This window comes from Cupressus sempervirens, chromosome 4, assembly GCF_028749045.1.
Source record: "Cupressus sempervirens isolate cs-2001-9-10 chromosome 4, ASM2874904v1, whole genome shotgun sequence".
In the NCBI taxonomy this organism is placed as follows: domain Eukaryota; kingdom Viridiplantae; phylum Streptophyta; class Pinopsida; order Cupressales; family Cupressaceae; genus Cupressus; species Cupressus sempervirens.
In genome coordinates, this window is record NC_143121.1 from 680,490,576 (window position 1) to 680,562,664 (window position 72,089).

The following is a 72,089-nucleotide window of genomic DNA, read 5'->3' on the forward strand; positions in this document are numbered from 1 at the left end:
GAATCAATATGTTGGACCTATCCATAATAGAAGGATATCAAGTATCACAACTAATAAAGTGAAAATTCTAATTTATCCTTCTTTCCCTACAAATATATGTTGAATTATTTATATAAATAATAAGGTATGTATGAGAAATCACACAAGATGATACCATGCGAATAAGATCTAAATGTAATTTTACTTGGTAGTGTACACCATGCAGTTATATGAGTATGCAAGGATAAGAAATATCTTCAACATCATTCTATTAGAATATTTAGAATAACTGGGGGGGCGGGGGTGTAAATTAGTTATCCAAGGTCCTAATATACTAATTGAACTTTTAATCATGTCAAATACTTCAAAATTAAACATTAAACAACTCAATTTCTATAACAAACAATCAATAACATAAACGTGCAGTCCACTATCCTAATAGTAATAGAGTTACATAATGTGAAACATTAACAATAAAAAATCTCAAATGACATCTGCAAAAGTATGACACTAGGATTTAACATGGAAATCAATTTGGGAAAAATCACTAGTAACATGTCACCAATTTTTTAGTCTTCTAAAATGAGCTCTATTAGGATCCAACCATGTTAAATGTTACAAAACACACTATTAAATGTGACCTTGATTAAAATATTTAATCACCCTATTAGGAGTGGATTTGTTAGAGGACTTTAGAACATTCTATTAGAATGCTACCTTGATTAAAGGATTTCAATACCGATACAATGGTTAGAAAGTAACTATAGGTTTGATCTGACAAATATAGATCATAGTTCAGTCCAAATGTTGATCCACTAACCAGACTTAATTCTCATATCTATCTTTGATCTTCTTGGAAACCCTTCAAGAAATCACACTTCAACTCTTCACAACTCTTCTCAGCCTTCAACTTAATTTTTCCAATCAATAACATCAACAATAGCTCCAACCTTGTCAGGTCATACCTTGTACCTCCTTAAATAGGTAATTCTGATCTTTTCCCCTTAAACAACATTGTAGATCTTAGCATTTTGATCAAATTCAATACATAAAATGAACATGTCCACCTTCTCATTCATCTCCTTCTTTTCTTGAAACTTCTCTTTTAAATTAATCCTTTGATCACTTACCTAGCCCTTTCATTGCATTAAATGTTCCAAGTCATCAATCCTTATGTTCCAAATGCTTTACATATTCCAAGAAATCAATTGTGTTGGATAGAAATTACAATTTTCTTTTAATTTTTCAAATGATGCCCCTCGGCCAACACTACACTTTGACACTCAGTCATCACTAGATTACTCAATAACTACTAACCTTTATGTTTGGCACACATACTGATGCTTGGTTAATAATGATGCTCAGTCAACACTATATTCGCTTGGCTTATATTAGCACTCACTCAACACTAGAATCACTCAGCATAAACTTCAAGTTTCATAATATTCTGATCTTTTTCTCACTCAAGCCTATGCATTTGGTCATTCTTCGTGTCATGCCCTAAACTTATGAGATAAAACACAAACAATTTTTTTTTTTGAAAGGTGAACTAGGAGAATTACATATCAATCTTTACTAGTTTGTATGTTCTAACTGAATAGTGAGATATGTCATAGGAGGAAGTTAATACTACCATGTCAAAATTCTCATCCTATCCTCGTAGTGAGACATTCCTTATATGATTGTGAGACACAATTTCCTGCATTGGTGTGGTTGTAATGATTTGATAGTGGTTTAGGTGAAGTTGTTTACAACAAGGTATTATAAGAGGATCCTTGATTATACTTCCTCCATATTCCTTGTAATGATACCCTCAACAATCCGTTTATCCAAAATTAATATTCCTATCTCATTTAACTATTATTATTCTATCATGTTATTTTGTTCAATGGTTTTCATTTATTTATTTGGTTTTATTTTATATTTATTAAATTTTATTATTATTATTTTAAAAATAATCATTTATTTCATTTTTATTATGAATATTCTTCCAATTTACTAATCACACCCTACAATCCCAAGTTTATTCACCTAAGCATAATTGTTTTATAATTTAATTAATAAATCTTAATAATCCTAATTATTAGAAAACATTCACATCTATTCCCTTTTATATAACCTTCATTATTAGTTATTCAACAACACCAACATAAGAATTTCACACCTAAAATAGAGTTACTTACTTCAATACTGCACTACCCATCAACTCCTAACACCTATAATCATCTTAACTCTATATTTTACTTATTACTAGTAATTACCCATGTCTGACTTAATGCATTATTAAATTTCCATAAAATACACTAACAATAATTAGGAACTACATTTCTTTGTACATGGATTTATTAATACCTTAATAATGCATTACTTCACTATCTTTCTACTCACTCAAACCATCTCATTTACTAGGTAGTTTTATGAAGTCCAAGGAAATTATTGCTACAAGAAAATAATGAAACACATCCCCTTTTATTTTTGGTGCCTAGGAATGACGTGTGTGTTAGGTCAATATTATTCATGTCCCCTCCTTACATAGGCACCAAGTTTTTGGTGTAAAATGGGAATTAATTTCCTAGTAAAAGGTTCCTGAGATGTGGCAGGGACATGTCACATTCACAAAATTTGAAAAAAAAACTTCCAAAGGGAAAGTGCATGCCTTTTTCTTAACATAGTTTTTCATGCCTATAATGGCCCTCCCTTAATTTGGTGCCTAAGTGCTGATCTCAAAATTGTTTTGACAATTGAGTGTCAACACACTTAAGATATTTGCTAAGTTCATGCCGAGCTAGCAACATATGTTGAGTATAATATATACAAGTGTTGAGTTGCAATATGCACTGAGCCAAAAATTCAATAAGTTTTGAGTCACTCAGATGCCAAGGAAATAGATAGTTCCAAGTGAGTATGTGTGTTGACTGAACAATAGATGCCAAGCATGTTTAGGTGTCGAGCAAGAAAAAAATTTAATAAGTGTCGAGCATCAGTAATCAAAAAGTGTCAAGCAACACGTAATCAACATAAGATTTTGTGCCTTCACAAACTAAGATGTAAACCATTTTTGAGCCGACATATAGATAGATCTCAAAGCTTTAAAGATAAGATTGAATCTATTTGATTCTCTATGTAATCTACATGCAACCAATTAGAAAAATGGAAGGAATTGAGTAGGAAAATTGGATGAATCTCCTTCGTAGATTCATACCTAACCCTAAGTCACGAAATCTTTGTAAAGAGAGATGAAGCCCCATATTTCATAGAGTATGAGAAAGAATGCATGTGATGAGGTAATTCTAAAAAAGATTTGAAGAAAGTGAAAGGGGTTAATTGATCAAATTAAAGGTGACTTAGAAGAAGGTCAAAATTGCAGAATTAGTTAGTAGAACAAAGGATCAAGATTACAACAATTTTATAACAGATCAGAGAGGATCAAGATGAATTGAATAGGGATCTGAAATAAAAATATTAGATTGTAAGTGTATTAGATCAAAAATTCTATTGTACTCTCTAACAATTGTTAGAGTATAATGAAATCATATGGAGTTAGGTTGGTTTAATAGCCATTGTATAAATCCTTTAACAGGGTGACATTCCAAGTGAATTTTCTAAAGTCCTTTAACTAGGCACACTTTTGACAGGGTGTTAAAATCCTTTAACAGGATAGGATCTAACAATCCATTGTAAGCCTTTAATAGGGCAGACCTTTCAGAGGGAAAATTATGAGAATGGTCAAAACATGTAACCTTAATAGGTGAACTTTATTGCTACATTAGTGAAGAATTGTGGGTGTCATCCCCACCCCAGTTTTACCTTCTCATTATAGGGTTTTTGGGTAATCATATCTAGTGTCAAGTTTTTATGTGGATACATTTGCTTTACATGTTATTTCTATATATTTATGCATGTAATGTTTTAAGTTAAAAGTTTTAAATGTTAAAATTTAGTACTTCTAATTCACCCCCCTAGAAGTATACATTTCCCATTTATAATCCCAACAATTGGTATCAGAGCTAAGTTCTCATCAGGAGAAGCCTTACAGGTTGGAGAAAAGATCTTGAGATGGAGGTTTACAAGTTGGGAAAGACTATTGAGAATCAAGAGATTGAGATACATCTCTTACCTCAACAACTAGATGAAGCTAGAGATTCCTTGAGAAGTTTGCTAAAGAGAAGGAAAGAGAATGCCATAGCTAAAAATGACACTCAATACAAGGAGATTGACACCACAAAGTTATTTGCAGATGACAACTTTTGTGAATTTGATGTGACAATTACAAATCTCATGGGCAAGAACAGAGCACAAGCTAAGGAGATCAAAAATCTCAAGTTGAAGCAAGAATCACAAGCAATATTGCTGTGTGAGGTGACTGAACAAAAGAAGAAAGCCATAGAGGACAAGGCCATGATTGAAGAAGAAAAAAGAATATTGTCAAATAGATTGGAAGAAAAATCAGCAAATTTGTCTAGGATCTCAAACCAGTTGGATACCCTAAGCCAAATGATGAATGCCCATCATGAGTTGAATGTCAAGGACATTGAGATAACTAAATTGAAGCTACAAAATAAACAACTATAGAATGACCTAAAAAGAGAGAAAGAGTTTAGCCAAATGAAGCTATCAAGTACTTTGAACAATTACTAAAATCCCCTAGATCCAGCAAAGATAGTACATCAAGATTGGGCTATATAAGCACTGAAGAAGGATAGTCATCCAAGACTACTGAACAAAGGAATGACAAAGGTAAGAACTCTAAACCTACTTGTCATCATTGTGGAAAGAAAGGAGATACAACTAATGTTTGTAGGAGCAATAATGCTAGTTAGAATGCCAAGCCAAGGAACATGATCCATTGTTACAAGTGCAACAAACAAGGTCATCAGGCACATGAATGCAGAACAAGGACCATGCATGCACCAAAATTTGAAGGAAACTGCTACAATTGTTAGAATTTTGGACACAAAGCCTTTGAGTGCAAATCCAAGACCACATGGACATCAAACAAGGGAAGAAGCCATGAAAATTACTACAATTGGAATTACAATACAAGACATAGATGTCACTACAGTCAAGAGTATCGGCACATCCCTGAGAATTGCATAAGAACACTTTTCAATGGAAGCTACAGAAAATGGTTAAGTCAAACTACATGATTTAGTTGTTTGAAGATTGGTCAGGTTAGCAAGCATTGCCCAACAAGGACAAATGCACCCAACTCAGATTCAAACAAGGGAAAAGGCAAGGTAGATGTTGAGCACATCAAAAGAGAAATGAATAAGACATGGAAGAAGAAAGATGGATGTAGCACATCGAATGAAGGGATCACTTCACCTGAAAGGTCAACTGATCACACTTCATCAAACTAAGCAATAAGAGGTATGTGGGACTAATATTTAAAATGCTTCATTACACATTAGTTCCAAGACAAGTTAGTACTATAAAGGATAAAAATTAGCATGAATAAAGATGCAAGTTTATGAGAAAAATCCAAAGTTAAACCTTTAAGTTGTTAACATTGTTGCCAAGTAAGGAAATTTGGCTTCAGATGTTGAGTAAAATCCTAGTGTGTGCCAAGTTGCCAGCCAAAGCTAGTTCAAGCTGAGTGAGTAGTTGTTGCCAAATAAAGAGAATTTTCTATTGAAGCCGAGTAAGGACAATTTGTATAGCTACCAAGTGAAGTGGAATTTTCATTGATGCCAAGTAAAGCAGAAATAACATAAGGATTCGAGTGTACAATTGTATGCACTAAGCATTAAATGTTATGTGTTGAAGGTTATAAGGTCAATTTTTTGATCATTTTTTGTCATTCAGACACAAATCGAGAATGAGCAGAGCATAGAAGTGATTGGTAAGTAGAGATTGAAGCTTTTACATAGATTGCAAAAAAGATCGAGTACCATTTCATCGATCTAAGGTATTTCTTAAGTGCCAAGTTATGCTGTTTCAAAGTTTGCACCCTAGTTTATGTTAGATTGTGGTGACTGATTAGGAAAGTACTGCACATAATTTTTTTTTTTGGAAGTAGCCGACATGGTAGCCAACATATTATGGCCGACATATGGCCGACATGTTATAACCCTAAAGCGGTTTAATACTTGTATAAAAAGGGCTTAGGGTTGGGTATTTTTTATGTGTGGTGATATGAAATTGGTTCTTGCGGCGGTATTGAGCTGTAAGGGATTACGGATTGTAATCAGGTTGTAATCACTAGATTGTAATAAGATCGGACTTGCTGTTTGGTGGACGTAGCCCAGGGATTGGGTGAACCACGTTAAATCTTGGTGCCTTGTGTTCATTTCTGTATGTTCTATTATTTTTGTTATTGGTTATATTTGCATGTAGTTTTTATTTCTGTCCATGGTTTATCCTAACAAGTGGTATCAGAGCCTGGTTTTGGCCTAGTCATGGGTTCAAATCTCCCCGGTGCCTTCTTGACCCGCGTAAGCACCTGGTATGCATGTCGAGGGGGAGATTGTTGGGTGATGCAACGCGCTCCCCTGCCCACAGGTGGTTAATTATGTGGTGTTCCATGTTCACTAACAGTCATGGCTTTTGGTGCAATAGCAAATGGGCCCAACAATTTTAGACTAAATGTGAATAAAAGAACAGCAGAGTCCAGGGTGGTTTGATCCAGTGGGAGCCCCATGTGGTAGTTGTATTGCTACAGGATCAGTCTCCAAGTGGGAGATTGTTGTTTAGTGTGGAGCCTGATCAGTCCCCAAGTGGGAGATTGTTAGATTGTGGTGATTGATCAAGAAAGTACTATACATACTTCATAAATAGTGGGGTTCGGGGCATCGGCCCGAATTTTTTTTTTTTTGGAAGTAGCCGACATGGTAGCCAACATGGTAGCCGACATATTATGGCCGACATATGGCCGACATGTTATAACCCTAAAGCGGTTTAATACTTGTATAAAAAGGGCTTAGGGTTGGGTATTTTTTATGTGTGGTGATACGAAATTGGTTCTTGCAGCGGTATTGAGCTGTAAGGGATTACAGATTGTAATCAGGTTGTAATCACTGGATTTTAATAAGATTGGACTTGCTGTTTGGTGGACGTAGCCCAGGGATTGGGTGAACCATGTTAAATCTTGGTGCCTTGTGTTCATTTCTGTGTGTTCTATTATTTTTGTTATTGGTTATATTTGCATGTAGTTTTTATTTCTGTCCATGGTTTATCCTAACAGTTTATAGAAATGGTCTCTAGTTCTAGAAATTCCAAGGATGAGGAACCATTTGAGGTTCAACTGGTTAGCAATGAAGTTAAGCAACCATATTTTAGGCCAATTCCAAAAGTTGCATATAAAAATGACCTTGCTAGCATGCTATCCATTATTCCACCAAAAGTCATAATGGTACAAGATACTAGAAAATGCTACAATTGTAAGGTTGGAGGGATTGGTGACATGGAGATTCACTAGGCCTATGACAAATTGTGTGAGAATGGGGTACTGAAAGAAGAATCCAACATCACTGAGAGAAAGGGCTTAACCTGTGCCCTAGATTTCCCCACCATCTTTAAGACTGAATGGATTAGAATAGTTTTGAGCCGGATTCATGATGGATATTTATGGTTAGAAGGAGGACCCATCAAGTTTTCAAAAGAATCATACATAGGGTTATATGATATCCAACCCTAAAACAACCAAAGACCCCGAGGAGTGACTCAAAAGAAGCCATTTAGAAGAACATAGGGGCAAAGTGGAATGAAAGAGGCATGACTATTGACACCATTAAAGATCCACTTCTAGAATTTGCAACAAGGGTTATATCCCACAAATTCTATCAGTCAAGCCAACTAAACAATGTGCCATGCATTGCAGTTGATGTGGGATAAATTGTTAAGAAAGATCATACATATGATGTAGCAGAATTGCAACTACAACAAATTATGGAGAATTTGGGAGTAATAAGAAGATTCAAAAGTGCTTAGTTTAAGTTTGGCTCAATTTTGATGTGTATCTTTTTCTATTTTTAGAATGAATTTCTCTCTTTTGGTAAGATAGGATGGAAGACCAAAGGTCTATAGCTATACAGATAAATGAGTACATAGAGAAAATGGAAGCCAATTTTGAAACCATCATGACAAGCTATTTTGAGGACTTTATGAAGTCCATGAAGCAAAGACTACAAATTCTAGTCTACCTAGTGGAGTAGCACATCAATGATATATGTTTCTTAGTTGATATTGATTATACTTATATCCAAGTAGCAATACCTAAAGTGAGATGGCTAAGGCCATTAGGATATGAAATTAACATTGATGATGCATCAGCCACAATCATAACATTGCTTACAGAGGAAATTAACAAAGCAACAAAACCTTTTGGTACTTATGATGTTGTGAAGTCTATGATGGAAATGGAGTTGAAAACTACCTCAACTCTAAAGAAAAAAGATAAATTGGTTAAGAACCTTAAAGCCAAATTTGGAGAGGGAGTTGAAGTGAAGAAGATGATGAATATGATGAAGAAGAAGAAGAATAGGGCTAGGAGACACTTGCCTTGACACAAGGCATGGAGAAGATGTTGAAGAAGAAGAAGGTGTTGAGGAAGAACAAGCCAAGGAAGTAATAGCTAAACCAGAGCCTAAGAAGAGAAAAGCTCAGAAATAACATATAGCTCAGCCCAAGGACAAAAAGACTACAAAGCCAAGCCTAGCCAAGCCTACTGCACTAGCCACAAGAGCAACTACAAGGGCCACCACTTAGAAGGAAAAAGAGAAAACAAAAGAGAAGAAGAAGGCTACTAAGTAACAAGATCCAACAAAGAAGAAACTAAGAAAAAAATATGTTTCTCAACCTGACTCTGATGAAGAAAGGATTGAGTCAAAAGACACAAGCCAATTTAGAGTGGTAAGTCATGCCACCAAGTCTAATGTAGAGAATATTTGTGATAATATTAAAGATAATGTAGACTTAACTTGCTTAAAGAAAATTTATTTTAAGAATTTGAGTAGGGAAGAGCAAAACATGGTTGAGGAATCAGTCTATACCATGATGGCTAAGTTCAAGAACACCCCACTTGAACTTGATAATTCAATGCCTAAAGATTTATATTCTATTGTTGAAAGTAAATGGCATTATTTCCTTAACATGGAGAATGAAATAAGAGAGTCTAAATTGGCTTGAGTAATGCTAGAGCTTACAAAAGGACAAATAACTAAGGCTAACAAGAAGCAAGGGAGAAAATTTGCACCCAAATATAGAGCCTTCAACATTCTTCAAAAAAGATTGAAGATGTTATCAAGAAGTCCATTCAAATGTGGAAGCTAATATATGGGCTAACTACTATTAAAGAAGGAGAGGAAGATCCCTTTGAGGGAAGGAATAATGAAGAGGAGGAAGAAAATGACAAAGAAGGATAAGTAGAGAAAGAAAAAAGAGATAACACAGTGGAGGAGGAAACACAAAAAGGAGATGAAATGGCAATTGTTTAGGAGTAGCAAACATATCAGAGTGTGCAAGACACACAATTGCCACCTTTGAGCCCTCCACATGATAGCAACAAACCTCTAGAGATGATCAAAGTGAAGGATGTTCCTAATAGTACAATTTAGAACATCAACCCACTCACTATAGAAGATCTAAAGAAGATCCTTGACCAATCAACTTTACAAGTAAAGTTGTGTGATAACCTAGTATTGATCAATATAGATGAGTTGCAGAAAGTAGTAATTGACCTAACTAGGGACAAGGTGGCCACACAAGAAACATCCCTTGCCATCCCTATAGCTACAAGTAGACAACCTCAAGAAAAAACATCAAAAGATTCATCAGCTAAGGTTGATTCCACAATTAAAGTTGCTATAACTACCAAGGAGCCAACAAGGGAACAAACAAGATAGATGGATACTTTTTTTCCTACTACACAAGTACAAGGTGCACCAAAAAAAAAAATTATTATTGATAAAGACAAATTAGAGGAGGAAAAGGAGCAAGATGAAATTCAAAATTTGGTAAATCTACCAACTACTGCGACTCCTACAAGAATGCCTTAGAAGCTGAGCCTTGATGTTATACCACTCCAAATCTCAGCACTAGGCTCGAGCTCCAAAAAATTTGCAAGGGTAATTTATTATGGAGACCTTACATTAGATTAGGAAATAGTCGTTCCAAAATATAACTATGAAAACATTACACTTGAACAAATAAACATCAAGCATGAGGCATTGGAAAGGAAGAAGAAGAAGTAGGAGATAATCAAAAATGAGTATAAACAAAAGCAAGCATTACATGAGATTAAGGACATCTTCTTAGATCCCTTTAGCTTGCATCCACCTAATGAAGCAAAGAACATATCAGAACAATTGTTAGATATTGTTGAGCAGGTGACAAATGAGGACTAGGATGCTAATGTTAAACTTATGGAATGGTTAGAAAAGACATTTCAAGCAAAGGTTAATGAAAAGATATGCAGTGAAATAGCACTATCATAGGTAGAGTTGGAAAAGAAATTTGAGAAGGTGAAGATAGTACTTGAGAATATATTCTCACTGTACACAACTTTATGTGATTCTTCAATCTTCACACAAGAAACCAACCAAAGAATAATGAGCTTGGAAAGAAATCTAAAAGTATTAGGTATGCAATTGCAAAAATATCTAGCTCAAAGTGAGAAGCACTTTTATACAATGCTTCACACATAGAAGGAATTAGCTATATTGATAGTAGAAGAGGCTAATAGTAGAGCCAAATTAGTTCAAATACAAGCTGCCCTAACCCCTCACATGGAGATTCTCCAAAAGGAATGAACCTATGCAGAAAATGTATTGAAGAAAGATCCTAATCTTTCAACATTATATGGCTTAGTTTACCTTGCAGAAGAGACAAAAATACAAATCAAATCCTTAGAAGTTGTAATACGAAACTAGGATGCTACTCTAACAATTGTGATGGAAGTAAACAAGATCATCTTGGAAAAATACTTAGTCAATGTATAGACCCTTTGACATATGTATCAAAAAGGGGGAGAAATTGTAAAAAGGAGGAGATAAAGAGATAAATTAAAAGGCCAAAAGGAGACTTAATTTGCAAGAGGAGTATAGGAGACATGTGAAAGGGGGAGTCAAAATAAGGGGAGCCAAAATGAATGAAGGAGCCAAAACAAATAGAGCAAACAAAGGGGGAGTACAATGTAGAAAAGAAAAAATAGGGTATATCAGACCATATTAGACAAAGAGTATCAACATAAGGAAAATCCACTCAAAGGAGTAAAAGGAGTAAAATTTTGGTTACAGGAAAAGACACAATAACTCAGGGGGAGACACACAATTTTGAGTTACATAGTCCTTCACAAAATTTTGAATAGTTTTTGAAGTTTTGTATATATGGAAAACTATAATTATATTATACTTAAGGGAGATAGATTTATCATGCATAGTTAAGTGTTTTTGACACTCATGTCAAAGGGGGAGATTGTTGATCTCAGAATTGTTTTGACAATTGAGTGTCAACACAGTTAAGCTATTTGCTAAGTTCATGCTGAGCTAGCAACATATGCCAAGTATAATATATACAAGTGTTGAGTTGCAATATATTTCAAGCCAAAAATTCAATAAGTTCTGAGTCACTCAAATACCAAGCAAATAGATAGTGCCAAGTGAGTATATGTGCTAAGTGAACAATAGATGCCGAGCATGTTAAAGTGTTAAGCAAGACAAAATTTTAGTAAGTACTGAGCATTAGTAATCAGCAAGTGTTGAGCAACACAGAATCAACATAAGAGTTTGTGTCTTCACAAACTAAGATGTAAACCATTTTTGAGCTAACATATAAATAGATCTCGAAGCTTTAAAGATAAGATTGAATCTATTTGATTCCCTATATAATCTAGATGCAACTAATTAGAAAAATGGAAGGAATTGAGCTAGAAAATTGGATGAATCTCCATCATAGATTCATACCCAACCCTAAGTTGCGAAATCTTTTAAAGAGAGAAAAAGCCCCATTTTTCATAGAGTGTGAGAAAGAATGCATGTGAAGAGTTAATGCTAACAAAGATTTGAAGAAAGTGAAAGGGTTGAATTGATCAAGTTGAAGGTGACTTAGAAGAAGGTTAAAATTGCAAAATTAGTTAGCAAAACAAAGGATCAAGATTACAGTAATTTCATATCAGATTAGAGAAGATCAAGATGAACTAAATAGGGATCTGAAATCAATAATATCACACTATAAGTGTATCAGATCAAACATACTATTGTACTCTCTAACAATTGTTACAACAAAATTAAATCCTATGGACTTAGGTTGGTTTAATAGCCATTGTATAAATCCTTTAACAGGGTGACATTCCAAGTGAATATTCTAAAGTCCTTTAGCCAACCACACTTTTGACAGGGTGTTAAAATCATTTAATAGGGTAGGATCTAATAATCCTTTGTAAGCCTTTAGTAGGGAAGGACTTTCACAGGGCAGATCATGAGAATGGTCAAAACATATTATGTTATTTCTATATGTTATGCATGCAATGTTTTAAAGTTAAAAGTTTTAAAGGTTAAATTTTAGTATTGCTAATTCACACCCCCCCCCTTCTTAGAAGTATACATTTCCCATTTGTAATCCCAACACTAAGACCCTAGGAATATGTGTTTGTCTTGCCCCAAGATAATGATGTTTGGGATTTGGGACTATCCTAATATCAGGAAAGGTGTTCTTTCTCCAATCCCCTTTAACATGCATCTAGATCTTCCTAAGATATGGTAAGTGCTTGGGGAAGGGGGAACTCATGTTTATATTTCTTTATTTGAAAATTTATTTTTATTTGGTGGGCTTTATGCGTTGGATACTCCTAGATTCAAAAAGGTAGGTGAAATCTAAGGTAGGTGTCTAGGTTTCATGTAGCTATAGACTTAGCTACTTTGTATATTTTCTTTTGCATTTTCTTTTTGTTTAGTGACACAAGGGTCATAGGTTCTTATGTGAGTCCTTTATTTACATGATTTAGGACTGGATATTTTATTAGAGTATGATTTTTTTTGTCTGAGTTAAGAGATTTATCCTATTATTATCTTATGCACAAGATACTAAGAATATTCTATTTATTATTTTATTGCTCTATATTTTGGGGAAGGATTTATTTCCCTTCCTCATACATTTTCTAGAGAGAAAATGCGAACCTACAAGAAGCCTTGTCATAGTTTTGGTCTAGGTGTTTTCTTTCCTCTAACTAACTCTCTTTTTGGTTTATCCTACCATAGGATTTATGTAAATATAGTTGATTATAAGATGGTGTTATCTATTTATAAATTTGTTTGAACTTGAAATCCAAATAAATTAATGATCATGCATATACAATGAGTTATCAGACATGATGAATTTCTTCCATGTTATTGAATGCATAACATATAAATTGACAATGCATACACCCATGTTTTAAAATGACCAACTCTACCCATAATATTCCTCAACAAAACATTTATGAAATAAGTCTACCAAATAATTTATAATAACATGAGGAGAAAGGTCCCAATACATAACTTCTTCATAATACATAAAATCTTTAAATGAATATTTTCTTACATGTAAATTATATATATAACTTCTCAATCTTTCCTTCCACAATTTCAGATGATAAACAATGTGACAAGTCTTTTTTATAGTACAATGAAATCACAAAGGGAGCTTGGTATCACAAAACATTTGAGAGGACATAGCACATTTGTCTCTCTTACACACTAATTTCATTTTTACTTTGTCAAGGATGAAAACCCTAATATCTTCAATGGCTTCGTCTTCATAATACCTACACATACACACAACTAGTAACCATGGAGGCTCACCTCCCAGCCTAGGCTTCTATGAAGCCACCCATTGAGAAAGGGAAATAAGATCCAAATGAGTTACACACATACATCACTTGCCATTGCATGAAACATAATACAAAACACAAACAATTCCCTCCCATGGCTTGCACATTGATTCACCATTGGAATCATTTCACATTGGGTGAAGGTGGGCTCTTCAAAGAGGAGATGCCATAACCAACATAAAATATCATATTGCAATTGCATTTGCCTCTCAAGGCCATCGTAAAAATATCCTCCTTTGTACATAAAAAACCCCTTGTATCTCCCAAAATAACAAAGGTATATGGCTACAATGGAGTGCATACTCCATGAAAGAAAAATACTCCTCCTCATGAGGTAAATCTTCTCAACTACAATGTTGAGCCCAACCAATCACCCATGATCACATCCAACATTCAAATCTAAAAAATAAAATAAAAAGAAAGAAAAAACAAGAAATATTCAAGGCACAATACAAATTCACATTTCCACAACAAAATACCAATATCACAATGCAAAGACCCACAATACAATGCATACTCCATTGACAAATACTCCATACTTGCAGATTTATTTTACAATACTCAAAGAAAGAAAAAGCAACATGGTTTGAAACACCAACCTTGGTCTAAGCTAAAGGTAATGATAGTTATAGTAGAGCTCCCTTAATCTCCCTCCAAAACTAAACTATCTCTAAACTTAGAGAGTGGGTGAACAACCCAGTAATTTGACCAAGACTCTTTAATAAGGCCCTCCCACTAACTATTTTATCAAAAACACCTAGCCACTTCCTCTTACAAAATTGTCTCCTCTAAATTTGTTGTTTTTGACTTAATGAAAACATGGGAGAAAACACATGTGACAACTCCAAATTCGAATTGATGGAATAATGCATGGGTAAATGGCCCCCCTAGGTTGTCTAGGCACTCACATGGTCAAAATTAGGTCCCTAACTTGATATACTATCATATGGGTAACTTATTTTAACATAAAAGACACCTTGGGACCACCTAATGACCCCTCAAAACCCTAACCAAGTCCAAATTCGAATTCCTTTTCATTGAGACCCATCCTACCCCTTCTCAAGTGGGTTTACTTACTTATTAGTAAGGTAATTAGTCTTATGGTAAAATGCCATCATGACTAAAACCCTAAATGACATGTCAATTACATACAAAGCAAACAAGTGTCAAGTGACACCTACAACATATTCCACATCACCATAATATTTCGTTAGTGTATCTTTAGGATTAAAAATTTCCACATGCAAGCAAACTCATGTTTATGAATAAAAATACTTTCACAATGAGGTTTTTGAACCTTCCAAAGACTTGCCTTGGTTAACTAGGTTCACAAAGGTTTAGAACTTGTTTCCCTCAAGAGTTTCCATGGGTCCACTTCCTCCACATTAAACTTGAGCATTAGTTTTCCAAGGGGGTCATATAAAAATATATAACATAAATGCATATAATAATATCCATATTAACATAATTCAAATTAAATTTCCTTTCCTAGTCATTTCAATTATTCCATTTGAAATGTTAAAATATCAAAATCTGCATGTCATAAGTCATCATAATCAAATTAACATTTATTTGCATATCACAAATCATCATAATCAAACTAACATTTATTTGCATATCATAAATCATCATAATTAAATTGACATTTGCATCACATTATAATTTAGCACTATCATGTCATAAACTGCATCCATGTGTGTTTGATCATTTCATACACATTATCAAGTTCTTGCTACATATCATAATACAAAACACTACTAAAGTATCAAAATCAATAGATAAAACAATCCACTATCCATCTAAGTCATGAATAGCTATCAAAATATCAAGGTCTCAAATAGCAAAATGTAAATAAAATATCTATGCTATGACGGGTCAGGGTGAGGCCTCACACTTTAATCACTTCTTCCAGGCTTAAGTACATATATCTTCTCAACTTAGGTTATGATTAAACAATCATATTATCTTGTCCAAGTCCAATTGATATAGTGCCCATTGTAATTCCTCTCATAACTCAACATTTTCTCTAGGTTCTTTTGTTATTTCCATCTTCTTAATCCTTCCTAATCAATCATCTTGATATGGTACTCAAATTAGATAGCACTATCTTACGAATAAGGTTTGACATCAATGACACCATAAAATTTTTCTCAATTGTAGTTTCCAACAATTTCCCTCTTTAGTATTGATGGAAATGCCTCTAGTTATAATGGAATGCAAATCATGTATTGCTTTGAGCATCTCCTTCTATTTTTCATATCAAATATTCATTAATATCTTTAGTTTCATTCTGATTCTCATATCTATGTCTAACAATCTCTCTCTTTCAATTTCATTATAATTCTCATCCATACAACTATGATATGCAACACATAAGCTCCCTCTAGCATATCAGATCATAGAATCAATTATCTTCTTTTGTATTACTAGAAATACCTTGCATACATTCTCTCTCTTTGCAACACCTCTTATTGAATAACTCCATCTTCATATGGTAACTGACATACTTCTCCCTCTTTCTTATTACTTCATAGTAGCTACTTCAATATTATCCCTCTTTAGTAATAATGCCAAAGACACACTTCATCATATAGATATCTTCATGTTCATATATATGAATCTCATTCACCATGTTCCATCTGGTATATGACTAATATAACATTATGCTCTTCCTTTCTTCACTACTTTAGACAACTCTTAAAGTATGACTTTCTGCATTAATTTGTAAGATATTCTCATCAACTCATTTGATGTAGAGCTCCAAATTAGCTTAAGTAGCCTTGTTTATAGGAATCACACCTAATTTACCTCTTAGATACTCATGAGTATCCTTAGGTAAATCATTAGTGAAAACATCATCTATTTGCTCCTTAGTGTTTACATACTCCAACCTCACTTCTTTATCTTGAATAGGCTCTCTCAAGTAATGATATTTGATAGCAGTGTGCTTGGTATTTATGTGCATTATAGGGTTATTTGATATATTGATAGCACTTGTATTGTCATAGTAGATAACAAGAGGGTTAGTGATCTCTTTCTTCATACTTTTCAATAATTGCTTGATCCATAGAAAATTTGAACAATTTACTATCACTAACACATATTCAACTTCAGTTATTGATTGTGAAATACAATTATGTTTCTTTCTTGTCCATGAGATTAGTCTCTTTCCTAGAAAGAAAGCTCCACCACTTGTACTTTTTATGTCATCAACATTGCCTACCCAATTAGAAATAGTGAACAATTTCAGTTCAAACTTATCATTCTTCTTGTGATATAATCCATAGTCTTATGTTCCTTTCAGATATCTTAGTATCCCTTTTACTACCATTATGTAATTCTCCTTAGGGTTTTCAAAAAATCTTGCAATAATCCCAACTGCTAGGGAAATATCAGGTCTACTATGAACAATATATTGTAGTTTCCCAATCATTGATCTATATAATGTCTAGTTCACATTAGTAGAATCATCATTCTTAGATAGGTTATGTCCTATAGCCATAGGTGTGCTAGCTGGTCTCAAATCTTCCATTCCAAAAAAATTTACTATCTCCTTGATATATTTTGATTTAGTAATGTAGATACCTTGCTTCATCTAATATACTTATAAGCCAACAAAGAATTTGATCTTAGCAAACATAGACATTTCAAATTCCTTCTTCATCTCATCTGAAAATTATTTAAATAATGCATCCTTACCTCCAAATATGATATCATCAACAAAAATTTTAGATAACAATATCTCATCATTACCTCCATTCTTTAAATATAGATTGTTGCTATCAATAGTTCTCGCAAATCCAATCTTTACCAAATAATTAAGCAACCTTGCATACCATGCTCTAGGGGCATGTTTCAATCCATATAGAGATTTGTAAAGTTTACATACCATGTTCTTCTTATTGGGGTTCACAAATCTTTCTAGTTGTTCTACATGAACCTCTTCTTCAAGTATTCCATTCAGAAATGCAAATTTGACATCCATTTGGTACACTTTGAATCCATTGTAAGAAGAATAGGCAAGTAGTGTTCTAACTCCTTCCAATCTTGTAATTTCCCTGTAGTCAATTTGTAGTGCTTGCCCCTAGTTCACATTCAATTATTATTGCTAAACTCTTTTAGGCCAGTTTATGTTGTTTCTTGATGATTAACATCATTATTTTATAGATTATTGGATATTGTTTTCATTCGTAGTTGATTATATGATGAGACTACTTTGGTACTAGTTACTTCATGTATGCATGATTATAGATTGATGATGATTATTTATAGTGATTTTAGTTATTCAATAATGTTAGTTAGATGGATTATTTATATGTGTTTTCTATGGATGCTTACCCCATACAACATGTGTATGATGTGCATGTGTGTTTTCTTTATGTGTGACATTTTTGATGTGGTTAAGGAAGGAAGTCATAGTCACATGCTAGTTGGGATCTACAAAATGTGCCACTTCCTACCATTGCATGTTTAGTTTAGAATATATGTCTTTGTACATGCATGGATTTTATGCAAATTGTAGGTACCAAGTATCAACTTCCCTAAATTGCCAAGATGAGCATACCCTATCACAATATCTCAATGGTAAGAGAGGGGAGATAAATTCTTGAGTCCAAATCCTAACCTTTAAAACCAATTATCTTAGAAAATTAGGACAAGTATCTGAGATGATTGCCATTCCAAATGTGTCATATGACATAAGTTCGTGATTATAACCCTTGAGTTTGATCTTGTATGTGGTATTTTATGACAGGTTTTCATATTTCATCTTGTAGGTCTTTGGTGATTTTTCTATTAATTAAGTCAAACTAAAAGAATATTTAATTATTTAATTTAATGGAAAATTATTAAGATAATTTCAATATTTAATTAATTGAGAAATTAATTAAATAAAAGAATTAAATTTAAAGAGAAATTTATAGTTCTAATTTTAGAGCATAATAATATTCATTTAATTTAATAATAATATATTTAGGAGATAATTTTTAAATAAATGCTAAATATTATTGTTTGTTAAGTTAATAAATATTTTATCAAAAGACACTTCAAAAATTAATTAAAGAAAGAAAGAGAAATTAATTTATTGAAGATTTTTTTAAATTGTAAAAAGTGTGCATGAATATCCAAAAAAGGCAAGTAAAGAGTTAAAAGATTGTGATCAATGAATTCGTTTGCATGATTACACAATCAGTGCCTTGAATTTAGGAGAGAACTCCTTATCAAAGAAGAGTTCTTTTTGTAGGGATTGGGATTCTGGAGAAGGGATTTTTTAGAGAGAAGGTTTTGATAAAAAAGAGAATTCTCTCATAATCCTCGGGTGGTTGCATATTAGCATCAGATTAAGGTAGAATCTTGTGCTTTATTCGCATAAAGAATTATGTTTTTCAATATTTCTATCTACATCATGGTTGTTGAATTTGTTTTCCAAAATTCATCTGTGATGAATCTTTCATTGTGATTTATTGATATTCATATCGAATTTTGTCTATATTATGAGAATTGGGACAATATAAAACCCTCATTCTATAGATTAAAAGTTGATAACTTAATCATGAATAGTTTTGAAATGAAATCAAAATTTAGAACAAAAATTTGACTAGTTTATCTGGGTTTTCCTATCAGACTAAATTTGTAATGTTATATATATATAAAATTTTGAGGGGAGGAGGTTGTTTTAATTTTTTTTAAAATTAAAATTAAACAAAAAATTTAATTTGGGTGGGAGGCAGGTTGCATACCCCACCTCCCCACCCAGCGACAATGTTAATTGTGGTTGCACACAATAGATACTGCGTCAATAGCAATAGTACCTTGTACTTGTACTACTACGGTTGCAGGCTACTACTATAGCAACCATTAATGGTAGCACTCTACTAACCATGCATACCCTAAATGCATGTTATGGTTTCTTTTTTTAATTTAATTTTAACTTTATTAAATTTTAAATACAAATTTTTCAATTATTATTATTAAATGTTATTAAAAGTAAGTTTTATAATTAGTTTTAATTAATAATTCTTAATTTAATAAGATTATTATTATTAGTTTTAATGTATAGTTATTATATTATGAAATTTAATATTTGTTATTATTAATGATTTAATATTAAGTTATTATTTTATTAATAAGATAATAAATATTATAATAAAAAATTAATAATTATTATTAAAAGTTGATAATATTGGGATTAGTACTTATTTCTTTAATAAATATTTTATCAAATACTTTATTTGTGATATTTTAAATAAAATAATTTGATGATTCTAACCTTATTAGGAGAAATTGATCATTTTAATTAAACTCAAAATTCTTTTGGTCTAGTTGGTTTAGTGTGATACTTAGAACATATTCCCTTCTCTAAAGAACTTGAACTAATTTGAAAACTTTAATATTTATGATACTTGGGAAATGGAAACTGAAACCCTAGTTTTGAATATAGAATCTTGTGTCTGAAAATGAAAATGAAAACTTGAAACCTTTAATAAAAATTAAATTGTGTGTTTTCAAAACATAATGAATCAAAAAATGACTTTTGTATATACTCTTTTTATGACGTGTGACTTTACTGTTGGGTGTCAAGTTGACTTAGCTTTGACCAACTGGGTTGATTTACTAGAGGCTCAAGAGTTTTGTTTTTGTGATATTATGATAATATTTTGATCTAAATATTTTATACTTAGCCATGGTAATGTGTTTGGTATGCTTTATGATGAGTTTGGATCTATTGTTCGTTATTGCTTTCAGTGTTCTTGTGTGATAATGAGATGAATGGTATGACATAATTGACTTAACCTTTGAATCTTTGATCAGTTATGTTTGGATGCTTTCCAATTGCTTGTAAAGGATTGAGGTGCTATTGTCAATTGTCTTTTGATGCTTTCCAGTCACTTATATAGGGCTAAGGTGAAAATTGTGATTCTTTGATTTGTACTTTTATGAGCCTAGGGTAGATAATTTTTATGTTAAGTTGGGAAGTGACTTGCAATGGAGGTTGAGACCCTAAAGAGGCTGATGGGTAACCCATTGTAAGTAGTTAATAAGTGAAAATAATACACTAAATGAGAGTAAATGAACCTAATAAGAGTCTTTGTCTTTCCTCACCCATGTCTCGAGTTCTAGTATAGACTAGAATGAGAGTAGAGAGGATGATTGGTTGTGAGCATGCATCATTAGTATGCCTTATCAATATGAAAGGATACTAGTGCCACATAATGTTACTAGCGGACCAAAGGATTAAAAGACTGGCCAAGTAACCCTAGAGTTGGTTCATATGATGACACTTGCCCACTAGCAGTATAGATTCTCTATGTGTCTTTGTTTACCTCTAGGTTTAGATGTCATTTTATCTTGGAACCTTTGAGTTATATTACTTTTAGGATTTTCTTTGACTTGGATATTACTTTGATTTTTGGGATTGATATCCTATTTGGGACTTGAGAACATCTCCTTAGCATCATGGGAGTGGACCTTTTTTGGGTTACCATGAGGCTGGGTGGTAGTGCTTTTTAACTTTACCATTGAGATCTGTCTGTTGATATTGTGGTCAAAGTTCCTTGTTCTACATTTTCTTTCATTCTATCTTTGTGTATTATGATGGATGGTTATATCTATATGATGGATGTATTTACTTATTGTATTGTATTTAATTTCTTGGATCTATAAGCGATGATGTAATCTATTTTATAAATGTATATTCTTTCATCCTTTCATACCCTATGACATGTACAATGGATGATTGCACATTCTAAATTAATGTCAAGTGGCATTAGGAAAAAATGTATATTATTTAAATAGATTGGACTTGTAATTATTCTTTCATGTGGATGTGTTATTTATTTGACTTAGGATTATTGAAATTTAAATGTGATTCAAAATCTTGGGATCCTTAAAGAATGTAACCTATTATGTTTACTTATGTATGATTGTGTGTTATTGCTCCTGCTATTTTACAATTTTTTTATATGTTATTCTTTAAGAAAAAATGTTTGTCAAACTTAGTAAAACTTTAGGTTAGTTCTTTTGGATCCCTTGGTAGGGCATTACACAATTCCTTCTTCTTGTGCATATCCTTTGCATACCAGTCTAGCCTTATTCCTTATGATTTTTCCTTTTTCATTTAGCTTGTTTCTAAATACCCACTTTGTTCCAATAAAATTATTTTTCTTTGGGCTAGGTACTGTTGTATAGGTTTCATTCTTCTCTATCCATTCATTTTCTTCATTCATTACTTGAATCCAATCTTCATTCTCCAAAGAATATTTTACTGATTTAGGCTCAAACTCACAAAGTAAACATGTATCACTTCATAGTATTTTCCTTGATATAACTCTAGAGTCTTTGTCTCCAATGATTTATTCAAGTGCATGGTGTCTTCTCACATAATTTTCTAGTGTAGGTTCTTTTCTTCTTTCTTCTTGCACAAGTTCATCTTGAAAATTGATCTCAAGTTCATTTTTTAATCTCTAGTTCAGGTTTAGATTTAGGTTTTTCTTTCTTGACATTGTCTTTCTAATGTTAGACATCTACTACATGCATCTTGGCATCATTTTGTTAATTCTTGGCACCTGCAATCTATTGCTTGATAGTCTGCTACTGCAACTTGATAGTCACTATTCATTGTTTCTTAGTAGATTTATTCTCTAGTTTAGTTAAGGTGAAAGGAACAAATTTGTCCACATTAATTAGTGTGTTTTAGTCTTTACGTTCTATGTTGCACTCAACTTCATTCTTTTCTACATATTCATCAACTTTCACATTTGCATTTTCCACAACTTTGTTAGTGTTAGATCTCAAACACATATAATTTTCTCTTATTAAAATATCTTAGGAATGTGCCTTAATCACATTTATCATCAAGTTTTCCATTTCTATCATCCTTTAGTATATAGAATTTGGTTTTGAAAACTTTCAAATACTTCACATTAGGTGCATACCCATACTATAGTTCAAAGGGTTTAACATTTGTATCTTTCTTGACTTGTACTCTAGTTAAAGTACATAGTGTTGTACTTACAAATTCTCTCCAGTATTTCTATAACATAGTATTCTCCATCATTAGTGTTCTAGCACAATCCATAATTAATCTATTTCTCCTTTAAACTAATCCATTTTTGGGAGGGGTTCTAGGTTATGACATGTGCCTTTTGATTCCTATATCATTGAATAATATATTGAATTTATTAGAGATAAACTCTCCTCCTCTATCAGATCTCAAGCACTTCAAACTCTTACCTATTTCCTTTTCAGCTCTGGCCAAATACCACCTAAACAATTGAAAAGCATCAGAGTTTTTCTTTAAAAAACATTATAGTCATCATTCTAGAATAGTCATCAACAAATAGAATAAAAGATTTTTCTGTACAGTAGCTTTCAATACCAATAGGTCTACAAAGGTCAATATGAACCAATTCCAAAATATCATTAGATGAGTAGGTCTTTCTCTTGAAACTAGACTTTTCCATTTTTCCCAATTGACATTGTTCACACATAGCATTATCATGTTTCTTTGATCTTGGTAGCCCTCTTACTCTTTTCATCTTACTAATGCTTGCCAAATTATCAAATTTCACATAACATAACCTCTTATGCCATAACCATATATCTTTAGTTTGTGCAAAAAAACATGTCTCATAAGATGAATCTAGATAGAACAAGTTAACTATTGTCTGATAACCACTTCAAATAAGTTCACTAGAAGCATCAAATATCTTGGTCTTCCTATGATAAAATTCAACTCTATATCATGATTTGTTCAAATGTGAAACACTCAACGAGTTATAGTTAACTCCTTCAGCCCAATAAACATTTTAACACTTGATCTTATCAGTCGTTTGTATTGATCCTTTACCTTTCAATAGACATGGTGCATCATTAACAAACTTAACATAGCTACCTTTGTATGGTTCCATGGCTTTATATTTACTTTGTTCACTAGTCATGTGATGTGAACAACCTCTATCAATTATCCACCTATTACCTTTACTCACATATTATATTAATGTAGTTTTCTCATCTTCATCAAAATATTCTTTCATATCACCATAGACAACTTCATCATCATTACTTTTAGACTCATTATCAATTCATTCTTTAGAAATTTAATAAGATTTCTTACCTTTGAATTTGTAGTCCTTTTTTCTCCTATTATCTCATTCATATATTCTTCCTTTCTACTTGCTTTCCCTTCTTTCATCCTTGTCTTCTTTGTCAAGATACCTTGCAGCAATATGATTGACTTTGTTACATGAAAAAAAATTATAGGCAGTTTACCTTTGTAATTTCCTTTGCCTCTTAAAAGTGCTTCAAGCTCATCAAGTTCATCATCAAAAGCATCATTTTCACTATCCACACATTTTCCTTTTTCTTTCTTACTAATAACCAATTGAGATTTGAAAATAGATTCAATTGAAGTAGGAGTGAAATTATCAAGATTTGACATTTCAAAAGCAATAAGCCCACCAATTATACCTTCCAAAGTTAGGTTATTACTAGGGGTACATCACAATTCTTGTATTACAAAAGCTCTAATAACATAAATAGGAAGTAGAGTTCTCAATACCTTTATGATCACAGTCTCATCATCAATCTTTCCACTTTCTCCTCTTATAGAATTTACCACCTCTTTGATTCTTCCAAAGTACTGAAGAATATTCTCACCTTTGATCATTCTCATTTCATCAAATTTGCCTCTCAAGCTTTCTATTTTTTCTCTCAAATCATTTATGTATCCTTCATAGATAGTTTGTAGTGTATCACACATTTTCTTAGCAGTAGTGATATCCTTTGTGTCATCAAACTCAACACAAGTAAGGGATAATGTAATCTCCAACATAGCCTAGTTGTTTTCTTTCTTATCTTTCATTTGTTGAGTTGTCAGATGAATTTTTGTTATTGCCACATATGCATTTTTTGTATAATATATTGTACAATCTCCAATTCCTTCTAGATGCAACTTCATCAAACTCTTCAATGAAGGGAAGTTCTCTTAGCTCCAAGTACCTTCAAAATTTTCTCTACAAACACTAGAGCTTTGATACCAATTGTTAGGATATTTTAAATAATTGAGAGGGGGGGGTGAATAATTTATCCAAGGTCTTGATCTACCAATTGAACTTTTAATAACTTTAGATACTTGAGATCTAAATATTCAATGACTCAGTCTCTATAGAAAACAATCAATAACATAAACTTGCAGCCCATTATTCTAATAGTAATAGACTTTCAGAATGTAAAACATCTCAAATGACATCCATGGAAGTATGACACCATGATTTAATGTACAAACCCAATTTGGTAAAAACCAACAGTAACATGTCACCAATTTTTCACTCTTCTAAAGTGAGCTCTGTTAGGAGACAACCTTGTTGAAGGTTACAAAACACATTATTAAATATGACCTTGTTAAAGGATTTAATCACCCTATTGGGAGTGAGCTTGTTAGAGGACTTTACAACATTCCATTACAATGCCACATTGATTAAAGGATTTACATATGATTGTTAGGTCAACCTTGATTAAAGGATTTCAATATTGATAAAATAGTTAGAAAATAGCAATAGGTTTGATCTAACAAATACAACTCACTTTGAAAATATAGATCATAGTTCAGTCCATATGTTGACCCACTAATTGGCCTTCAATCTCACTTCTATCTCTAATCTTCTTGAAAACTATTCAAGTAATCACAATTCAAATCTTCACAACTCTTCTTAGCCTCCATCTTCAGTTTTCCAATCAATAACATCAACAATAGCTCCAACCTTGTTAGATCATACTTTGTACTTGCTTAAATAAGTAATTATGATATTTTGCCCCTTAAACATTACCATATATCTTAGCATTTTGATCAGATTCAATATATACAGTGAATATGTCCACCTTCTCATTCATATCATTCTTTTCTAGAAACTAAATTAATCCAATGATTTCTCACCTAATGTTTTCCTTGCATTAAATGTTCTAGGTCATCCATCCTTATCTTCCACATGGTTTACATATTCCAATAAATCAACTATGTTGGCTGGAAATTAAAATTTCCTCTTAATGTGTTAAATGCTATCCCTCGGCCAATGTTGGGTTTTGACACTCAGACATTACTGTATTACTTGGTTGCTACTAACATTTCTATTTGGCACATGTACTAACACTCGATCAATATTGATGCTTAGTCAATACTATGTTTTCTCAACTTATGCTAGACTTTAGTCAACACTAGCTTCACTCAGCATAAACTTCAAGTTTCATAATCTTCTTTCATTTTTCTCAGTTAAGCCTATGCATTTTTTCATTCTTTTATCACTTCTTCTAGGCTTAAAAACACATGCCTTCTCCACTTAGGTTATGATTAACCAATCATATTATCTTGTCAAAGTCCAAGTAATCAAGTGCCCATTCTAATTCCTCTCATAACTCAACCTTTCCTCTAGATGCTTTTATTATGTCCATCTTCTCAAATCTTCTTCATTAATCATCTTGATATTTGTTGAGCCATCATTATGCACGATGCTAAACTAAAGGAATTCTTATGGACTCCTCTCTTGAAAAGTTGTTTTTGTGAATCAACTCCAAGGTTCCAAGTTGATCTTGGGACCTACTAGAATCCATTCAGTTGAAGATAGATGTGATTGTTCATAAGGAGGCCTTTGCTGGTTTGTTCTGATTTTGGATGAGATGAAGAATCTACATGCTACTTCAAAATAACACACAAAAAGAACTATATTTTTGTATTTTTATGTTCTTTATGAATGCAATCTAACAATGCAACTAGTTTGAATTCCTATTCTAATAGGGGGTAGCAAAGAAAATAAAAAAACTTTAAAGAAAATAACATAAAATTGAAATTCTTAATGGACGTAAGCTATGGAAAATGACACATCTGCGAGTTAAGCTTTTAAAGGAATTAGTAGATAACCAATGAAAGAAGGAGCAATGCTTCCTTGATTCCACTTATGCAATCATTAGTGAGAAACTTAGTGATTGTATGATATTTTACCCTTCATCAAATCACAAGGCTACATAAAGTGTGCTCATGCGAGACAAAAAGCTATGCAAGAACAATTTGATGATTTCTTCTCAAGCTAGTTATGTCAATGGAATTCATCAAAACCATAACAAACACCAGAACTAATGAATTGTACAACTAGAAACAAAGCAATAAACCTTTGGCTCAATCACAATTTTATGAACATGAATTTGTATATGAACAATGTTAGTATGCTAATAGAAACCAAATTTAAATAAAGCTTCTACAAACTAAACAAAATTCATAAACTTCAAGATAGACTAAGATGAGCTCTCAATTGAGAATATGAGCCATTAATGGGCTCTCTCAATGAGAAGCTCTCTTGTTGAGTAGCTTTGTCTAAATAGATAGGATGTGTGCTCAAGCTTTATGCTTCAAAAAGGGCTTCAAATGGAGTTGGAATTTGGGTGTGAGTGTATGGTTTTGATGTAAACTGGCTTCTCAAAATGGCATTATGAATTTACTTCATGGATTGTGTTATTTTGAAAAGGGGAAGGACCCAATTTATAGGCAAGAGGCTTGAGGGATTGAGGGCTAAGATGAAAGGATGGGAAAAAGCTCATGGAGGGCTCAGATTGCATGAGAGGAGAGCACATGGATTGTGCTTCCTTACAGCCAATCAGGGAGTGACACATGTCACAAGGTGAGAGGATGGAGGAAAGGGGAAGGACGAGTCAACAAAAGAGGCTCAAGGGATAAAATCTTCATAAAGACCCTCATAATGGCTTGTAAGAGCAATAAAAGGGCTTGGAAGAGTCATTTATGGCCTAGTGGGCTTCATAAAGTTTTATGGTTGAGATATTTTGAGGGAGATGAGAGAAATTTTGACTTGGGCTTGATTAGGAGGGTTTTAAGCTTGCTTAGGATTGTGCAAATGATTAGAGGATGGATTAGGATGGTTTAGGATTAGCTTAGGGATAGGCAAGTGGATGGCATTTAATGAGGGTGGGTGAAGGAGGAGATATTTGTTAACTTTGGCTTGGGTTAGTAAGTCTTAACCCATTTTTAGGGAATGTGACAAGGTTAGGAGGGGATTAGGATTAGGTTTAAAGACATCTTCTAGAAGAGTCTAGACTTTGGATGAGGATAAAGACTTTCTAGAATAGTCTAGAATTTCCTAGGATGAGGATGAAGACTTTCTAGAAGAGTCTAGAACTTCTTAGGATGAGGATAAATTAGATTTTTAGGAAATAAATAAAGTTTTATTTATTTCAAGGGTTTGGGTTGAGGAGATATTTATTAAAACTTTTTTAATAAACATGAGTATTAATATTTAATCTTAATTAAATATTTTGAGTTGGGATTAGGGGTAGGAAATGATGGGAGTAGCCTTTAATCAAAATTAAAGAAGGATTAGAAGATTTTGGAAGAGGTTAGTGGTCTTAAGGAAATTGGCCAAGTTTTGGGCAAAAAATAAATTTTTTATTTATTTTGGGTTTTTTGGTCAATTTATTAATTAAATAATTAATAAATAAGGAAATAATGTTTAAATAAGATTTAGACATTTTTGGGAGGGATTCCTTAATTAAATATTTTTAATTAAGATAAAGGGATTTAATGGCATAAAAATAAATAAATTAATTAAATAATTAATTAATTAATAAATGATGATGTCATCAAGAATTTTTCAAAAAATAAAAATACTTTATTTTCTAAAGGTTTTTAGGTGTCTACATTTTGCCCCTCTTTGATGTGATGCCACAAGTGGCATGGCATCAAAGATAAGAAAATAAGATGCCCAAGGCTAGAGCAGAAGAGGAGAGAATGGACTGTGAGATGCCCCCTCAAGAAGGCGACGGGGAGAGAAAGCGAGGCTCGATGGCTTCTTGAAAAGTACAAGAATCTCGGATGAGAAAGGAAACTTAGATTGGCAAAGAGAAGGGGCTGAATTAGCTCAAACTCTCACTATGGGAAAATGATAAAGGAGAATCAGATGCACAAGAGGAAGCAAGTGTAAGACTTTAGGGAAGGTGGAGGATGAAGGAGCGGAGCGCTATAAAAGGAATCCAGGATGGGGAAATGGATGAGGGGATTAAAAAGTTGATGCAACAGGATTTCAAAGAGTCAGATTGGCAAAAGATGGGTTTCGGGGATCCCTAGGACTAGGATTGTGGATCTCGAAAGATGAGGCTTGGTGGATTGATTTGGATTGGTGGATCCCTAGGACTAGGATTGTGGATCCCTAAAGCTAAAGGTGAGGAGTGATTCAAAGAGATACTGATGCATAAGCTGGGGTAGGAGAGACAGATGTTGGATATGGATGGGGGATAATGGAGATGAAGGAAAACCATTGAAGCTTTTTGAGCAGGGGGATACTTCAAAGAGAAGTACCACCATGTAGTTGAGCACTAGATTTGCTATAGGACTGTTGGTTAATTGCCAAGGTTACCAAGAACATCAAGGCCTTTTCACCAACTATCCAGAGGACTGACGGACTGACTCAAAACAAACACGCAAGGATTTCCCAAGCATCACACATGAATCTCGAAAGAATCAAAGTGGAACTGACACTAGGTAACCCACAAGCAGAAAAGAAAAACAAAAAAAAGACTTGATCAAGACCTTACGCCCAGATTGCCCCATTCGCAGTATACCATGATATGAAAGATCGTGGCAACCTTGAGGAGGGAACAAAAGGATTGCTTGGAAAAGATACTTCAAGACTCAAAAGGGAAGATTCCAAATCAAAAGAAAGTGAAAATCCAAAAGAGAAATATTTGCCAATGAGATGGATAAGATGAGGTACTAACGGACCAAGATCAGACATGAGGAAAGCTATATCCTACAAGGGTCTATCGGAGAGCACCTAAGCTGGTGGATCTGGATGAGTGATGCGTCTGGCAAGCTAAACTAAGAAGGATAACACTTTGGTGATAGGAGATCTAGCTAAAGGATGCATTGGGATAGCTAACCAAGGGTTGTGCGATGTGTGCAAGATGTTGATCAAGGAGGAACTGACACAAAAGCTAGATAGATACAATGGTACTAAGCTAAAGAGGATGCACAAGCTGACAGACCAAGATATTTACAAGCGGGCTAATCAAGATATGGTACAAGCTAACAGACCAATGATAGGTATGATACAAATGGATAAAAAGCTCAGGATGAGAGGATAGCGGGATGGCTCAAGTTGGTGCAAGAGGAAGAAGCTAAGGATGAGGTGATAACGAAATATATGGATGTGACAAGATGCATCCAATGATGATGATGGGGACAATGCTAAGGTTGGTGGTAGCTAAACGAATAGATGGTGCTAGAGTGAATGGCTAATGAGAGGATGACATTGGATTTGTATGAGAATAGCCTAGAGCAGGATACTAATGACAACAGAGGATGGACAAGATAAGATCTCCAAGGAATATAGTGCCCCCAATCAGAAGATAACATGTGAAAGGAGGTCTTATGATGGATGTGATAGGATTGAAGCTAGGATGGAAAAAGCTAAAGGGGCTAGGGAGATGGATGATAGCTGGGATGGTTGGCTAAAGCTACAGGAGATAAGTGGATGGTGTGAGATGGAAGATGGAGGGTGGAGGATAGGTGGATAGATTGGAAGATGGAGTTGGATGTCGAGAGATGACCAAAAGCATAAGGGTGATAGGCTAAGCTGGGGATGGCGGGATTACGTGTGATGCTTGTTTGCCAAGTTTTCATCATGGTACTTGTCCAAGGTGCTTGAATTGCCAAGTTTTCACTAGTGGACGCTTTATTTTTCTTAATTATTTTTTGACTTTTTGACTTTCAACTTAGCTGGAATGATTTTGGCTTTCTTCAGCTATTTTTGGCTCATAGATGTTGGTAGGATGGACGAAAAAGGATTGGATTGAACAAGTGGAATGGTGGGTGGGAGTTTGATAGATAATGGATGCAAAGACATAAGGCTTGTGGGTAAATGGATGAGGAAAATGGAAAGATCATCATTGGCACACACCTTGAGAGGTGATAAAGTAGTGGGAAAGATGGTTTTGAGTGAGGTTGAGGAGAAAATGGAGGAAGAGAAAGATAAGGACTAAAAGTAGAGTTGGAAGATGGAGGATAGGAAATTTAGGATAAGAAGCATATGGACTAAAAGTGGATTGGGGGGATGAAGGATGCTTATATGGGGATTTGGATGAAGGATGGATGGATGAGGCTTTTTGATTAGCATGAATGGATGCCAATTGAGATTTTTCTTTGAGATTCATTTCTTTTATGAGCATCTTGGGTATCCACATGATTTTTGACTTTTTTAGCTTGGGCTTTTGTGGCCTCTTGACTTTTTCTTTGATTGGGATTAAATGTTTCTTGTTTTGAACATGTATTTTAGAAGGGACATGTTGAGACTTGGATTTTTGTGGATTTTTGGATTTATGCTTTTTGTATTTTTGCATCCAATATGCTTCTATTAGCCATGGGATGGGAACAAGAGCATGGAGGAGATGGAGGGATAATTGATGGAGTGATAGGGTTTAAAGGTTGGAAGGGATTCAAGGGTGAGTTCCTTTGATGATCTAGCTAGTGGATTTGAGGGGATGGAAGGATAGATTGGAACATAGGATATGGATGGATATAATTGCCCAAAATGGATGGAGGTAAGGAAGGATATGGGCCCAAAATAGATGGAAACGGGGAAGGTGTAGGTCCCAAAATAGATGGAGGGGATAAAGGATTCATATTAGGTATGTAAGGACCCAAAATGGATGGAAACGGTGTGGGATTTAGATAAGAGATATATGGACCCAAAATGGAGGGTTGGAGATAAGGAGTAGGATGACGGCCCAAAATAGATGCAGAATAAGATGGATGGGAACTTTGGGGTGGAGATGGAAGGACTTGGGACCATGCAGGAATAGCGGGGATACCAACATCTAGAAATACATTTTCATTTCTTTTTTCAATACGATGTTCATTATTTGGAACACAAGATGTGAGTCCATTACTAGTTGAAGGAGTTGGAGCTTTAGATATGATAATTAGTTCTTTTTCAATGGATCTATCATCATGGATTATGGGAGATGTATGATCATGAAGCAGAGGAGATGGGAGGATAGGATCTTGAGTTGGGTGGGCTGAGGGAAAGGGATCTTGAGATGGAGTAAGTAAGATGGTAGGATTTAGATATGGAGGGGATGGTAAAAGTGGATCATTTAGGGGAATAAGTGGGATGGAAAGATCTGTTGTTCAATCAGAGGATATTTCAACATGCTTTTGGAAAAGATCTTGACAAGAATGGATGAGAGTGGATACATGAGGTTCATTATATGGGATTTGGATAATGCTTGGAGGAGGAGATGTGGATGGGATTTGGAGCGATTTGATGGGTGGTGGGAATTTGATGCTTGCATGAAGTGGAAGGATTTTAAGTAATTTGATGGATGCTATGGGGATGATAGCTATGGGAGATGGGGGTGATATTATAGATGGGGAAGCTTCATCACTAACTACTTCACATGGTTGGATTAGATGACATGGCTTATCGACTGCTGGAGGTGACTTTTCTTGTATTTCCTCTAGGAGATTCCTTGGAGACTCCTGTGTTGGAGGTGGAGGTGGATTGATAGGAATAGCTAGTGTGATGGGGGTGGAAGATTGGAAGCTTGGTTGATTGGGTGATGGAGGAGAAGCTAGGATATCAGATGGGATGACTAGATAGTTTGGAAGAATGCATGGATTTTGTGGGATGCTTGGGGGAATGTTTCTAAGGCTCTCAAGATACTCTTCAAAGTCAAAAAGATTTTCATCATCATTGGAATAGGAGGTGGCAAGAGCAAGGACAATACGACCGAATACATCATGATAGGATTGGTACTTCATGCTTTGACGATGAGTTTGATGGGGATGGGGTCTTGCATATGGATGAACACGAAAGCTCATGGTTGGATTTGGATTAAGTGCATATTTTGGATTGGCTGATGAAGGATTTCCTAGGGAGAGTCAAAGCTGTATGACAGACCTAAGGAGGATTGCCTGGAGATTTTTGGCTTTCCTGTGGATGGAAGACTTCAAGGGCATGCTATCAAAAAGTGAGAGTTTTGCTTTCCTATGCACTGGATTGGTGGAGATTGTGTCAACTTAAGGATAGACTAATGATCCTATGGGCATGACATGAGATTGACCACTTGTGGATCCCAACCTTTAGCTCAAGGTGATGAGGGGTAACAACTGACAAAGCTAGATTACCCTAGACAAAGCTCTGTCAAAGGGATAACCTTGGTGAGGCTGGTGGATTGCTCAAATTGATTGGATAGCAAATTCTAGCAGAATGACAACAACTCTCTAAAGGCTTGGGTGTGATTTTGGATTGGGTTGCTAGCTGGCTGGGGGGGATGATTTAGAGAGACTTTGGATTTGGGATTTTTCTAAAGCAAAGAACTAGATAGATTCAGTTGTAGCGAGGGAGCTTGGATGATTTTCTAATGAGGCAGTGACTACGCTAAGTATGCCTTGAGCTAGGAGATTTTTTCTTTTTTGGGATTTTGACCAAAGTTGGCAAACATTCATTCAAAAGCTATGAAAAAACAAGCAGACAAAATTTTGGAGCAAGCACGTCAAACACACCAACATCCTAGGAAGCTTTCTACAAGGATGAAATTTGTTATAGCTAGGGAGTCCTCGATATACGCAAGTTATGTGAGGCCCAAATCTGTAGATGAAACCAAAAAGATGTCACACAGTCGAGAGGAGTGGTAACCCACTTCTCCTCTTTCACTTCTCAAGGGTATAAAGTTCTTTGAGGCTTAGCCCGAGTGACAAAATCTTGATCCCAAGAGAGGTGTCTTTCGATTCACCTCCCGATTCTTATACTCCGCCAGAACGTTGGAGTTGAGGTCATCCAAGGGGTGATGAAATCCCCAAGCAGGCCTCCTAAAAAGAAACAAGGTTTTGGATCCTAATCTTATGCACCCAAGATGGCCTCGAAAGACGACAAGGGGAGAGAAGACTTGGATGACCTTGGGATAAAAAACACGCTTGTTCTTTTTACCATAAACTTCAAGATAGACTAAGATGAGCTCTCAATTGAGAATATGAGCCATTAATGGGCTCTCTCAATGAGAAGCTCTCTTGTTGAGTAGCTTTGTCTAAATAGATAGGATGTGTGCTCAAGCTTTATGCTTCAAAAAGGGCTTCAAATGGAGTTGGAATTTGGGTGTGAGTGTATGGTTTTAATGTAAAATGGCTTCTCAAAATGGCATTATGACTTTACTTCATGGATTGTGTTATTTTTCAAAGGGGAAGGACCCAATCTATAGGCAATAATCTTGAGGGATTGAGGGCTAAGATGCAAAGATGGGAAAAAGCTCATGGAGGGCTCAAATTGCATGAGAGGAGAGCACATGGATTGTGCTTCCTTACAGCCAATCAGGGAGTGACACATGTAACAAGGTGAGAGAATGGAGGAAAGGGGAAGGATGAGTCAACAAAAGAGGCTCAAGGGATAAAATCTTCATAAAGACCCTCATAATGGCTTGTAAGAGCAATAAAAGGGCTTGGAAGAGTCATTTATGGCCTAGTGGGCTTCATAAAGTTTTATGGTTGAGATATTTTGAGGGAGATGAGAGCAATTTTGACTTGGGCTTGATTAGGAGGGTTTTAAGCTTGCTTAGGATTGTGCAAATGATTAGAGGATGGATTAGGATGGTTTAGGATTAGCTTAGGGATAGGCAAGTGGATGGCATTTAATGAGGGTGGGTGAAGGAGGAGATATTTGTTAACTTTGGCTTGGGTTAGTAAGTCTTAACCCATTTTTAGGGAATGTGAAAAGGTTAGGAGGGGATTAGGATTAGGTTTAAAGAAATCTTCTAGAAGAGTCTAGACTTTGGATGAGGATAAAGACTTTCTAGAATAGTCTAGAATTTCCTAGGATGAGGATGAAGACTTTCTAGAAGAGTCTAGAACTTCTTAGGATGAGGATACATTAGATTTTTAGGAAATAAATAAAGTTTTATTTATTTCAAGGGTTTGGGTTGAGGAGATATTTATTAAAACTTTTTTAATAAACATGAGGATTAATATTTAATCTTAATTAAATATTTTGAGTTGGGATTAGGGGTAGGAAATGATGGGATTAGCTTTTAATCAAAATTAAAGAAGGATTAGAAGATTTTGGAAGAGGTTAGTGGTCTTAAGGAAATTGGCCAAGTTTTGGGCAAAAAATAAAATTTTATTTATTTTGGTCAATTTATTAATTAAATAATTAATAAATAAGAAAATAATGTTTAAATAAGATTTAAACATTTTTGGGAGGGATTCCTTAATTAAATATTTTTAATTAAGATAAAGGGATTTAATGGCATAAAAATAAATAAATTAATTAAATAATTAATCAATTAATAAATGATGATGTCATCAGGAATTTTTCAAAAAATAAAAATACTTTATTTTCTAAAGGTTTTTAGGTGTCTACAGAATTCACAAAACAATGATACATTCAAGAAAGAATTACTACACTCCAAATGAGAGTACCAAAAGCATAATTTTATTGCAAAATAATGATGGCCACCATTACATATTACAATGGAGTATTTATAAGAAATCGTCTCCTCAATTTGTGTTGAGAGTGAGAGATATCTTCATGTAATAAAATGCTTCTAATTTAATAAAACAAACTAATAATCTAACTGGTGCTAAGTAGGACTCCATCCATTTTTATTCATTAATTGGATTCATGAGCCTTTGCATGTTTAAAAACAAAGAATTATGAGAGAAGAAAGAATGATAAATCTTTGAGTCAAAGTGGAAGTGTCTGCAAGTGCTAAAAATGGAAGCTAATCCTCCACTGGGTGCTTTTTGGAGTTAAACTACTGTCAAAATGTGTTTTCAATGCATGAAAAGATCTATTTTTAGAACTAGAAATTAATCGTCAGAGCACCTCTAGAAAAGTGGACCTGCATAGTTGTAGACCTACACACCTTGGAGCTGCACACCTTAGAATGGTCCAAAATCTCAAAATTTTACTAAGTAGTTTTCTTCTCCTTCATCCCAAGACTATGTATGGATGTTTGCCTTTGAATTTCTCTATGATCTCAATAATTTTAGCCACATTCAATAAATCCAAAGCCTCATATTTTTCTTTGGCCTTTTGTCTATAATTGTCTACCCCAATTCAAGTGTTAGCAAAATCCTCAAGTTTGGTATCCAATTCTAACAAGGCTTCTTCTATTTTGAAGGCTTGTTAGATATCTTCATCATTAGCAACCTCCTCAAAAATCTTCTTAAAAATATCTACTACTACCTCTATAGGCAACAACTACTCCTATTCTTCATCTTCAAAAATGCTTAAGCATGCATCGCTATAATGCTTCTCTACTTCCAAAATTCACTCTCGGGCTTGGTCCTTGAGCCTATGGATCTTTGCATTTAATGTTTTGATTAATTTATTACTATCAACAATCTTCTCTTTGCAATCATCAATCAAATCTAATTCCTCTACCATATAAACATCTACCAAAATTTTGTATCTTTGCCCCTTTATAGCCTACAAAATTCGTAAGTCCTTACTCTAGGCTGTACTTCATCCATAATGTTGATTTCCCACTTCAAAATTGCTACCATTTTATTCACATTCTCCTGGTAGGATGCAATAACTTCAGGTTCCCCTAGATAATCAAGATTCCCTTATCTTCAAAAATTTCTTGCCACTATTTATAGGCTTTCAAAAATGGGTCTACATGTACAACTCCCCCTTCTCTGAGTATGGTGTTCAATGTCTCCTTGGGGTGCTCAAGATCTAGAGGACCAACCACTTCAACTAAATATCCCCTTAGGATCTCATTTTGCCATCGAAGTATTTGAATTTTGACCTCCTCCTATTCCATGCTCTAGAAGACTTCCTTAATTCCCATAGTTACCATTAGCCTAGTTGTATACTGTGTGGGCCTCCCAAGCATGACCTCTTTAATTTGATAGTCTTGAGGACCAAGGCTTTTTGCATCTATATCTTCAGGAGAGACAGCCACTTGGGAAAACAAATCCTAGTCCTATGTATTGTTGAGAAATGCCAATAGTCTTGCCTCACATAATAAAGACTTAGGTTTGTTCAAAATCTCTAGCAACTCAAAAATGTCTTCCTCATTAGCACATAATTGAGGTTTAGTGCTCCTCATTATTTCTTTCCAGAGCCATCTTGGGATCTGCTCAGCTAAAGACATGCCTCTTGAGGATGAAGGAGTATGTTCTACTACCTCCTTTCCCTTATCACTCCTCCTTGGAGTACCTTCCCTTTGTGAGGACTCTTCTTTTACAGTCTCAGTCTAAGTAGATCCTGTAGCTTGCACCTCAATTTCTTGGTAAGGTTATTGAGAATATTCTACCACTTTTCCCTCCTTCAACACTTCATTGGTCACCATTTGTTCTGGTTCCTCCTCTTGTGAAGGTTCCTTCTAAACTTGTTCTTCTTCTAAACTCTAGGCAGATGAGTAACTGAGCCTTTATCTACCATGATGATTTGTGTTAGAGATGGGGGAGTAAGATCGGGACCCTATGAATTTGGAGCATTTGCATCTAGTCTTCTTATTGGGGTTCACCTTTTGGGTTATCTCTGATATTGTCTCCAACCAAATCTATTCCCATGGGCATAAAATCAAAATCTAACATTTTGAAAATGTCACCACCCTCTTCACTCTACTCATCCACTAATTATTGTACTTCATTTTCCAAAAGAAGAGAGTTCCAAGGGTTACTCTAGGGTAGATAGTATTGTTATTGTGAAACTTCTTCTTCTCTATTCTATGGCACTAGCTAGCTAGGTTCTTCTTGGTAAAGGCACCTATTCCTCTTCATATTCCTTTTCTTCTTCCTCCTCTTCTCCCTCTAGAATGGTTTTAGGGATAGATGGGAAAGGCACCATTCTTTTACTCACCCTTTGCCTCTTCTTCATTCGAATCTTAATCCTTTTATGTTTTGTAGAGGTAGAAGGGGATTCTGGCTCTTCTTGTGGAGGAGGAATGGAAACCTATTGAATCTCTCCCTCTTTTGACTAGTTGGGCATAACAAGAGGCAATTGAGGGTCATCCTGAAATTGAGTAGCTCCAATATCCTTGGACCCTTGTACACTTTCTTCTTGCTATTGGGGAGGTGCTTGCACTTCATCCTCTTATGTATCGACCCTTTGAGGAGAGCTCCTTTTTCTCTTGTTCTTTTCTTTCCTTTCTGGAGGGTGATAGTATCCAATCAGGCAGTCAAGTTGGTATACTATTTCAGGCTTGATGGGAGACTAGGTCACAAAGGTAGGAATTGTAACTTTCTTCTCTCTACCTTTCTTTGGGTGGGCCTGCACATGAAATATCATGGTATCAGGTATTGGATCAAGCTGAAAAGGTTTCTTGATCCAATCCTTTTTCATTCTGATTACATGCCTCACCCAATGATTAATATCATCATCCTCCTCCCTGTCAACCTTGGAATTCATGATGAGTCTCTCTCCAATTTTGTCTAAGTTGAATAGGGGGTCCAATAGCTCCCCAAGAATGCTTAGTTTGAGAGCCTTCTCTGCCAAATACAAAGTCATCCTACAATAGTCCCTAATACAGACATTGTAGTTGTTTGTTAGGTTCATCTAGTGGTCTTCAATGACCTCCTCATGATGGAATTTTCTACTGGACAGACTCTCAACTTTCCCAATATTATCAAAATAGGGCCAAGGAGAGTTGTATTCCTCAAGGGGATAATGTTCCCACTCCCACTCAAAAGATGGAATATCTTACTTCTGCTTCATTTGGTATGGTCCTATGATGAGGGGGCAAGTCCAACATGGTCTCCATCGCTTCCTAACCCTATCATATGTAGATTCAATCTTTCATGCAATCTCCAACAAAACCATTTTATCACTTAGATATCTAGGGAGCTTCTTAAGGTTAATAGAGGCACCAGCTACCAGTATATATGTGAATTTCTTAAACTAGATGTAGTAGGCCTTGAGAGCTATTATCTATGCTATTTCCTCATCAGATAACCTCTTTGCATAGTCTCCATATATGAATCAAATGATTGAAAATATGAACAAGCTTCTTCCTCACCAATTGAGGGTAGACAATGTAGGGCTAGGCATTAGGATCCTGCATGTTGCCTCTTTTGTACAATCTGGGGTAGTTTTTGCCCTAGTTGCTAGTAGATATACCATGTAGAAAGTCATATAGAACTTCTTATCCTTGACTGCCCCTAATTGTTCACACAAGTTCTCACTCAATGTGGTTGCCTAGTCAAGTGGCATTTTGGCTATCTTCACTATCTCAATAAAGTTCACCATGAAGATGTTGAGGTGGCTAGCTATTGATAGACCCATGAACCTACTTAGAAGAATAATAGAGTAGCCAGTATCCTCCTTCATGTATCCCCTAGTCATGTCCACCTTTTTTGTTATCCTTCCTAGAGGAGTCTTCTTAATGAGATAGGAGGATTGAATGATTTCTATTGCTTCCTTTAGGTGCTCCCTATACGACCTTTCCACTTCCTCATAAGAGAGTCTTATGAATTGATCTACCCTTGGGAGATGAAAATCCATTTCAATATTTTTAGGTCATAGGTCCGATACAACTTCTCCTATTACACTCTTCACCACTCTTTCCTTAGGAACAAAGTGTTGTTCCAGTGTCATGATTAACTGTGTTGATTGTACTAATGTTGGGTGTGAAGCTGCACTCACCAACCCTAATCAAATCAATATGGATACTAGAGATGATCTCTATGTGTGTTTATTATAGATTCTGAGGAACTCTCCCAAGTTGGTATGTCCCAAATTAGTGTCTTTGATTTCTACATAGTCATCTTAGAATCTTGACTTGGACGGGACTCCTTGGAATTTGAAGACTACAGGCTGTTGAGATAATGGGTGTTGCACACATTGCATAATATTGTTATTTTATTATTTTATTTTTATTATGTAATGTTGTGCCTAGAAGGATGTGCAACATGTAAAGATTCTCATAGAATATTCTTGATGAGTTGTATTGTAACATTGTGATAATATTTCATGTAATTATTTAATATTGGGGGAAAAGAATTAAATGCCCAATATTAAATGTGGGGTCAGTGGGTTAGGTAGCACATGGTTTTAGCACATGGTTTATGTAATACCACTTGGTGGTTTTGTGGGACTTGCTACTATATAAGCAGCCACAAGGGTAGTTGTTGTATAGAAAAAAAAGAGTGACAAGGAGAAGACAAAAGGCAAGAGTCGAGTGGGACAAGGCTTGAAAGGTTAGCCAAGGGAGCATTTGTGAAGGTTGAAAGCATGGCATGGGATGTGTGGATTCATGCTTGTTCACATAGTTTGCTCGATTGTGGCTATGGCCATGAAGGCTTCCATGGTTGTATGGCAATGGTATTTTTGCTTAATAATACATGGTGATGGATGCTTTTGGAGGCTTGGTTTTTCCCTCAATGAGGGTTTCCCAGGGTATATCTTGTGTCACAATTTTGTGGGTATGTTGTCTATTCTCTTGCATGTGGATTTTAATTCCATGTTTATTTCAGATCTATTATGGGTTATGTGGAAACGGTTATATTCTTTGTTGCCAAGTTTCCTTACAAGTGGTATCAGAGCTATGGTTTTATTATTGTAACCCTAGATTGAATCTATGGGAATGCATGAGAGGATAAAAGAAAAGGGCAAGATATATGAATGATTTATTGCAGGTCAAAGGATTTTGGATTTGCTGTTATGATGGGATGTTAAAAGATTTGGGCATGTGAAATTTTTGGACAAAAGATTTTTTCAGATGTTTCATCTAAAATGAGGGTTTTGGGGGGTATCTTGCATAAATGACCTCCTAGGTAAAAATAGAACTCACCATTGGATCCGGGTCGACATTTCCATAAATTTTGATATATAATATGCCCTAGTTTGGCCATGTTCAGAGGAAATGAAAGAGTTTTTTAGTTTCAGCCTGTGATGGCCGTCAAATTTAATCCCGTCAAAATTTTCGTCACTAAAAAAAATAAAAAATGAAAAATCACACTGAAAATGGTAAAAAGACAGTTTTAGTAAAACGGCCATAACTTTCTTTCAGAATATCGAATTTCAGAGTTCTTATAGGCGTTGAAAAGCTAATTCAGAGCACTACAAGATGGTGTAGGTTTGGTTCTATAATTTTAAAATTTTGTCAAGTTTTAAGAGCCCTAAAATTAGATGTTCTTTATTTTGAGCACAGATTAGGGCATAACTTGGGCATACAAAGTCAAATTTTGGACTTCGAGTAGTCAATGGAAAGCTCTTGGAGAGCTCTACACATTGGTTCAGATTTGGTGCAAGTTTGGCATAATTTATTTGGTGATATATTGATTTGAACAGTTTATTAATATATTTTGACTATGGTAACATTGTGAGTTTATGGCATTGGAGATTTAAGATTTGATGTCATTGTATACTCAGTTCATATTGGTCTCATGATGATATGGTTATTAGTGTTTGGTTTGGATATGCATGATGACTTGTTGGATCTATAAGTTGTGCAGTGTTGTAAGCGGTCTATACTTACAGGTTGCATTTATAGCTTTGTTATGGGTTGTCTTTTCCCATTGATCTTTCATTATTGATGCATATTCAGATTGGTGGCTTGGATTTGGGTTGTCTATGCCCTAAGTCACATGATTTACTATTTTCTTCATGTAGAAGGGATGAGATGTTGTTACCAAGTACAATCATGGTGGAGGATTGTGGTTGACTATTTTATGCTGATAGGTTGGACATATTGAGAGCCTAATGCTAGGTTCATGGATGTGATCATGGTGTCATGGATTTTGGCATGACATGATTGGATATACAGGTACATCCTTGATGTTCATTAGCTTGGATTTTTTGATTTGGTTATGGTGGTATATCTTCTTGGTTTGGAGAGGATGGATTTTATGATGCCATAGGTGACTTGGTACCATAGTTGAGTGGGAGTTTTGTTGGCATTGACATATTTATTGAGTGTTTGCAGATGTTGGAGGTTTGTCTTAGATCCTGTTGCTGCAGAAGCGTCTTTGACATTTGCATGGTGCACTTGTTATCTTCATGGTGTTTGAAGATGGTTAGATCTTGAGGACTCATGGAGTTCTTGGTTATCTTCATGGTATGTGGAGATGGTTCTTCCTGGTATGTGGAGATGGTTTTCTTCATGGTGTATGGAGATGGTTGCAACTTGAGGACTCATAGGGTTCTTGGAAAAGGTGTGGTTTATGCTTTTATTTGACATGTTATCCTTGGTGTGAGGATGGTTTCATTATTATGTCATGGTAAACTCTTGATACGCATTTAGAGTTGTGACATGTTATGGTGTCTTCATATGAAGCATGTTATCTCTTTAGTTGAGATGGTAAGATCATGTTCTCATGTTTATGTTCCTGAGGCCATGGTTGGAACTTTGACATTGATCTTGGTTTAGTTTCTTGGTATTGAGTACATTGATCATAAGCTGGATACTTCATGATATTGCTATGTTGCATTTGGAGTTGGCATGGATTGATTGGTTACAGGTGCTCATGGATACTTAGAGATGGTGGTGATGCTGTTTTCTCTTAGATTAGAGAAGTATTTGTTGGGACGGTTGATGGTTTTAGCAAGAAGTTTGAGGGGCAGTCACCTGATATGGAATTGAGAGGAGATTGTTCTTAGATGAGTCTTGGTTGGAGACTTGGGTATCTTGATGAGCATTCTCATTCCCCACTCTTGGTCTACTCGGCGGTTTGCTACTTGAGAGGTATAGCCCATTGTTTCTCTCAGTTGCATTATATTTATGCTTGTCTTTCATGGAAATGGATCTTGAGCTATGGTACATGAGTTAGTTCTGGAGGGTTCATTTGAGAGATGGTTTTAGCATTGGTTATCTCCATGTGCATATGTTGTTATGCTAGTTGAGTTTGGGAGATAGTTTTATATTGGGCATATTCCTTCGATTAGGAATGGTTATTCCCTGGTTTAGGAATGGATTTATTGAGTTTGATCTTCTTGTGAGAGGCTTACATCCATGATGAGTTATATGGTATGGTTTGGGTGTTGTTGAGGCTTCTTGTTGGGGTTTTATGGAGGAGATCATACTTGCACAGTTTACATCTAGAGGTGTGTGTAGAAGGACATGATACAGGTTATGATTTGCATGGTTTCTCTGGTCTTGGTTATCTTCCTAGATGTTTAGTTTTGACTACATTGGATTTGAGATTGGTTAGAGATTGTGATCACTGGTTTGTGCTCATGTATGTCATGTGAGAGATGACATGGTTATTTCTTTCTCTTTCCTCTGTTGGTTGTGGAGAATTTGGGAGACTATTGGAGACTTGTTATGAGAGTTTTTTCTTGCAGGATGTTGGTTTATGTATTGTGGATGTCCTTGATACTACATGGATTCACTTTTTTGAGATGTGTTGAGTGGATTGGTTATAGATTTGACATTATCTTTTGCAGTGGGAGCTTCTTGGTATATATGTGGCAGGTATTGCTCTTGAGGCTTGTGATTGTAGGTTGTAGATTGGATATGTCAGTGATATGAGATTCACTTGTTATACCTTTGAGGTATGGATAGTTGGATGGGTTTGGCACTTTGTTGTGGGTGCTATTTCAGCTATGGATATTTTGACAACTATGGATACATGTGATTACCTTTGGATCAGGTTTTTTGTGCTTGGAATTTCAGTTGGTACAGGATTTTATGATCTTCTAATGTGACAGGTTGGGTGGCTTTCTCTTTGGATGGCTTCTATGTATGTCCAGTGGCAGTAGCATAATAGGAGGTGAGATCATTCATGTTTGAGATGCTGGATACTTTGATTTTGTCGCGGGTACCAGGATGGAGCACTTGGTGTATTTTGATCCATGATGGTGGATGTGCTGGGAGGGATTGTTCCCTTGTTCATTTATGTGGCTACGGATTGACCCTATGCAATGTATACAACAAGTGGGAGATTGTTGAGATAATGGGTGTTGCACACATTGCATAATATTGTTATTTTATTATTTTATTTTTATTATGTAATGTTGTGCCTAGATGGACGTGCAACATGTAAAGATTCTCATAGAATATTCTTGATGAGTTGTATTGTAACATTGTGATAATATTTCATGTAATTATTTAATATTGGGGGAAAAGAATTAAATGCCCAATATTAAATGTGGGGTCAATGGGTTAGGTAGCACATGGTTTTAGCACATGGTTTATGTAATACCACTTGGTGGTTTTGTGGGACTTGCTACTATATAAGCAGCCACAAGGGTAGTTGTTGTATAGAGAAAAAAGAGTGACAAGGAGAAGACAAAAGTCAAGAGTCGAGTGGGACAAGGCTTGACAGGTTAGCCAAGGGAGCATTTGTGAAGGTTGAAAGCATGGCATGGGATGTGTGGATTCATGCTTGTTCACATAGTTTGCTCGGTTGTGGCTATGGCCATGAAGGCTTCCATGGTTGTATGGCAATGGTATTTTTGCTTAATAATACATGGTGATGGATGCTTTTGGAGGTTGGGTTTTTCCCTCAATGAGGGTTTCCCAGGGTATATCTTGTGTCACAATTTTTTGGGTATGTTGTCTATTCTCTTGCATGTGGATTTTAATTCCATGTTTATTTCAGATCTATTATGGGTTATGTGAAAACAGTTATATTCTTTGTTGCCAAGTTTCCTTACATAGGCTTGGGTGCCATCTTCTCACCAGATGTGGATGCCACTATATCTACAAAAAGAAAAGATTTTTATTAGTTTATAATAATGAAAACTTAAAAAATCGAGAAAAATATTTAAACCATTTAATTCCCCCTTGATTATTTATCAATAAAAATAAAAAATAAGGTGCTTTCGCAATGTGCATAGGGGTTTTGTGTTATGGTGTTTATGGGGCATGGAAGTGGGTGGTGCACGTGGCATAGGGTGTGTGCGGTGCAGAGGGGCATGTGATGCGAAGGGGCATGCAGTGCGGTGCGCAATTGGCATAGGTGTGCATGGTACATGATTCATGTTTGTGTGGGGTGCATGATGTGGAGGTATTGTGGAGTGTGCAGTGCATGGTAGGAGAAATGCACATAGTGGCAAGATAGCAAGACTTAGCAAGGTGTGTGTGGCATGGGTGTGTGGTTGCATAGGGTGTGCAACACATAGTAGTGAAGTGAGCATGGCTCGGTAAAGTGAGATATGTTTGTGATAAGTGGTGTGATGCACACAGTGGTGTAAGGTGTGCAACACGATGCACACAACAATGTAATGGGTGTGTGGCTCATGGGGGTACGTGGGATGTAGGAGGTGCAGAGCACATGGGATTTGTGTGATAACAGGTGCAAGATACACAGACCACTGGTGTGTGGTGCGAAGGTGCGTACAACACGAAGTGCAATGCACAAGGGTTTTGTTCATGCCTTTTGAAGCATATGCGATAGCGAGGTGCACGCGGTCAATGAGGTGAACACAGGGGGAGGTGTGCATGGTCAGTGAAGTGTGCATATTTTTTTGTTTATGTATTATGTGCACCTTAATGCAAGTGCAAAGCGGGGCATGAAGGATGAAGTACAAAGAGTGCGAAGTGTGGGGGGTGCAATTCGTAGTAGAGAAAATGGAAATAAGAAATAGGTAAGGAAGGAAGGGAGTGGGGGTTTATATAACCCACCCCACCTTCGGTGGTGTGTGAGTGCGCACCTATGTAGGTGCATAGGTACACATCCATGCATCATTGGAGGTGAGCGCACTTGCACACCTCACTAACTGAATAAGTGCGCATTATTATTATATTATTGTTTTTGTTTTTTTTTACTTTTTTGATTTTTTGGTTTTTTCAACTCATCAGGACGAGACTTAAGGGCTCAAAATTGGCCCAAATTTGAAAAAAGTAGGGGGTAAAGGAAATGGGGCGTGCATTGTGGAACCACAACAAATAGCCCCAAAAAAGAGGAATAAATGACAAAGGCATTTCTTCATCAAAAAACATTCTTTCAATGTGTGTTGAACACCAAACAAACTGTGAACACCTCAAGCGTAGTTCAAATGACTTCGTAATCCAAAATTTAAATTCCAAAACCTTTGAGCTCAGTGTGTGGTTTGTGTATGCATTCCCTTCAACATCTTAGGATGCAGTCTATCAAAGTCTTCTAACAACATGGAAAAAATCTTCTACCCTTCTTGGTTCATCCATTTTGAATCTTCACAAAGGTTGTTTACTGATTTCTTGCTTGACCAGATTAGAGAATCAATTCGAGGGATCTTAGCAGGCTTTCACTTTCTTTTTAATTTTCTAGCAAATTTTGAAGAATTGCTCCATTTAGCTTTCAATATCACTACTTGATGAAGCAATATTTTAGTACAAGATGCTTCATTTTGAAATTGTATCATTTTGCTGATTCAGATCTTTAGAATCCTTCAGTCTTAACACCATCCTTTTCCTTTTATTTTATTTTTATTTTTATTTTTTAATGTATCTTGACTATGCTTAGACTGTGTAGCTAGGATATCAATGTCATTTCTTGAATTCAATCTTTACTTAACATCCCTTGCATTCCTATTTTAGAACTTTTAGAACTCTCATGCCAAATAATGATCTTAGCAACCCTTTGAGAAGAACCCTCTTGTTTGAACCAATTAGAGTTTGAATTGTCCCTTGTTTTCCTCAACCTTAATTTGATGATACCTAAGATGACCAATTCTTAAGTTCACAAAGTGTTGAGAGCTCGTGGTTTAGAACCCTGAATTTAAGACTGAAAGTCTCCCTATTTTTGCAAGCAATGTTCATTGCTTAGTTGGTATAAGACACACAATTGTCCAAATGTTTTGACAAAGAAATAACTCTTCCTAAAATTGGGACCAAAGAGTAGTTAATGAAATATCTCAAGATAAAATCTCAAGTACACCTTCCCCCCTGGGACTAACACAGCTTAGAAAGTAAACATGCAATTGAAAGCAAACACACAATTGAAAATAAACACACTTGCAAAAAATAAACACACTTGTGAAAATAAAACTCAACTAATTTCTGAAACAAAATCTAACTAAGTGCAGAAAGAAAAACTAACTAAAATTTATTTTGTGTATCTTTTAGGCCTCAAAATAATGTTTCAAAAATTGCCCATTTATTGGTAAGGGAAGAAATTCCCCCTATAAGGAACTGAGCCTAAAAGTGTTTTCTCCAAGGACTTCTATGATTTGATATGGACCAGTCCACAAGCACTGAAACTTGGTATGGCTGCCTGACTTTTCTTTTGCCTTATCCCAAAGTAGAGAAGGTCAAAAATCTTGAAGGATTTTATTGTGGCTCTCTTGTCAAACCATCTCTTGATGATAGCTTGATGTTTAGCCATGTGTTCTAATGCAACTATCCTTTTTTCATCCATCTCCAAAAGATTCATCAATCTAATTTGTACTTTGTTAGCATCTTCAACATATCCACTCATGAATTTCAAAATAGGAATTTTGATGTTAAGCGAAAACACTGGCTCTTGACCATAAACAAGCAAATATAGAGAAGTCCCCAGAGGATTTTTGAGCCTCACTCGATATGTCCATAAAGAATATTTCAATTGTGTATGCCAATTTCTAGGGTTCTCCTTCAACAATCACCTTATTACTGTAATCAATTTCTTATTCATAGATTCTACTACCCCATTTCCTTGTGGGTAGTAATTTGAAGAGAACTTGATAATAACTTTATTCTGAAATGCCCATTGAGTCAAAAATATTCATTGAAAGTGGATCCATTATCACACACCAGAGTGAATGGCATCCCAAATCTAGTAACAATGTGTTCCTCCAAAAAATATGTCACCACCTTAGCGGTGCAATTTCTATAAGTTCTTGCTTTTGTCCATCTTGTACAATAATCAGTGGCTATAAGAATGTAGGTGTGTTCGATCAATGATGGTGGGTTGACTGGATGAATAAAATCCAACCCCCACTTTGCAAAAGGGCGTACTTCATATACGGGTTGTAGTGGCATCACCGAGTGTCTTTCTTTGTTAGCACTTGTTTGATAGACATGACAAGAGCACATTTACTCAAAAGTTTCCTTGAATAATGTGGGCCAAAAATAACCTGATCTCAAAATCATATGGGCAGTCACTTCTACTGAACCATGCCCTATACCATACTTGTCATGAAATTGTTCCAAGACTTCTTTTGTTTGCTCACGTCCTAGGCATTTTAAGTAGATCCCTACATAGTTCCTATTGTACAACTTGTTGTCTTGTAGCATATAGGGTTCATACTTCATTTTAAGTCCTTAGCATTGTGAACTATTCATCCAATTGGGGTGTCAATTCTATAGAAGATAGTAGAGAATATCCTGGTACCAGATATCTATTACTACACCTTGGTCAATGTCAACTTGAGATACTATCATCCTTTTTTGATCTTTGTCATGTATTTCTTTCTCTAATTCAAATTTGTTTTCATCACCAATTTGGTTATCAACTATCATCCTTGACAACCCTTAACCTCTGACTAATTTCATAGGTTGGATCTCTAGGTTAGACTCTTGAAGTATTGCCATCCATTTACCTCATCTTTCACTAAGTTCATTTTGCATCATCAATTTTTTTACTACTGGGTCAGGTATGATAGCATACACCTTACTCCTTAATATGTAATGGCTGAACTTCTTTACTCAACTTAGCATTTCTCAGTGGGCAACTCATAAAAGTAATAGGTCTTTCATGTTCCTTCTCCTTCTTCTGAGTCAAGACCCCTATTCACAATTTCTCTGAAGCAAAGGAATATATCTTAAAGGGAAAGTTGTAGTTAGGATTTACCAATATTGGGGCCATGGAAATGGCTATCTTAATATCCTCAAATGATTTCTTTACCTTGGGAACCCATTTCGTTTTAGCTCCCTTCTTGAGAAAATTATTGAGAGGACACACAATCTTTGCAAATCTGCTTATGAATTTTTGAACAAAATTTATCTTCCCAAAGAAAGACTTGAGTTCCTTCCAATTTTTTTGGGGCGATAACTTCAAAATGGCTTCAACTCTATCAGGATCTATGGAGATGCCAACTTTGGAAATGATATGACCTAAGAGCTTTACTTTAGTGACACCAAATGAACACTTCTTAGGATTGAGAGATATGCCATATTTATGACACCTATTGAACACCTATAATAGGTTAGAAATGTGAGTAGTTCAATCTTTTGAAAAGATAGTCAAGTCATCCATATAGATAACTATACATCTATTAATCAATCCCTTAAATGCTTCATCCATGGCTCACTAAAATGTAGCCCCTGCATTAATCAATCCAAATGACATTCTCCTATAGGAAAAAGTTCCCCATTTGGTCATAAAGACAGTCTTTAATCTGTCTTCTTCTTCTACCATTACCTGATTGTAACCAGAATATCCATCCAAGAAAGACATCATTTTTCAACTATTCACAATTTCTAAGACTTCATCCAGCAAGGGAAATGGGTAATTGTCTTTCTGAGATGCCAAGTTCAAATTGAGAAAATCTATGCAAAATTGAATCTCTCTGATCTTCTTTCATAAAAGAACTAAATTAGCCACCTATGTAGAGTGATGCACAAGGAAAATAATCTTTGCATCCAAAAATTTCTTGACTTCATTATCAGAGGTTCAAGGATGGGATTGATAGGTCTTTGCCTTTGTCAGAAAGATTTGGCATCAAGTTTGAGGGGGATATCATGCATAATGATTTGAGGATCATATTTCTTCAAATCTTCATAGCTCCAAGTGATAACATCCTTATATTCTATGAGTAATTTGAACATGTCTTCCCTTTCCTATAAATAGCATGCTTTTCCAATCCTTACCATCTTGGGATTTTCTTCCTTTCCTAAATTGTATGAATCGCATTCATCGGTCCCCTTCCCTTAGAGAATTCTTTTGTTGAGTGTTGATTCATCATGATCAAAGATACATTCTAATTTAACCATTCCCTTTGGAATAATATTAGTTTTTAGGTTCAAGATTCCATCTTCATCTTGAATTGCGGTATCCTTAGGTTTTTCATATGGGGTGTCATCTCTTTCTTGTCCCTTAAAGTGACTGCTACACATAATAAACTCCAATAAATGTTGATCACCCTGAAAAAATTGGAAGTTCATGATATTGTCAGGAATAGATGGAGCAGCAACCAATTCAACTAAAAACCATTTCAACTTTGTTCCATCAACAAGCTACAATGCACCTACTAAAATAGCAAGGGCATTGGATACCATGTTTTTCCTTCTTGGGATAGACTTTATGTTCAAAGCTTCAAAGTCATCTAACAAATCCAATACCCTTTTCCTATAGGCAAGCAATCTCTTATCATTACAAGAATATAGTGATTTTACTTGTCGGATAACCAATTGAGAATCTCCTTTGACGATGAGAGCTATAACTTCTTTTTCCAATGCAAAGAGAAGTCCTTGAATTAATGCTTTGTATTCTGCAACATTGTTAGTGAACCTAAATTGCAATCGATATGCTACATAGAAAGACTTACCTTTTGGTCTAACTAGCTCAATACCTGCACCAGCTCCTAATTTACATTTGGAACCATCAAAGTGAAGCATCCAAATTGGGCTTTCTTTGGGTTTTCTAACCTTATGCCTATTTATCCTCAATTTTTCTTTAATTTGAGCTTCAAAGGATTGTTTCTTAGGAACCCATTATAATTTTCTAGGAGGCAAACTTGGTGACCCTCCATTGTGAATTCCTGATAGAGGAGGTGTGTGTTTTTCTTGTTTGTCTTGAATTTCCCCTATCAGTTGTTTAATTTCTTCAACTTTGGGCAGAGGATGAATGACCACTGAAGTCCATCCCTAGCCTTTTATGTATCATCTTCTTCTTTGTACTTTGATCACTCTAGGTGGAGGAGAAGATAGACTACCACTATTTTAAGAGGTATCGCTATATGATGCATTCAAATCTTCAGTTTCTTCTTCAATCTCTTCAATAGCATTGGATGTGTTTGTAGGACTTTGGTTTTTTGTAGGTTCATTTTGTAGGTCATCGATTTTCTTTACTTTGACCATTTGCATCAATACCTTAGCAACTGCTTCTTGACATGATGAACATTCAAACTCTAAATGAATAACTTTATGCAATCAACAAAATCCTGGGAGGAGGAGAATATTGGGATCAACTTCTTCTCCTAGACATTGTAGATTAGCCATCATATGGTCTATGAATTGTGTCATGACCTCATCTTTTAGGGCTGAAATCATGGGATCCATATCTTTATCATCTAGTCTTCTAGTCGACACTTTATCAAAAACCATGACCTTGAGCCTAAATCTATTTGTAAGAATGCTACCTAATTAAGGGCATTATAATCAGTCATCATCTTTTTTAACTTGGGCTCTGCATCTATCTTGATTTTATTGTTTAGAACCTTCCATGGTAACCAAAGTTGAGTGAAATATGTGGAAAACCATCCCCTTAGACATTTCATCCATTCTCTACTAAGGAGTAATCTGTACATCTCTGGGATATCAACTACATGTATATCAATGAGGTCTTGAATTCAGGGGTTAACTGTCAACTATATCTATACATGTTTCAATATACTTATGACTTTCACCTCTATTTTGTCCAACTGTATTACTATCTGGTTGGTAGGTTAAGGGGTGACCCCTAACTTTTGTGCTATGGATAATGGCATGACATTGCATGAAGCTCCCAAATCAATAAGGAAATTGTGAAGATTCTTCCTATATATTTTGATATTGAGAAAAAATGGGGGCACCTCTACCTTGTCTTTAAGCATAGTGGGTAATGCCTCTGTAACATTAAATTTTTGCTATACCACCTTTTGAGGGGTAGTATTTGCATTGTGGAAAGTCTTTGTATGGTCTAGGGTCTTGATGAGTGCCTGTCATTGTTGTGGAAATTTTTGCAACATATCAAACATAGACATATTAGCCATTTTTCTTTTCAAGTTCTCCACTTCATTATATCTTTCGGTAGATGAAGTAGGGTTCTTCAATATGGTTGGCACATTCACTTGCTTCTAATTTTTTTGTCCTCTAGATGGTGGTTTAACTGGCATTGGGTTATTACTCACCCTTGGATTAGGAGGATTTGGTTGTAGCATTAGAGGAATTCCATCTGTCAGAGGTTCCTTTCTACTTCTCAAATTATACAGATTCTAATTGTCACTGCAAAAGGAAAACATCTCTTCTTGCTAAAGATCAAGATCTTGGTTGAACGAGAATGTGAACTCTTCATCAACAAACTATTCTACTTGTGGATTTTTTGTAGGGTTGTAGGATTCTAGTAGCATAGCATTTAATTGCATAGGAGTATTATCATTTACTTATGAGACTTGAATTATATCTTGATTTCCATTACAATACGAGCCATCATTGTTAGGTGCATTGTGACCATTGTCATACTAATTGATATCTGCATACTGAATGTTGTTATTGTTATTTTCAATAGGAATGCTTCCATAATTCACACATGTGTTCCACTATTGGTTCTATCTCTAGAAGCCATTATTTTGATTAGGAGGATTGAAGTTGTTTCCTCCATTATTGTTTCCTGTATTGATGTTGTTTCCATTGAAGTTCTTGTTATAATTTTGGTTGCAATTGTTGTTGTAAGGACCAGCATTGTTTCTCTAGAAGTTATTGTTCTATCCTTTTAATAACCTAAGATGAGTCAATTCATTGTTCATTTGTGACATAGTCTTTTTCATCTGGTCAAATTCTGAAATGAAGCTATTATTCGCTTCTACAAGAATTGTTGCCTTCTTTTCAAAGAAAGTAGTCTTAGGAGGATCATGCCCTGGATATGTTAGTGTAGAGTTCTATGGGGTGGGTGCTTGCTATAATGGAATTAGATTCATAGGTACGAATTGGCTAGGTACAGAGGATGCTTTGACTAGGTATGTTGGCATTGTTATGATAGCTCAGGGTGGAAGCATCAATCCTCCTCCATTAGGATTGGTTTTCTTAGTAAAAATTATTGCTTCTATAAAGACCTTTTCTAATGTATCAATATCTACTAGAGGAAGCCTTCTTAGAAAGATAGTTGTAAGAGGTCCATAGCATTCAGATAAATCTGAATGGTCGCTTCAACCAGAATAATGTATGGTGTTTCTAATCTATGATAAGCCATGTGAAAGTGATGATTGAAGCGTGAAACTATCTCAGCTGAATCCCTCTTAATTGATATGAATTTTTGATGTATTAGTGTTGGGTTGACAAAAATTTTAAATTTTTCTAGGAACAATTTTTCGAAGGTGTCCCAATCTCCAGTACATCTAGGTGGAAAATTGAAATACCAATTGTAAGCAACTTCCCCCAAAGAGTAGGGTAATAAATGAAGGACCACATCCTCATTGGTGATCTACTTTCAGTTGCATATTTCTTTGAATACTTTAATGTGGTCTTCAAAAATTTGTGTTTCTTTGAAAATGAACCTTGGAAAAAACTTTTTGAGATTCTTAGGGAGGTCATGGAGTGCACCTCTCAAGTTTATTGGTGAGTCTACACCATTTGCAAAACAGGCTATCAAAGGATTTGGAAGACCTAAGGGTGGTAGTTGAGGTGGAACCATTGGAGTATGTGATGGTCCACTAGGTGGCTGGAGTGGAGGTGGACTTGAAGAAGATGATGAAAGTTTGAATGAAAATGGTTGGATTCAGGGTACTCCTTTATCACTGTGAGGTTTGCAAAAGTGGGTAAGCTCAAGAAACTTGTGTGCCCTTGGTGAAGATCTTAATGCTCGCTGAAATGGGGGTTCTGGATCAAAACCCTCTAGTTTGCACCAACTCTAGAAAAAGTGCACCTCTGCAAAAGTACACTTTCTCACAAATTAGGCACACCATAGAGATTTACGCACCTGCAAACCTGCATAGCTATGGACCTATGGGCTTGGGTAGCTGGGCACCTATGTACCTACACACCTGAACTTCTCAAAAACTCAAAATTTTTAGAACTCATAGAAAATGTAGAACTTCAAAACCTTGGCATATTTTCCTTCTTTTTATGAGAATCAAAAGTATGACCCTCCTTTTAGCACCACTTCTATTGAGTTTTCATTATGCATGATGCTAAATGGTAGGAATTGTTGCCAACTCCTCTCTTGAAAAGCTAATTTTGTGAATCAATACAAAGGTTCTGGGTCGATCTTGCAACCTACTAGAGTCTATTCGATTGAAGATAAATGTGATTGTTCACAAGGAGGCCTTTGTTGGTTCATTCTGATTTTAGATGAGATGAAAAATTTGCATGCTACTTCAAAATAAAACACAAAAAGAACTATATATTTGTATTTTTACATTTTTTATGAATGCAATCTAACAATGCAACTAGTATGAATTCCTATTCTAATAGGGAGTTAGCAAAGAAAATATAAAAACTTTAAAGAAAATAACATAAAATTGAAATTCCTAATGGACATAAGCTATGAAAAATGACATGTTTAGGAGTTAAGCTTTTAAAGAAATCAATAGATAACCAATGAAAGAAGGAGCTATGCTTCCTCAATTCCACTGATGCAATCATCGGTGAGAAACTTAGTGATTGTATGATGTTTCACCCTTCATCAAATCACAAGGCTATGAAAAGTGCACTCATGCAAGACAAAAAGCTATGCAAGCACAATACAATGGTTTTTTCTCAAGCTAGTTACGTCAGCAGAATTTGTCAAAACCATAACAAATGCCAGAACTAATGAATTGCACAACCAAAAACAAAGCAATAAACCTTTGGCTCAATCACAATTTCATGAACATGAATTCACAAAATAATGACACATTCAGGCAAGAATTACTACACTCCAAATGAGAGCACCAAAAGCATAATTTTATTACAAAATAATGGTGGCCACCATTACATATTACAATGGAGTATTTATAAGAAATTGTCTCCTCAATTTGTGTTGAGAGTGAGAGATATCTTCATGCAATAAAATCTTTTTAATTTAATAAAATAAACTAATTATATACAAACTAATAATCTAACTAGTGCTAAGAAGGACTCCATCCATTTGTATTCATTAATTAGATACATGAGCCTTTACATGTTTAAAAATAAAGAATTATGAGAGAAGAAAGAATGAGAAATCTTTGAGTCAAAGTGGAAGTCTCTGTAAGTGCTAAAAATGGAAGCTAATCTTTCACTGGGCACTTGTCAGAGTTAAACTACCGTCAAAATGTGTTTCCAATGCATGGAGAGCTCTATTTTTAGAGCTGGTAGTTAACTATCATAACATCTCTAGAAAAGAGGACCTACACATTTGCACACCTTAGAATGATCCAAAATCTCAAAATTTTACTGAGTGACAAAATTGAAATCCTAGCATCTTGGTTTTCTTCTCCTTCATCCCAAGACTATGTCTGGATGTTTGCCTTTGAATTTCTCTATGATCTTAGTAATTTTAGCTGCATTTGATAAATCCAACAACTCATGTTTTTCTTTGACCTTTTGTCTATAATTGTCTAACTCAATTCAAGTGTCACCAAAATTCCCAAGTTTGGTATATAATTCTAATAAGGCTTCTTCTGTTTTGTAGGCTTGCCAGATATCTTTTTCATTAGTAGCTTCCTCAAAAATATTCTTAAAACTCTCTACTACTACCTCTATAGGCAACAACTTCTCTCATTCTTCATCTTCAAAAATCCTTAAGCATGCATCACTATAATGCTTCTCTACTTCCAAAGTTTGCTCTTGGGCTTGGTCCTTGAGCTTATGGATCTCCACATGTAATGTTTCCATTACTTTATTACTATCAACAATCTTCTTTATCCAATCATCAACCAAATCTAATTCCTTTGCCATACAAACATCTACCAAAATTTAGTATCTTTGCCCCTTTATTACCTACAAAATTTGTAAATCCTTACTTCGGACCCTTACCTCATCCATAATGCTGAAATCCTACTTCAAAATTGCTACCATTTTATTCACATTCTCCTCTATAGCATATAGTAACTTTAGGTTCCCCTGGATAATCAAGATTCCCTTATCTTCAAAAATTTCTCACCATTGTTGATAGGCTTTCAAAAATGGGTCTATATGTACAACTCCCCCTTCTCTGAGTATGGTGTTCAATGTCTCCACAAGGTGCTCAAGATCTAGAGGACCAACCACTTTGGCTAAATATCCCCTTAGGATCTTGTTTTGCCATCGAAGTGTTTGAAGTTTGACCTCCTCCTATTCCATGTTCCTAAAGACTTCCTTAATTCCCATAGTTACCATTAACCTGGTTGTATCCCACGTGGGCCTCCCAAGCATGACCACTTTAATTTGATAGTCTTGAGGACCGAGGCTTTTTGCATCTATATCTTCAGGAGGGATAGCCACTTTGGCAAAAAAATCCTAGTCCCATGTATTGTTGACAAATGCCAATGGTCTTGCCTCATGTAATGGAGACTCAGGTTTGTTCAAAATCTCTACCAACTCAAAAATGTCTTCCTCATCAACACAAAATTGAGGTTTGGTACTCATTATTTATTTTCAGAGCCATCTTGGGATGCACTCAGCTAAAGACCTACCTCTCAAGAATGAAGGAGTATGTTCTGCTACCTCCTTTCCCTTATCACTCCTCCTTGGAGTACCTTCCCTTTGTGAGGTCTCTTCTTTTGCAATCTCTATCTCAGTAGACCTTGCAACTTGCATCTCAGTGTCTTGGGAAGGTGGTTGAGAATATTCTACCACTTGTCCCTCTTTCAACACTTCATCGATCGCCATTTGTTTTGGTTCCTCCTCTTGTGAATGTTCCTTCTAAACCTATTATTCTTCTGAACTTTGGGGTGGAGGAGTAATTGAGCCTTTATCTACCACCATGATTTGTGGTGGAGATGGGGGAGAAAGATCAAGACCCTATGAATATGGTGGAATTTGCATCCAATCTTCTTCTTGGGGTTCACCTGTAGGGGTATCCCTAATCTTGTCCCCAACAAACTTTGTTCCCATAGGCATAAAATCAAAATTTGACATTTTGAAAATGTCATCGCCCTCTTTATTCTGCTTATCCACCTATTTTTGTACTTCATTTTCTGAGGAAGAGACTTCCAAGGGTTCCTCTGGGATAGATGGTGGTGTTATTGTGGAACTTCTTCTTCTCTGTTCTGTGGCTCTAGCTAGCCGAGTTCTTCCTTGAAAAGGTACTTGTTCCTATTCTTCTTCCTCCTCTTCTCCCTCTGGAATGGTTTTAGGGATAGATGGGAAAGGCACCATTCTTTTACTCACCCTTTGCCTCTTATTCATTCAGATCTTAATCCTTTTATGTTTTGTAGAGGTAGAAGGGGATGTTGGCTCTTCTTGTGGAGGAGGAATGGAAACTTGTTGAATCTCTCCCACTTATGACTGGCTAGGCACAATAGGAGGAAATTGAGGATCACCCTAGACTTGAGTAGCTCTAGTATCCTCGGGCCCTTGTACACTTTCTTCCTACTATTGGGGAGGTACTTGCACTTCACTCTCTTGTGTATCAACCCCTCAAGGGGAGCTCCTTTTTCTTTTGTTCTTTTCTTTCCTTTATGGAGGGTGATAGTATCCAACTAGCTATTCAAAGTTGGTATACTATTTTAGGCCTAATGGGAGACTAGGCCACAAAGGTAGGAATTGTAACTTTCTTTCCTCTACCTTTCTCTAGGTAGGCTTGCACGTGAAATATCATAGTAATAGGTATTGGATCAAGATAAAAAGGTTTCTTGATCCAATCTTTTGTCATTCTAATTACATGCCTTGCCCAATGATTAATATCATTGCCCTCCTCCTTGTCAACCTCAGTATTCATGATGGGTCTCTCTCTAATTTTGTCTGAGTTGAATAGGGGGTCCAGTAGCTCCCCAAAATCTTGCTACCTTATTTCCTCTAGAATGCTTAGTTTGAGATCCTTCTCTACCAAATACAAAGTCATCCTACAATAGTGCCTAACATATACATCATAGTCATTTGTTGCATTCATCCAATGGTCTTCAACAAACTCCTCATAATAGAATTCTCTGTCACCCAGACTCTCAACTTTCCTAATATTATCAAAATAGGGTCGAGGAGAGTTGTATTCCTCAAAGGGATAATGTTCCCACTACCACTCCAAAGATGGAATATCTTGCTTCTGCTTCACCTAGTATGGTCCTATCTCTAGGGGGCCATGTCCAACATGGTCTCTATTGCTTCCTAACCCTACCATATGAAGATTCAATCTACCATGCAAACTCCAACAAAACTAGTTTATCACTTCGATATCTAGTGAGCTTCTTAGGGTTGACAAAGGAACTAGCTACCTGTAGATATGTGAATGTATTAAATTGGATGTAATAGGCCTCAAGAGCTGTTATCTATGCTATTGCCTCATCAAATAACCTCTTTGCATAGTCTTCCTCTATGAATCAGATGATTGCAAATATGAACACATCTTTCACAATTTTTTATTCCTTGCTCTGTGCTAAGAGTTTCTTCCTCACCAGTTGAGGGTAGACAATGTAAGGTTAGGCATTGGGATCCTAAATGTTACCTCTTTTGTACAATCTTGGGTAGTTTTTTGGCCTACCTACTAGTAGATATACCATGTAGGAAGTCATACAGAACTTCTTCTTATCCTTGACTGCCCCCAATTGTTCACACAAGCTCTCACTCAATGTTGTTGCCTAGTCAAGTGGCATTTTTGTTGTCTTCATTGTCTCAATAAAGTTCACCATGAAGACATTGAGGTTGTAAGCTACTGGTAGACCCATGATCCTACTTAGAAGAATAATAGAGTAGCCAATATCCTCCTTCATGTATCTCCTACTCATGTCCACCTTTCTTGTTATCCTTCCTAGAGGTTTCTTCTCAATGAGATAGGAGGATTGAATGATTTCTATTACTTCCTTCCTTCAGGTACTCCCTATACCACCTTTTCGTTGCCTCATAAGAGAGTCTTATGAACTGATCTGCCCTTGGGAGATGAAAAATCCTTTCAATATTATTAGGTCATAGGTCCAGTACAACTTCTCCTATTACACTCTTCACCATTCTTTCCTTAGGAACAAAGTGTTGTGCTAGTGTCATGATTAACTCCACTAATTGTACTAATGTTGGGTGTGAAGCTCCACTCACCAACCCTGATTGAATCAATGTGGATGCTAGAGCTAATCTCTCTATGGGTTTGTTACAGATTCTGAGGAACTCTCCCAAGTCAGTATGTCCCAAATTAATTTCTTTGATTTCTGCATAGTCATCTTGAAATCTTGTCTTGGACAAGACTCCTTGGAATTTGAAGACTACAGGCTTGGGTGCCATTTTCTCGCCAGATGTGGATGACATTATATCTACACAAAGAAAAGATGTTTATTATTTTAGAATAATGAAAACCTTAAAAATTTAAAAAAACACTAAAACCATTCAATTCCCCTTCGATTATTTATAAATAAAAATAAAAAATAAGGTGCTTTCACAATGTGCATAAGGGTTTCATGTTATGGGGTTTATGGGGCATGACACATGGTGTGCAAGGTGTAGAGGGGCACATAGTACGAAGGGGCATGCAACACAGTGCCTGTGGTGTGCAGCTCACATTTTTGTGAGGTGCGTAACATTGAGGTTTTGTGAAGTGTATGGTGTGTGGTAGGAGAGGTGCACATAGTGGCAAGATAGCAAGGCTTGGTGAGTTGCATGCAACACAGGTGCACAATGACATAGGGTACACAACATGTGGTAGCAAAGTGATCACAACTCAATAAAGTGTGATATGTTTGTGGTAAGCAGAACAAGATGTGTGGACCACTAGTGTGCGGTGTGAAGGTGTGCTTAGTGTGCAGGCTTTTGTTCATGCCTTTTGAATTGTATGCGATAGTGAGGTGCGTGCAGTTAGCAAGGTGCACACAGGGGGGAGGCGTGCATGGCTGGAAAAGTGCCCACATTTTTGTGTTTATGTATTATGCACACCTTAATGAAGGTGCAAAGCATGGCATGAAGGACAAAGTGTAGAGAGTGTGAAGTGTGGGGGGCACAATTTATAGCAAAGAAAATGCAAATAAGAAATTGGTAAGGAAGGAAGGAGGGGTGGGGGTTTATATAACCCATCCCACCTTCAGTGGTGTGCGGGTGTGTGCCTACACAAGTGTACAGATACACATTATGTATCATTGGAGGTGAGTGCACTTGCACACCTCCCTAACTGCATAGGTGCGCATTATTACTATGTTATTATTATTATTTTTGACTTTTTTGATTTTTTGGTTTTTTTGGCTCATCGGGATAGGACTTAGGGGCTTAGAATTGGCCCAAATCTGAAAAAAAAAGTAGGAGGTCCCCGTTTCATTTAGGAAATGGAGTGTGCATTGTGGAACCACAATAATATTACACTCAAATATGATAGTACTATCTTACCAATAAATTTTGACATCCATGACAACATAACAATTGTCTCAATAATAGTTTTCAACACATTCTCCCCAAGGAAGAGTTAATATTATTGTATAATTTCCCAAAAGGATATAACTAAGGGATGAAAAAATGTGGGGGAGTCAACCATATTGATGAAAAAAAAATCATTATGAGGTGTATGTGTAGAAATCTATTTAAAAATTGTAGGAAAAAGTTTAACATGCAAAAATAATTAGCAGAAAATAGATTTGATATTGGGGGACATCACCATGCTAGGGGTCACATCTAGGTAGTGGATGTGGATGTTGGATGAAATTTATATATGAATGTGAGTCAAATTGTACAAATGAAGAGATATGATGTATAGATAAATACAAGACAAAATTATCAAGTGAATGGATTGATAATATGTCAAATCCATTTTGACACAAATAATATGCATTGTGTCCTATTTTTGAGTTTTCCTTCTATTAAAGGAAACATCTATAACATAATTAGGATACATATAACCATGGAGGCCCTAGCCAAGGGAGGGTATAACTAAGGCTTCCTCTTCTTTTTAATTGGATTGATGACTAAATAAATTAGCTTGTATATATGCATTTATTTCATTTTGAGTTTTACAACTATTGAGACATCCTTCCCTAAGTTTCCTTGACAAAAGAGGAGACTTTTTACCCATAGAGGATTTAAAAATAGGACTGGTAGGTCCATAACCTAGCTATGAGAAAGACATACAGGGGGATTAGATAAGATAATTTCCATCATAATATGGATATACTTTACTAAAAGAGATTAAATTAACTAAATTGATAGAAATAGAAGTTTTAGCCTTACAATGTAAACACCTTAAATTATTGTCTAGATAGATTCTATAAGACAATAAGTAATATAATCACAAGGAACAATATTTTCCTTAACCATGATATATTAGACTTTTTCAATTATGTTATCATATAGTTTAATAAATATAGTATTACTTTCAAATGTATCATTTGTAGTGTTCCCTAGACGATTAAGTATGTGAAATGTTACATGTATAGTAACTGTTAGAATCTGAAAAGATTAATAACCCAGAAAACTAGTGCAAAGAGTAAATATCTAAACTATGAATGCAAATGATACAAAATCAAAATAGCATCATAGAGTTAGTCTCCAAGAGAGTAATGCAAATGCTGGAAGCAAAATAGCATTAAGAGGATGCAAAAACAAGAGATACAAATACAAGCCAGGTAGCATGCTTATATAGGCTAGGAAGAGGGAGGAGGTGGCAACACCAACCAATGAGGAGCAACCATCTATTGGACTAAAGATAGCAAAGTATCTTCCCAAGATAGCTAATGGATGCTCACATGTAGGAAGGTGACACCTCACAACCATTCACCTAATAAGACATGCTTTATTAACCTAAGCGAGATTATTAAAAGTGTAGGAAAAACCTATCAAAATAGGAAAAATAAAAAATTACACTAACACCCCCCCATAAGCGAAGCTTAGGTGGATGTAGAAATGGGTCCCGGCAAGTCAAGCCTGATGAGGTACCCATGTACATAAAATTCCCCCAAAAGAGAGAGAAAAGAGACTCCCCAAAAAAAATTAGGACTCCAAGTGAGAGGAAGAGCCCCCCCCAAAAGATGAAGCATCCCGCACCTCCAGCAAAGCTTGCAAATTTTGTCCGGTTGATCCACTTACATCGAACAAGTTTTCTTCCCTTAGGAAAAGGGACAAGATCCCAAGTGTGGTTCCTTATCAAGGAACTATACTCTTCTTGCATAGCTGTATCCCACTCAGAAATACCAAAAGCCTCATGAAAGGATTGTGGATTTGAGTCAGTAGCAATGAAGATATGTAGAGCATCTTGGAATTGTAAATGAGTCTGCTTGGTGTCTGATGGATCCCCAACCCAATCACCTACAAACTGCAAGGTCTGTCTAGCCCAAAGTGGACCAGAAGATGGAGAATCTAGAGGAGAATCATCAACTTGTGAATGATGACTAGGAGAGGAAGGAGGTGAGTCCTCTGAATCACTCTCTGCATCAAAAGTGGAGGTAGAAGACTGCTCAAATGAATCTGACCAATCAGAAGATCTATCATGTATTCCAAGTGACTCCAATGTCAAAGTAGAAGGCAACCCTGTGACCATGCTCTGCTGGTTAAGCTGATGCAAGTAGTGGAAGTTAAGATGGCCAAACTGCTCATGCCATAATCTGCTCACATCATTAGAGTGAGTGAGAAAAATAGTCAAAGGAGGATCAGGAACAAGGTGAGAAAACATATAGAGTCTTGACTGATGATCTGCTCTCCCAACTGCAATTGTAGAATCATTGTGCAACTCACGTGTCTCCACTGAATCAGGAGTGAACTCAACCTGCTTGCCTAAACCTATGTGAGTGATCTGGTGTACCGATAGGAGATTAGTTGACAATGAGGGTACATAAGGAACATCATGGAATGTGTCATCCCCCACATCAACAGACCCTCTCCCACACACCTCAATAGGAGTGTTGTCACCCATCAACATAGAAGGCATAGTACATTGCTCCAAGGATGCAATTTCTTCCTTAGATGAAGCCATGTGGTGTGAAGCACCCGAATCAAGAACCCAAGTGGATGGTGAGGAAGCAACTACAAAAAGGGCCTTGCCCTTTCCTTTCCCCTTGCTGTTTTCTTTTTCTTTGTTAGACCCTTCATTAGAACTTTGTTTGATAGACTCAGGAACACTGATATTATTCTTCTCAAGAATGTATGTCAAGTGATCAAGTTGTTTCTGCAAACATTTATGTTCATCATGACCGGGTCTTTTACAATAGGCACATTTGACCTTTTCTTTCTTAGGCTTATCACCCTTGGAAGATGGTGTATCAATAGTTGCTTTTGAAGAAACCGGCATCTGATCCTTCTTCTCCTCGCTATTCTTTTGTTTCTTCTCCTTATTATTGTTGTTACTACTTTGTCCTTGTTGTTCTTTTGTGCCTTGGTTAGCAGCTAAGGCATGTGACTTAAAGGACTTAAGAATTCCCATCTGGATTAGCTTGTCCTGTTCTCGAGTGAGATTGACAACAAAATCATCTAAAGATGGCATGGTGAATTGAGTACCAAGTGCACCTTTAGTAGCATAAAAGGTAGAAACAAACACAGAATATTCTGAACTTAGCTTAGAGAGAATACTAAGAATCAGTTGTTCATCTTTCTTTTCAATTCCACATTGTTTTAACTGCAGCCTTAGTGATTTCAATTTGGTGAAGAAATCTTGGATTGTGTTGAAATTTTTTGGACTCAAACTAATTAATTCATTTTCCAACATATGACCCCTCATTGAATCTTGTGTGCCAAATAGTGTCTCTAGCTTTGTCCATACTTCATTTGGTGTATCCAAAGACTCAATGTGAAATAGCAAGTCAGGAGAAACAGACAAACACAATGTTCCATATGCCTCATCACATTTGTTAAACCACTTAGGCTTGTCTTCATCTTTAGTAGGTTCAGTTTCAAGTCCCATAGTTATCCTATTTAATCCAGCTTTCTTTAAGTGAATTGTCATGCGTGATTTCCACTCAAAGTAATTTTATGGAGTTAGGATGGGCATATTTGTTTGATCCATGATGAAGAAATGCAGAGAAGAAATGCTAAAAAGAAGAGAACCTAGCCACGACAATGCCCCCCCCTCTTTACTCAATCAAAGAACCCCCCCTCAAAGAAATATGATTTGGCACATTATTTTAGTGCATTTACAACTACCACTAGAAAGAATTACTTAGTGGTCTTGATTTCAATGCATTACAAACCCTCATGAAGAGCATATGCTAGAAGTGAAACTTGGGCACAATAATCAAAGAAAAAAATAGCACCAATGTGATCTACTCAAAAAATCATGCACTTTCAAAAAAAGAATCACCTCGATACGAGGTCGTATGAGAAAGTTATGATCCTCTGAAGTTTCCAAAACGAGAACTGTGCACAGTCACGACTGAGAATCTGCAATTTCTGAAGAATTCATGCATGAAAATCAAAAAACAACTCCACTAGTGGATAGAGCACAAAAAAATAGCCAAGTTCATAACAAGAATCATCAAAATCGGAGTCTGTATGAGCAAGAACGAGACATTTGAAAACTGCATTCAAATCTGCGACTGCCAACGGAGAGGGGTATGGCTGTAGCTTTGCATGCTCGATTTTGAAAAATATACAGCTTGCATGCAAAATCTAAAAGATACCCAGATGGTTTTTCGGGGCTGCAAACAAAACCCAGAAAGCGTTTTTCTTGCTGATGTACAAAAGATGATGCCATAGTGTAAATCAGACGCCTTTAACAGTAAAAAACGGCTCCAAAAATTTAAAAACGACCCCAGCAACCAAAATATGACATGCAAATGCTGGATCAACTTCTTAAGTCCATCAATGGCATGCTGGAACCTGCAAAACTGATTGAAAACTCCAAATATGCAAGTTGGTTGTCAGATTTGAGATTGAAACCCCAGAGAAAAACTGTTTTTGTCAAAACTTTTCTGATTTTCAGGATCATCCAAAGATGCAAGAGAAGAGCATACTTCGTTTTTCAAAAAACTACAATAAAGTTTATTTGCCCCTCCCAAATCTCTCAAATAAGGAAACTAAAATCTACTCTTGCACATAGGAAAACTCTGATACCATGTTAGAATCTGAAAAAATTAATAACCCAGAAAACTAGTGCAAAGAGTAAATATCTAAACTATGAATGCAAATGATACAAAATCAAAATAGCATCATAGAGTTAGTCTCCAAGAGAGTAATGCAAATGCTGGAAGCAAAATAGCATTAAGAGGATGCAAAAACAAGAGATGCAAATACAAGCCAGGTAGCATGCTTATATAGGCTAGGAAGAGGGAGGAGGTGGCAACACCAACCAATGAGGAGCAACCATCTATTGGACTAAAGATAGCAAAGTATCTTCCCAAGATAGCTAATGGATGCTCACATGTAGGAAGGTGACACCTCACAACCATTCACCTAATAAGACATGCTTTATTAACCTAAGCAAGATTATTAAAAGTGTAGGAAAAACGTATCAAAATAGGAAAAATAAAAAATTACACTAACAGTAACCACTAGAGATGGAAACACAAAATTATGATCCATCTCACTACCCAATATCTAAGAGAGGAAATATTCAAGTCTAGACTTATCCTAATGCTTTATAGAGTCTAAAATAATACAACCTAAGGCAACAATACCCTAAAGACATATAAAGACTATAACTCCCCTAGTCAAAGGATATAAATCAAAGGGTTTGAATTGATAATCATAAAAATAATAATATCCTCTTGATATTTAATGTTCAAATCAAAATCTAATTCCACTCTTGAGATACTATATAAATGAGATTAGTTTTGAAAAGAAAAGGAAATGTCTACATTAGTTTCAAGACAAGGAGAGAAAATACTAAGAGGATTTAGATTTTTAACCAACAAGGAATCATATGCATTCTTATAATAAGGTGCTTTAGGATGCGGGTTTAAATAAAAGGATCCAAATCTATAACAAAAAGGGCATTAGGAGCCTCATCAGGATGTTTTTATGGAAATATTGATATACTAAGAAAGTGCACTCCTCCAAACCATTCTATCCAAGGTATTCCATGAGTTGGAAAGCTTGAATTGTGGCATAGAGCTCCCTAGTCATGGAGTGAAAATACATACAATAAAAGCATAAAGATAGCTCTTAGCTAAGCCTTTGAAATGCAACCCTTACTAGAAAACCATGAAATGGGAGATACTTTAGACAAGAGTAAGAGTGCTAGTGTCAAAAAATTCTCAGATATGTAATGCAAAGATGAAACTATGCTAGAATGAGATGCACAATGCAACTATGCTAATATCATGAAATTATTACCAAGCCATCCTAATTAAACTAGGTGTGCTATGTTATTGCAAAGAAACTAGATTAATGTAAATGAGGTTAAGCTAGAATGAGGATGCAAGAGTGAGACAAGAAGATAAAAGTTCTCCACAAAATGCTCCAAGAAAATCTATAAATAAATGCACAACATAACAATAGCTCAAAAATGGGATCCTTAGAGAAGGATAGACTCTCCCTTTTAAAGATATACAAATGGTTGAGACCAAGATCAAGAAATGAGTGATCAAGGGTGGGAGTTGAATTTTGGTATGATCCATGTACAAGATCATTTCCACCAATACAAATTAGTTGACATTTCATGTGAGACAAAGTCTTTTATTTTAATTTATAAATAGGAAAAAGACTTTATGTGTGTACATTAGAGTGGGTTGGAAGGATGAGGTCTTTTATTTAATTAAAAGGAGACATGATCTTTTAATCAAATACAGAATTAGGATATTATAGTCTAATAATATGTTAAAATCAAATAAATTGATTTTTAGACATTTGGTCTAGGAAAATGATTAAATAATTTAGCCAAAATGTAGAGAAGGGGGCTAGTAGTCTAAGTGACCATTTTTAGGTGATTAAATTTTTTCCTCTTTGAATAATGCTTGATCAATCTAGAAACAGATTATGTCAAAGAATAAAGAATCCAAGTAGGCATCAATAGATAGAGAGATTTGATATTGAAGAATGAAAAATGCAGAATGAGATAGAAAATCCCGAATGCATATCCTGGTAACAATAGTACTAAAAACTAGGAGAAAGAGATGATATCAAAACTCAAGAATCGTACTAAAATCAAGAAAAAAATATATATCAAGAGAAAATGGAAAGCTCAAGCATATGCTCTTGAGAAATGGATAGCTATAGAAAATAATCAATGATAGAATATTGTTGCGCCCTCAAGATTGAAATAAAAATAAAGTAAAGGGGATGCTGAAACAAGAGAGGTATGATTAAATAAAGATAAAGCAAGGTCCATGATGAAAGATATGTGATTAGAACCCAAATATTACTATGAGGGAGTGATATAATGCCCCTATTTGACTTAGATTTGACTAAGAAGGATTGGGTCAAATCAAGTAGAGAGATGCTATAGAATGAAATGAATTGAATTAAAGAGGGAAAGAAGTATAGAAATGATGAAGACATGAAGGAATGATGGTCCTTGAGTGAACATTCAAAGATTAGACCTCAAAAGTTTAGCTAACTGCATAGAAGAAGACATAATTTTAAACTATTATTTTGGCCATCAAGATGAACTCGGATTTAATTTCAATCTCAAAAATGAATCTAGGATTTTGAAATTATCCAAGGGTGCAATTCTTGTGAAACTCTGAGGAGTTTGAAAAATACACCTAAATTGGGTCAAAGGACTATATAATGGGTCCAAGGATCATTTTCAACTTATTTTGTCTTTTGTGAATTTGAGATATTTCGAGTGGTCTAAGAGAGACATCGATGGCTTTGGTAGGGATCCCTACTCACCAACACCATTTCAAGCACACCAGCCTCCAAAATATGAGGCTCCAATAATTTTTCAAAAATTACAAGCTTTTGGGTCATTTATTGCACTTTTTGACATGTTTTTATACATTTTTATGACTTTTTTGCAAAATATTGTGTCATACTTTAGAAATATCACACGCCTATTATAACAAGTATCATATGATACTTCTGATAACAATTATGTATCACACAAGAATAATAAATTGTATCATATTAGGGATACCCAAATATCACACAACACTATGCAAAGTATGACACGACACAAAAGTATCACACACTTCTTATGAGAAGTATTACATGACATTGTATGAGAAAAACTTATTGCACCACTATTATGAAATGTATCGCACAAATTATCCTTGAGATTTTTTTTCATGTTTAGAAGCATAATTTGAGCATGTGAATTTTGTTTTATTTAATTCTTATCTATTTAGAGCTTTACTTGATCCATTATGGTTGGTATTGATGTTGTTTTGTCTCTTTGTTTGGTCATGTAGTTTTTTTTTCTAGCATTGCTTATCAGAGCCCCCAAGGTGGTGGGGTTACAAGTCATGGGACATCTAGAGGATGATGAGATGGTAGTTTTAGAGACTATGGGCTTCGATTGGTTACTACATATGCCCCATATCCAAGAAAACCATGGGCTATTGACAACATTGGCCAAAAGGTGGCATAGTGAGCATAAAACCTTTCATTTCCCACTGTTGAGGCCACCATCACATTTGAGGATGTGTATCACATCCTTTGTGTATCATGCCATCATGATCCGATGAGTGTGATAGATATTTCTTGAGATTTTTTCTTTTGGTTTTTCATATGAGGCATACTAATATGATCATTTGTATGTCATAGGTTTACTATGATTAGGCCTTGATAAAGGGGAGATTGGTGATAGAACAATTATTTGAGGATGTCACCATTTTAGACCACCATCTCAATTTGGAGAGATTGATAGATGAGTATAGGGATCAGTATCTTGTGGCCTACATTGTATGTTCATTAGTATTCAAAGGCTTGGTCATAGATAGGAGCTAGAAGGGCTTCCCTTTGGGTTGAGGTCAGTTAGTGGAAGATTTGATTGGACAAACCTAGAGGATGGCATGGGGACCCACAATCCTCGTGGACATGTACCATGAGCTTTATGTGATAGTATATCAAGAGGGGAGTACATGGGCTTGTAATGCCATTCTAGCCCAAATTTAGGCATGGGAGCACATATTAGTGGTTTATCTACAAATATATAGGTTTCATCCCATAGACTCATAGTGTAGATGTGACCTACTAAAAGAGATTCTTTGATGATCTAACATCATTTGTATGGAGGCCATATCGATAGAGTACGAGGTGGTCAAATGTATGGGAGCTAGAGTATATGTGCTACAACAAATCACTTATTATGTCAAATCCTTAATAAAATAACGCTACATAAAAAATGTATGTTGAATCCATGGCTTCTTGCGTGGAGAAATAATCTTGATGTTGGGCTTCTTATCTATAATAATACAAAAAATAAATGAAATCTATGAAATAGTATCTATGAAATGCTTGAGCATAAGTAGTATCAATTAGACAACTTAGAAGAATGTCAAACACAATCTCTATGAGGGGGGCCAAAGAGGAAATTGCATGACCTATGCTAAATGGTGTACATTCATGATCAACATAGTAAATGTATTTCTAACAAAGAAGAAAAAATTATTATTTTTTAACATGTTCTTTAGATGTTTTCCTTGTGGTATCATTTAATGTTATATCTCATGTCTTGACACATGATGAGATATTGTGTTGTATTTACTTATCTACACATCTCCCAAGGAATTTACAATGCCTTTTTATTGCTTAACATTGTTTTTATAAGGTCCTCTCAACATGGTTCAACTTCATTCATGTAGCAAAAAATTCCTTCTTCTGAAGCACACTCCATTTTCTCTTTGGTAGGTCTACCTAATATTACAAACATCCTCAATTGTACAAGGTCTACTTTAACTATTTTATTTTAAATCTATTTGTCATTTATTATCTTATTTATAATAGATTATTTTAATAGAAAATATTTAATACATAGCATTATATAAGTATCCCCTAAAATCAATGAGCAATTAATGTGATTTTGTGAAGTGTTTGCCAAGAATCACTTGCCTCTAAATAATGTATACTAACATATTGTGAGTATGATCTTAAAATCATGTATAATAACAAAAAACATTATGTAGAAGATCATATGATTCAAGAACCCGTTGCAATTGCTCCAATTATTTCTATTGTGATTCATGTTCCTCTTATTGTTGATGGTGTTGCTAGAGCTCATTTTCTTTTGTTGATCCACTCTGCCTACTGGTGTTCCAATGGGGGATATGTGTCTTCCTTGTCTGTCTCTTTCTTGGAGGTTTCTCTTTCTCATAAAGTTTTGATCTCAACTTCATTTGATGTGGTTATCCTTGTGGTTGCTAAGATTTGAACTATGCAAGCATGTATATTCTATCTCTGAATTAGTATGATGTGACAAGGCTCATTGAACAGAACAAAAATCAAAATAATATTCAATATAGGTTAATTTAAATTAGATCACATAAACTATAGTACTCTCATTTTAGTACTTAGCCAATGGAGAAAGTGGTATTCCACAGATTGAAAATGTTTAAATTATCATATAGAAAGGGCACAAGTACAATGTTGTGTGTCTCTTCTTCAAGCTTATACATATATGTTGTATTGAAGTTAAATATTTGCTAGATATATTTATTGTTGATTTGTTCATTGTTAGTTGTAACTAACTAATATAAGCATTCATGTGGTTAAGAATATTACTTAGAACTCTACAAAAATTGTTCGAAAAGGAATGATAGTTAAAGCACCTTCTTTTGCAAAGTATATAAGTGGTAATTTAGCAACACCCTTTAGAAAATCTATAATCCTTTTATATGGGGTGGAAGACTGATTTCAAATGTTGTGAATTACTTTTCTTTGTTGTGAATATATTATGTGAGAAGCCCATCCATGCCAAAGTTGACAGAATATTTGCTCCCTTCTATGACTTGTGGTTACCATATGTCTCCATGCTATTAGTTCTTCTTCACCAATATTTTTCAATCTTTCAACATGATTCTTGTTGCTTGGATAAGTTTTTGTTTCCAGATACATCAAGAACTTCTTCCCTAGATGAATTCTCACACTCTAGATTAGAAATAGCAAAATTATTCTGCACTTATGAGAAATTGGTTACATGGAAAATATCTTCACCTTAGCCTCCTCCACAATAATTTTTTTTTAAAAATGAGGACAATACAAAGACATATACAATAGGGTATGAATAGGTTGTTGCTTTAGTGGCAGATACAAATTGCATGTAGCATGTCTCATAAGATCTATGCAATCAACTCTTCATCCAAGAAAAGGACACATTTCATGTGAACATGAAATAGAGTGATCAACCATGTAACCATAACTATCTAGATAAGAGGCCTCTCCATAATAGTCTAAATCTTCTTCAACTCAGATCCCCCAAAATTATCTAATTGCATTTTTCTCTTGGAATAATTTTGCTATGTTGATACCATGTCAGACTTCTAGCAAAATTATGGAAGCATGCAAAGATTTTACACAAATAATGTTGCACTTTGATTCTTCATCTCTATTTAATAAGAATAAACATAATACTTTTCTTTTTTAGATCCTAAATTATAAGAAACACCTTGAAAAGACTCCCTAGTATATGAATTGTTTCAACTATAAAAAAAAAATTCTATTTAACCTTAAATAAACTACAAGAATGGTGTAATATTCCCAATACTTGGTGCATGCATTCAAAATTTCAAAGAAAGTAGAGACAATTCATTTTAGACACCTCCCAAACAACCATCTATCAAACACCATGACACCTATGACGTCCATTCATTCTTTCTCCACTTCAAATTTATGATTCAAATTTTAGACATTGTCAATAATTGAAAATATAGGTCTGTACACTTTATAATCTCCAGTGACATTATAAATAATGAATATATAGAATTGTAATAACTTTTTTTGCCACTAAATTCAAAGGGGACCACATTTTTTTGGAAGGTGGCTAGATGGTGCTATGATAGGGTCTTGATATATATAAGTGTTTTCTAAAAAGGTTATAGGGTTTTCTTGATTTTTCCTTTGTTTCTTCTCTATAGATCTTATCATTTCCTTCGTTTCTATTATGACTAACATTTCTTTCCATTTTTCCTATTTGGGCAAGTTTTCTTTATCTTTATGTTGAATAGTCATATTTTAGTGATCAGTAGTCTTTAGTGTGTGTTCAACTCTATTATGGAAGTTTGATATATAGTAGAATGATTATTCTAAATATATAAGTACAACATAATATGTTATTACAATAAGAATTTCAATTCTATTAGAGTTTTAGGTGACTCTACAACACCCCCAAGATCAAATGGAAGACCAAGATAACTTTCACAAGAGATTGTCAAGACAATTGCATGAAGATGCAAGAATTCTATTATTAATAATGGACTTGATTGACATCTAATGAATTGATTTTAAATGTACATAATGGGCCTCCTTATATAGGAGAGGTGATAAGAAACAATGATAAGGACAAGATAAGCTATCACCCATATAAGGTGGAATCACATGTCCACCAAAGGTGGATCATCCTCCATTATGCAATGAAGTATGTGTGATGATGAGGATGATAATGTGATAAGTCCACTAAAGGTGG